Source organism: Rhinolophus sinicus, chromosome X (assembly GCF_036562045.2).
Source record: "Rhinolophus sinicus isolate RSC01 chromosome X, ASM3656204v1, whole genome shotgun sequence".
Classification (NCBI taxonomy): domain Eukaryota; kingdom Metazoa; phylum Chordata; class Mammalia; order Chiroptera; family Rhinolophidae; genus Rhinolophus; species Rhinolophus sinicus.
The window spans coordinates 38,113,180-38,185,268 of NC_133768.1; the positions used below are offsets into that span (position 1 = coordinate 38,113,180).

At 39.1% G+C, this 72,089-nt stretch overlaps 1 protein-coding gene across 6 annotated transcripts; it reads left to right on the forward strand.

Annotated features, from left to right (window-relative positions):
* The first annotated feature begins 28,605 nt into the window (after positions 1-28,605).
* On the forward strand, positions 28,606-57,822 carry ZNF674 (zinc finger protein 674). 6 transcript variants are annotated; one of them, XM_074324017.1, is made up of 8 exons: positions 28,606-28,730; positions 29,483-29,590; positions 32,043-32,087; positions 34,052-34,159; positions 35,997-36,123; positions 36,443-36,538; positions 48,723-48,743; positions 54,878-57,822. In XM_074324017.1, the coding sequence occupies exons 5-8, from the start codon at positions 36,090-36,092 to the stop codon at positions 56,368-56,370; spliced, it is 1,644 nt and encodes a 547-aa protein (XP_074180118.1). In that variant the 5' UTR covers positions 28,606-28,730; positions 29,483-29,590; positions 32,043-32,087; positions 34,052-34,159; positions 35,997-36,089; the 3' UTR covers positions 56,371-57,822. The 6 variants fall into 6 exon arrangements, with proteins under 6 accessions (XP_074180118.1, XP_074180117.1, XP_019572968.2 ...); XM_074324016.1 differs by lacking the exon at positions 34,052-34,159 and having other exon boundaries at positions 28,606-28,766; XM_019717409.2 differs by lacking the exon at positions 34,052-34,159.
* The last annotated feature ends 14,267 nt before the right edge of the window (positions 57,823-72,089 follow it).

Genomic DNA, 72,089 nt, shown 5'->3' on the forward strand with positions numbered 1-72,089 from the left:
CTTGGGCAAGTCAGTGAGCTCCATTTGATCTATACTATTTACAAAGTCAATTCCCGCTCTTGTGTTCTTTCTGTAGGAGGTAATGCATTTGGAATTAAATCAAGCAGGCATTACGGAAGCTTAAATGTTTTGAAATGCTTGTGCAGAAAATCATACACTTTCCCAAGGTAACCTGAGATTCAAGAGGAAGTTATTTTAATTGGTACAGATTCTGATTTTGACGTGCCTATGGCCTTACACCACGGGTCATTGTTTCCCTTTCTAAATTCTTCCCACAATGAACCATGGAATGTTACCATTAATCACTCATGTTTTAAAATAATCAATTCACAAACCAGGTAAGTCAGTTATGAATTTGAGACACCCTGTCAGATCCAAATAAATTAAATGATACCAGCTTACATTCAATGAAGTTCAAGTAAAATTATGAGCTTTCTATTTTTCTCCTCATCCCTTCTCATGTGACAGGAGAGGAAACCAAAAAAAAAAAAAAAAAGTGCTTCATCTTGTGCCCCTACAGATTCCTTCCTAACTGGTGTTGAATCATAGATGGGGGTATTATTCCAGTCCACACTTACTACTTCTCTTTCTGTCTGCTTAGAGGACAGCAACTGTAGCAGCCTGAAACCTGACCTCAGACACTGGTCTCTATGTGACCCCCTGAACCTTGCCTGGGACAATTTGGTTATACACATTCATGAATCATGTGGCTATCACTTTCCCCTGTCATAGCTGGTTAACCTCAGGGAATTGCCATGGGAATCCATCAAGCACTAACAAGATCAAATGTAGATACTGTGTACCTGCCCGAACTGTGTTCCTTGAGAAGTGCTTCTCTTTTCTCCCCCAGCATCTGTCTCAGTGAGAGGAGGACTTTATGTGGCCCCATATACCCCACAACTTGCACATCTGTAATGAATTCCAAATCCAGGAGACTTACTTCCTACCTTTCCCAATGCTTAGATTTGAACTGGGATCTTTGAAACCTAGAGGTTTCCTTGTTATTATATTAGCTTAGGAATTCCAAATATTTTAACCAAGCGGTATTGCAGGGGTAACTTCAACACAGAGAACATTACTTTCCTGGATGCCAGTGAACCCAAGGCCATGCCAGTGGCTTCAGTGCGCTGAGGACTCATTCTGGAAAATCTAGTGGTGCTTCTGGAGGACTGCTAGTGTGAGAGAAGGTCCTGAGTATCTACAGTTCATTGACAAATTGGCTGGGTCTGGAAGTATCCAGCAAACTTGCAGTCTTTTGTTGTTAGAGTTAAAAATATGCTTGGGAAAGTGCCTCATTCAATTCTCAGACAGAATGATGTCGGCTCTGAATAGCTCCCATGACAGTCTGTTCTCAGAAAAGAATGCATTTCACAGACATCTTCAGGGATTCCATTTTAAAGAGTTCTTGTAAGAGGGTAAGAACTGCACATATAAGATATTAGAAAGAAAAAAAGAAGCATGGGAAAAGCTTTTTTAAAAGGCACTCCTGAGAAACTCAATTTGAGGTTCATAAAAAAAATCACCACTATCACTGCAACCAGAGATTTTCTGGAGAAGAGCAGGTCAGGCTTAGGAGGAACTTGAATTTACTTCAGGAACACAACACAAACATCAATATCAGTAGCATGGGTATTTGCTTAAGCTCACTGGCATCAATTGGTATAACCGTTACTAAGAATTAAACGCCCACAACAAATACTCAGGGGCAATTTTCTCAGCAATTGAGACCAACTAAGATCCTCGAGACCCAGCTACCATTCTCACACTCAGGAGAACTCCAAAAGGCTCTGCCAGAGGGTCAGGCCATTGCTGAATTCATAGACTTTCACTGCTCCCTGGATCAACAAGGCTTTTTGGGAACCAGAAGAACAAAAGCCAAGTCAGAAGGAGAGTTCTTTGTCTACAGACAAGTATCCAACAACTGTAGGTCACCAGGGATGGCCGATGGTGAAGGACTGTGAACTTCTCTGTTCACAGAGAAGATAACAAACAAAACCATTTTTTGTCCCCCATGATACAGACTTTAAGAACAATAACTTGCCAATCATTCTTAAAATGCCAGGGAAGAAATAGTAACGGCAGTTCCTGGGTGGGGATGAAGTTTGAGCTAAGAAAGAGAAGATATGAGTACAGATAGCAGAATAAACAAAAAAGCATTACTTATTCCAGAAACTATTTTCACTTATGTCAAGTTTCTTAACTCTGAAGCTAGACATGTGAGAATTCATTTAAAAGTAGAAAACGACCTATTCCCCACCTGATCATAAATTCCAGGAAATGCCAGGCATTTTGATTATTATGGCCCATATGCCATGAATTCATTAAAACACAGACCTGTTTAAAGTTACAGGAAGCACCGCTTTGTGGAATGAGCACCAGAGTGTGTCCTGGCTTGACTGTTCTCTTTTAAGTGACGCTAGGCAATTTGCTTAGGTCTTTTTCTGTGTTCTAACTCTCCAACTGGAAAAAAGATAAAGGGAGGGGGCAGGGAGGGAGAAAGGGAGGGAAGGGAAAAAAAGAAATTCTCTGTTTCTCCTGCTTATCATTCAGAGATGCTGTGAGAATCTATAAGGATGCTGTGAGCATCCTTAGAACACAGAGGCTTCTGGAAGCCCAATGTGGGGTATCTCCCAGAACTGCATGCCTCGAGCTTGGCCTATATCCCCATGGGACTCCACAGTGCCTGGGATGTTGAGTGGTTCACACTACAAACTCCCTCCGTCAGCAAGTCCAACTTGCAATTTACAGTTCATTGTTATTCTCTGATGTTCTTTGTGTAGGAGGTAGGAGCTGAATGCTTATTTTTCAAAAATAATTTCCTAAGAAGGATTTTTTTTAAATATTCAAGCATTTTAATTGAGGAAAGGAATGGAAAGGAACCATCTCATTCAGTGATAAATGCATTTATTCATCTACTCGTTCCACAAACATCTATGAGCAGCTCCAGTGTGCCAGAAACTCGACTAGACTCTGGGAATGCAAAGCCAAACGAGGTCTCATAGGAGAGGAAGACAAATGAGCCTGTGGTCTCTGATTATGCTAAGGGGAATAGCGGGTGTTAGAAGAGTCCACTGCAGCCACATCTAAACTGCACGGGGGTTTTCAGAACAGGGTGTGCCTTGAGTTGGAATTAAAGACACATAGGAATTAGATAGAGGAGAAGGAAAGGATATTCCATGCAGAAGGAGCAGCACCTGCAAAAATAGGCATGAACCAGCTTTCCTACAATGCAGAGAAATATTAAATGAGATGTATGTGAGGAGCACCTAAGGAGAGTAGGCATTCAACAAATGGGATAGAGCCAGTGAAAGAGCTAAAGAGCTTATGGTGGTGCCAGCATAAATGCCTCATCTCATCCATGAGGCCCTGGAATTTATCGCTGGTAGAGGAACAGGCAGGATGGTCAGAGTGGTACACGTATGATCCCAACCTTGGCCCTACCGCCCTCACCTTCCACCCTCAGACCTCCAACTGTAGTTCTTGCCCTGGCACCTCCTAGGTAAAGAGAAAGTAACCGTGTCATATAGGATTTTCTCAGAATCATTGATTTTTATAAGGTGTCTTGAGAAGCAGGGGACTGAATCACGTTGAAGTAGGAATATTTTTCTGTGAGTCCCCAAATGATGTAGGGGACTTTGGAGTGAGTGACTGAGGGCTGGGATCATGTCTCGTGAGACTGAAGAATGGAAACACGGACCCAGGAGAGGCAAAGAGTTTTTAAAAAGAGGATAGTTTATTGAAAGCAAAGAGTCAGAGCTCCTGAGTGGGAGAGAGTCCCGAATAGGGGTGCCTGGTGACTGAGGCAAAAGCTCTTACTTTTATACCTTCCCTTGCCTGTTTGAGGAAGGGGAGCTGTTTGAAGAAGGAAACTTGTTTGAAGAAGGGAACTGGCGCCTTCTAATGAAATTCGTCTACCAGGTTTGTTCTGCTTGCCCATCCTAAAGGAATTAGCAAAGTAACCCACTCTTATCTATCAGATCGGCTCCTTTTGTCAGGACAAAAGGAATTTTATGATTAACCTCAAGGCGTTGTTACATTTTGTCCTGGAGCGAAGGAGTGATTTCAAAACCTGGAGTTTTAGGATATGGCTGTCTTTATTTATTCCACCAGGGACCTCCCTGTCTACCTAGCAACATACTAACCTATCTCAACGTCTAGATTCCTGACGGTAGAATGGTAGAAAATGTGCAGATCTTCTAGCCACTGTGAGCTCCCTTAGCTGAAGAGATGCAGCGCCCTCTGGATGCAGTGGTCTGACAGCTTAGAGATTATGCTTTAGTGAGTTAAAGCAGTTACCTTCTAAAAACACTAGGAACAACCAGCATTTACTGAGCTCTCACTAGATGCCAAGCAAAAAAAAAAAGAAAAAAGAAAAAGAAAAAAACAACAACAAGCTCTTGCCCAATCTCTACAACTTCTAATTAACACGTGACGTTTCTGTTGTTTGTATTTTAAGGATATTCATTTCTCTGAGTTTGGCAGTCTGGAAAAAACATTTGGATCAAAGAGACTCACATCTCCAATCTTTCCATTTATCGCAGTTCCAGGAGAAAAAGCTAGAAAAGCCAAGTGTCTGGTGCCCCCATGTGGTCATAGTTCATCCTTTGCTTGCAGCAATCTCATGAAAGTACATTTCATCCACCAATATTAGAAGAAGTATGAAATTAAGAATTTGGTAGAGTACGGCTACAGCTTAAGAGATCCCAGTAGTAAATTCTGCTTTATCTCTAAAAAATTTTTTTTAAATCAAAGTTTAGTTGCCATACAATAGTATATTAGTTTCAGATGTACAACATAGGTATTCAACATTTATATATCTTAACAATGTGATCACCACGATAAGTCTAGTAACCATCTGTCACCATACAAAATCGTTACGGTATTATTGACATTCCCTGTGCCATACACTATATCCCCACGGTTTCTTTATTTTATAACTGGAAGTTTGTACCTCTTCATCCCCTTCACCTTTTCACCAATCCTCCCACCCCTTCCCTTCTGGCAATCAGTTTGTTCTCTGTATCCAAGGTCTGTTCCTGTTTTGTTTTATTCATTTGTTTTTTTCCTTTATATTCCACATATAAGTGAAATCATATGGTATTTTTCTTTCTCTGTCTGACTTTTTTCATTTAGCATAATACCCTCTAGATCCATCCATGTTGTCGCAAATGGCAAGATTTCATTATTTTTCATTGTTGGGTAATATGCCATTATATATATGTACCACATCTTCTTTATCCACTCATTTGAATTGAAGGCCCTTATTCTGGCATTCTGAATTCTATATGTTTTTGCAATGTCCAAACTTGTAAAACAGTTCATGTCCAGGAATTCAGTAAACAAATTCTGGAAGCTATTTCAAATTGGTTATTTTCAGGTCTTCAACTAACCTCTCCATCCTGTACCTGCTCCTTAAAAATTTGTCATGGAATAAGTTTAGCCAAACAAATACATTTGTTCTTGTCCACACATAGGTCGACAACTATTGAATCAAATTCTTCTCCTATATTTGTTTCCCTTTTCTGAAACATTTACTTTATTCTTTTCACCACAGCAATTCTTTCCACTCTAGGAAATTTCTACCCATAAATTCAACTTTTCTGTGAAATGTTCCCAGACTTCACTAAGAAAACTTAGTCAAGCCAATAATTTCAGCATCTTCCACCTGGAGGATAAAACGGAGACAGAGACAGAAAGAGACAAAAAGAGGGAATGACTAGGAAATCTTCGCTACTTGTGTACTCACATAGAAACTACTCAAAAGCAAGTACTGCAGTCTTTCCATTTTGTCTTCTCCTACACTATGTAGGTAGGTAGATAGATAGATAGATAGATAGATAGATAGATAGATAGATAGATAGATAGGCAGACAGATAGGCTTAATAATGAGAAGAGAGTTCAGGATATTATTATTTAAACTCACTTTTTCTAATAAGAATTTTGTATTTTGAGATCAGATGTGAAACATAACAAGAAAGAAAACCATAGCACATTGAGTACACCTCTATAAATGAAATTAGCTCAAATTATTACATTTGCAGATTATGTATGCCTCCTCTGTTAAATGTCAAGCACCTTGCATCTTGTGAGGCAGAACCATGACTGCTTTGACTCTTTTTAAAACAGTTTTATTGATGAATAATTTATATGGCGCACAATTCTCCCATTCTGGAATGTATAATTCCACAGTTTTTTGGAAATGTATGTATTTGGGAAACCATCAACACAATTCAGTTTAAGAACATTTCCATCGCTCCAAAAAGATCCTGCATGATGTTTCCAATCCTACTCCCACCCCCAGCCTTAGGCAACCATTAAACTGCTTTCTATCATTATAGATTCGCCTTTTCTGGACATTTTATATAAATTGACTCATACAATATACAGTCTTTTGCTTCTGGCTACTTTCTCTTACATAACGTTTTTGAGATTCATCTATGTTATAGCATGTATCAGTACTTCATTCCTTTTTACTGTCCACTGAGTGGATCTAACACATTTTGTTATTCCATATATGAGTTGATGAACATTTGAATTCTTTCCAATTTTCAGCTATTATGAATACTGTTGCTATGAACATTGGCTTACAAGTCTTTGTGTGTTATATTTTCATTTCCCTTAAGTAATTACCTCAAGAATTGCTGGATTTTATGGTAACTTTGTTTATTTAAGAAATTGCCAATTTGCTTATGGGTACTAAGTGGTGTCCTATCGCGGTTTTTATTTCCATTTCCCTAAAGATGAATGATGTAGAGCATCTTTTCATGCACTTGTTGGTCATTTGTATATTTTCTATGGTAAAATGTGTACTCAAAATGTTTGCCCATTTTTTTTTTTTTTTTAAGATTTTACTGGGGAAGGGGAACAGGACTTTATTGGGGAACAGTGTGTACTTCCAGGACATTTTTCTAAGTCAATTTGTTGTCCTTTCAATGTTAGATGTGGAGGGTGCCGTTCAGCTTCAAGTTGTTGTCCTTTCAGTCTTAGTTGCAGGAGGCGCAGCCCACCACTCAGAGGAATTGAACCGGCAACCTTCCGGTTGAGAGGATGCACTCCAACCAACTGAACCATCCACGAGCTCTGTGGCAGCTCAGCTCAAGGTGCCCTGTTCAATCTTAGTTGCAGGGGGCGCTGCCCACCATCCCTTGCGGGACTCGAGCAATCGAACTGGCAACCTTGTGGTTGAGAGCCCACTGGCCCATGTGGGAATCGAACTGGCAGCCTTCGGAGTTAGGAGCATAGAGCTCTAACTGCCTGAGCCACCGGACCGGCACTTGCACATTTTTAAATTGAGTTCTTTATCTTGTTATTGGGTTGTAAGACTTCTTTGCACATTCTGGACACAAGACTTTTGCTAGAAACATGACTTGCAAATACACTTTTTTTTAAAAAAATTTATTTTATTAAATTTATTGGGGTGACAATTGTTAGTAAAATTACATAGATTTCAGGTGTATAATTCTGTATTACATCATCTATAAATGCCATTGTGTGTTCACCACCCAAAGTCAGTTCTCCTTCCATCACCATATATTTGATTCCCCTTACCCTCATCTCCCACCCTCACCCCCCTTACCCTCTGGTAACCACTAAACTATTATTGTCTGTGTCTATGAGTTTTTGTTTCTCATTTGTTTGTCTTGTTCTTTTGTTGTTTTTAGTTTATATACCACGTATCAGTGAAATCATATGGTTCTCTGATTTTTCTGTCTGACTTATTTCGCTTAGCATTATACTCTCAAGATGAATCCACGTTGTCACAAATGTTCCTATATCATCTTTTCTTACCGCTGAATAGTATTCCATTGGGTGTATATACCACAACTTCTTTATCCATTCATCTATCGAAGGGCATTTTGGTTGTTTCCATGTCTTGGTCACTGTAAATAAAGCTGCAATGAACATTGGAGCACATTTGTCTTTATGTATAAATGTTTTCAGATTTTTTGTGTAGATACCCAGGAGACGGATTGTTGGGTCATATGGTAATTCTATTCGTAATTTTTTGAGGAACCTCCACACTGCCTTCCATAACGGCTGCACCAGTCTGCATTCCCACCAACAGTGTATGAGGGTTCCTTTTTCTCAGCAGCCTCTCCAACACTTGTTACTATTGGTCTTGTTGATGATAGCCATTCTGACTGGGGTGAGGTGACATCTCATTGTGGTTTTTATTTGCATTTCTCTGATGATTAGTGATGTTGAGCATTTTTTCATATGTCTATTTGCCATTTGTATGTCATCTTTGGAGCAATGTCTCTTCAGGTTCTCTGCCCATTTCTCTTTCTTTTTTTTTTCACTTTTCAATTGGGTTGTTTGTTTTTTTGTTGTTGAGTTGCATGAGTTCCTTGTATATTCTGGATATTAGCCCCTTATCGGAGGCACTGTTTGCAAAAATCTTCTCCCATTCAGTTGGTTGGCTCTTTATTTTGTCGATGGTTTCTTTTGCTGTGCAGAAGCTTTTAAGTTTCTTATAGTCCCATTATTTTAGATTTTACTTCCCTTGCCTTTGGAATCAAATTCATAAAATGCTCTTTGAACCCAAGGTCCATAAGTTTAGTACCTATGTTTTCTTCTACACAGTTTATTGTGTCAGGTCTTATGCTTAAGTCTTTGATCCATTTTGAATTAATTTTGGTACATGGTGACAGATAGCAGTCCAGTTTCATTCTTTTGCACATGGCTATCCAATTATCCCAGCACCATTTATTGAAGAGGCTGTCTTTCCTCCATTGTATGTTTTAGCTTCTTTGTCAAAAATTATCTGTCCTTATTTATGTGGTTTTATTTCTGGGTTCTCAATTCTATTCCATTGGTCTATGTGTCTGTTTTTCTGCCAATACCATGCTGTTTTGATTATTGTAGCCCTGTAGTACAAGCTAAAGTCAGGACGTGTGATACCTCCAGCATTGTTCTTTTTTCTTAAGATTGCTTTGGCTATTCAGAGTCTTTTGTGGTTCCAAACAAATCTGATGATTTTTTGTTCTATTTCTTTAAAATATGCCATTGGCATTTTGATGGGTATTGCATTAAATCTGTATATTGCTTTGGGTAATATGGCCATTTTAACTATGTTGATTCTTCCAATCCATGAGCACAGAATGTCTTTCCATTTCTTTGTGTCTTCTTCAATTTCTTTAAAAAAATGTCTTAGAGTTTTCAGCATATGGGTCCTTCACATCCTTGGTTAAGTTTATTCCTAGGTATTTTATTCTTTTTGCTGCAATTGCAAAAGGAATTTTTTTATTTCGTTTCCTGAGATCTCACTGTTAGTATATAGGAATGCAATAGACTTTTCTACGTTGATTTTGTAGCCAGCAACATTACTGTAGTTGATGATTGTTTCCAATAGCTTTTTGGTGGAGTCTTTAGGGTTTTCTATATATAGCCTCATGTCATCTGCAAAGAGTGACAATTTAAATTCTTCATTGCCAATTTGGATGCCTTTTGTTTCTTTCTCTTGCCTGATTGCTCTGGCAAGGACTTCCAACACTATGTTGAAAAGCAGAGGTGATAGGGGACAGCTCTGTCGTGTTCCTGAACATAGAGCAAAGGGCTTCAGTTTTCACGATTAATTATGAGATTAGCTGAGGGCTTGTCATAGATGGCCTTTATTATGTTAAGGTATTTTGTTCTATACCTATTTTATTAAGTGTTTTAATCATAAATGGATGTTGTATCTTGTCAAATGCTTTTTCTGCATCAATTGATATAATCATATGATTTTTGTCCTTTATTTTGTTTATGTGATGTATCACATTGATGGATTCTTGGATGTTGAACCATCCTTGTGCCCGAGGATGAACCCCACTTGGTCGTGATGAATAATCTTTTTAATGCATTGTTGTATTTGATTTGCTAGAATGTTGTTTAGGATTTTTGCATCTGTATTCATCAGAGATATTGGTCTGCAGTTTTTTTTAGTGTGTGTTGTCCTCAGCAGGTTTTGGTATCAGGGTAATGTTGGCCTCATAAAATGAGTTAGGGAGTACTGTGTCTTCTTCAATTTTGTGGAAGAGTTTGAGCAGGATTGGTATCAGATCCTCTTTGAAGGTTTGGTAGAATTCACTAGTGAAGCCATCAGGTCCCAGACTTTTGCTTTTGGGAAGGTTTTGGATGACTGATTCAATTTAGTTACTGGTGATCGGTCTGTTTAGATTTTCCAGTTCTTCATGGTTCAGCCTTGGAAGGCTATATGTTTCTAAGAACTTGTCCATTTCTTCTAGGTTATTGAATTTGGTGGCATATAGTCCTTCATAGTATTCTTGGATGATCCTTTGTATTTCTGTGGTGTCCGTGATAACTTCCCCTTTTTCATTTCTGATTTTGTGAATTAGTGTCTTCTCTCTTTTTATCTTAGTGAGTCTAGCCAAGGGTTTGTCAATTTTGTTAATCTTTTCAAAGAACCAGCTCTTTGTCACATTAATTTTTTCTATTGTCTTTTTGTTCTCTATTTCATTTAGTTCTGCTCTGATTTTTGTTATTTCCTTTCGTCTGCTGACCTTGGGTTTCATTTTTTCTTCTTTTTCTAGTTCTTTAAGGTGTAACATGAGGATATTTATTTGGGATTTTTCTTGTTTCTTGAGATAGGCCTGTAATGATCTAAATTTCCTGCTTAAAACTGCCTTCTCTGCATCCCCAAAATTTTGGTAGGATGTGTTTTCATTGTCATTTGTTTCTATGTATCTTTTGATCTCTCCTCTAATTTCTTCTTTGTCCCAGTTGTTCTTTAAAAGTATGTTGTTTCTAGTGAGGTAAGCTGCCTGAAAAGACACTTGCCTTTCCTTAAGAGAGGGTAACCTTGCCTAAAATCATCCACTCTTGTAACTTCCTCATTCTACTCTCTTTCTGCCTGTCAGGGGACCTCTGGTCCCACTCCCCACATAAGAATGCAGGACATGGTGAGACCAAACAGAAACACCCACAGAGCCATAGGTAGGGGAGTCATACCACTATAGTCTTACTGGCAGCCGGGTTGGAGACACAGGAAGCAGGAGCCACATGAGCCGCAATCCACACTCTACCCTCCACCCTTGCTAGCCCCCATTTTCAGCTAGTGTAGCCACGGCAGTTATATTAGTGGCCAATGGCTCACTGGTTACAGCTGACGGCCAACTAGCCACAGCTGATGGCCATGCAATCACAGTTGATGGCCATTTACTACCTGAGCCAGCACCTTTCCACGTGAGGCCAAGAGCCTGGAAACTGCACTCCTGGCTCTGTCCCCACACTGCCTATAAAAGCTTTCCTCAGAGCTCCTTTCTATTTACTATGGGATGCAACCCAATTCATGATCTTTTAATTTAGATCTTTAAATTTACTAAGTTGAATTTTTGTACTTTAACAGTAACATCAAAATGGCAAAAACTGAATCCAAGAAAAATTGGTCTGTGTAAAGAATTCAACATATAATTAAACTGTTAACAACTAAAAAAAAAAAAAAAAAAGTATGTTGTTTAATTCCATGTATTTGTGTTTTTTCCTGCTTTCTTTTTGCAGTTGATATCCAATTTCAAAGCCTTGTGATCAGAGAATATGCTTGGTATGATTTCAGTCTTCTTAAATTTGCTGAGGCTGATTTTATGTCCCAATATATGGTCTATCCTTGAGAATGTTCCATGTACACTAGAAAAGAATGCATAGTCTGATGTTTTAGGATGAAGTGCTCTATATATGTCAATTATGTCCATTTCATCTAATGTGTCATTTAGGGCTGCTATTTCGTTATTTATTTTCTGTTTGGATGATCTATCCATAGCTGTCAATGATGTATTTAAGTCCCCTAGTATAATTGTGTTTTGGTCAATTTCTCCCTTTAGTTCTGTTAGTAGTTGCTTGGTATATTTCGGTGCTCCCTGATTGGGGGCATAAATATTGATGACTGTTATGTCTTCTTGTTGTATAGTCCCCTTTACCATTATGAAATGTCCATCTTTGTCTCTTGTTACCTTTTTCACCCTGAAGTCTGTTTCATCTGATATCAGTATGACTACACCTGATTTTCTCTGGATACCATTTGCTTGGAGTGTCAATTTCCACCCTTTCACTTTGAGTCTATGCTTGTCCTTGTAGCTGAGATGTGTCTCTTGGAGACAGCATATGGTTGGGTTTAGTTTTTTTATCCAATCTGCTACTCTGTGCCTTTTTATTGGTGAGTTCAGTCCATTTACATTTAGGGTGATTATTGATATGTGAGGATTTCCTGTCATTCTATCTTTAGTTTTCTGGTAAGGCTGTGTCTCCATTGTTTCTTTGCCTTTTTGTTGTTGTCTATTATTTCTGTGTGGTGGTATTCTATGATGTTTCCCTCTGTTTCTTCTTTTATTACAGTATATATTTCAGTTCTGGATTTTTTTGAGTGGTTACCCTTAAGTTTATGTAAAAGAAAGTTTGGTATTTAGAGTATTCATTTTCTTCAGCATGCTTACTTTCTCCATTCCCATATTCCGATTCAAACCTTTACTCTCCCTCCTTTTATGTTTTGGTTGCCACAAATTGTCCCTGTTGATGGTGGTCAAATAGCCTCCTTTAGTATTCCTTGTAGTGCAGCAGGTGTATTAGAAAATTCCCTCAGCTTCTGTATATCTGGAAAGGTCTTTATTCCTCCTTCATATCTAAAGGATATCTTTGCTGGATATATTATTCTTGGCTCATAATTTCTCTCTTTCAATAGTTTGAATATTTGGTTCCACTCCCTCCTGGCTTGTAGAGTTTCTGCTGAAAAATCTGATGATAATCTAATGGGCTTTCCTTTGTAGGTTACCGTCTTCTTTTCCCTGGCTGCCTTGAGGATTCTTTCTTTGTCGTTGATTTTAGACAGCTTCAATACAATGTGCCTTGGAGAAGGCCTGTTGGGATTGAGGTAATTAGGTGTTCTATTTGCTTCTTGGATTCGAGGATCCAGTTCTGTCCACAAGTTTGGGAAGTTCTCATCGACAATTTGTTTGAATATATTCTCTGTTCCTTCTCTCTTTCTTCTCCTTCTGGTATGCCCATTATTCTTATATTGCTCTTTCTGATGGAGTCAGAAAGTTCTTGTAAGTTCTTTCATTTCTTTTAAGTCTCAAGTCTCTTTCTTCTTCCATCTGTGTAATTTCCAGGTTTCTATCTTCGATGTCACTGATTCTTTCCTCCATCTGGTCAACTCTACTACCTAAGCTGGTTATTTCATTCTTAATTTCTTCTATTGAGTTCTTAATCTCCAGAAATTCTATTTGGTTCTTTTAAAAATTTAAATCTCTTTCGTTAAATGCTCATATTGTTCTTTGATTGTGTTTCTGAGTTCATTAAACTGCCTTTCTGTGTTTTCTTGTATCTCGTTGAGTTTTTCAGAACTGCAATCTTGAATTCTCTGTCATTTAAGTCACATATTTCCATATCTTTAAGTTGCTTTTCTGGAGACTTTTCACTTTCTTTCTGAGCTATTTTGTTGCCTTGGTTATTCATGGCAATTACTGATTTATTATTTCTCTTCCTAGACATCTGCAGGAGTGGCTTCTGCAATGGGTTGATAGGAAGAGATCTTTCTTTTGTTTTCCAGTACTTGTTGGTAGAATGTCTTATTTTCTCTCCTACTGCAGCCTTTTTTTCTCTCTCACACTGTAGTGCTATGTTTTCTCTGCACTACTCCAGCTTCTCACACAATGGGGGGATTCCCTGGGAAACGGGCTTCTCCTCTGTTAAGAGTTCACCTTGGTCACAGGGTGAAGTGTCCATATGGGTATCTGGAGAGCTTTTGAAGTTCCAAAGCTCTTCCTGCACCACATTCAGATCCCGTGTGTTTCAGCAGTTCTGTTTACTCCTGCAGGGATCCGCCCAGATAGGTGGGGCCAGGGGTGGGGTGAGTTGTGAGAGGTGGCCCAGAGCAATGGTGGTGACCACCACCACAACCGGTCCTGCTTCCACAGCTCCCTTCCCTTTGCCAGAACTAGTTGGGCTGCAAATCTGTGTCTGAGGACCACAGTTCTCAGAACAGCAATTATTCTGTTCTTTTGATCTGACACTGCTACTCTTCTGCTTCTAGCACCAGGAGGTGGGGGCGGGCCGAGCTCTGGGAGGGTTGGTAGGGGGCGGCTAGTCTCAGTGCCTAAGCCTTCCGTTCTCTGCTCAGCAGTGAGGGCTTAAACCACCATTTTCAGCCTTCTTCCCTCAGTCTTTTCTCCGAGGTCTCTGCCATGAGCGTTGGGTTCAGTCGTGTTATACATTGTCCCCTCAGTCCTGTGGGCCATAAACGGAGCCCTAGCAGTCCCAGTTCTTCCCTTTCCCGCAGCTGCGGTAGCTCCGGGATACAGCGAGCTCAGAGCACTGAGCTAGGTCTGCGTCCTGCGCCCGCGGCTCTGTCTCTGCACTTCTCCTTTCCCTCCTCCCCCGCTCGCGCGATTCACCCACCTTTAGGTGAATTTAGTAGTAGGTCTCTTCGTCTTGTCTGTCTGCTTTGCAGGGAGTCCTTTGTGGAGTTATAGTTGTTAGATTTGTTGTAAATTCCAGGGGAGATTTACAGAGGCTCACCTCACGCTGCCATTTTGATGACGTCTTCCACAAATATTTTTATGGTCTGTGGATTGTCTTTTCATTTTCTTAACGGTGTCTTTTGAACACAAAGTTTTTATAATTTTGATGAAGTCCGATTTATCAATTTTTCTTTCATGTATATTGTGTTTGGTGTTATATCTAAGAAAATTTTGCTCAACCCAACATCACCACTGTTTTTCCCCATTTTTTCCCTTAAAAGTTTTATAGTTTTAGAACTGACATTTAGTAAATGACCCTCTTTGAGTAAATTTTTGTCTATGTTGCAAGGTAAAGTTACAAATCTATCCTTTTGTGTGTGGATATCCAATTGTCCCAGCACCATCTATTAAAAAGATTTTCTTTTCTTCATTGAATTGTCTTGGTACCCTTGTCAAAAATCAATTGACCATAAATGCAAGGATTTATTTTTGGACTCTCAGTTCTGTACTATTGTTTATTCTCGTGAGAACAGCACTGCAGTTTTATAGTGTTTTTTAAATCAGGAAGTGAAAGTTCTTCAACTTTGTTCTTCTTTTTCAAAACTGCTCCATTTCTTCCTACCCTCTCTTTATGCTTTTATTATCATATATATTACACTTTTATGTGTTGTAAGTTCAATAACAGAGTTTTATAATTATCATTTTATGCAATCTTACATCTTTTACATCTGTTAAGAGAAAAAAATTTAAAAACATATTTGTATATATTTACCTACATATGTACCCTTTTCTGGAGTTTTTTATTTCTTTGGGTGAATTAGAGTTACAATCTAGTGTCATTTCCTGGCAGCCGGAAGGACTTCCTTTATTATTTCTAGAAAAACACACGTGTCTATGAAAAATAAGATTATTTTAGCTTTACAAAATACTAGGTAACCCAACCTAGAGGCAGATAAAATGGCAAGAGTACAAATATTTTATTTGTAGCCATTAATTCCTGGCACATTCATATTCTCACGTGGTATCTACACATATTCTGGAAAATTTTACAGTGAGGTGGCCAACAAGTTCTTAGATTATCAGCCCATCATCTTCCTCCAACCTCTGTGGAGTAGGTTGGAGCTTCCTTTTTCAAAATGTATTTTTTGAAAGGAAATCTTGCAGCAGAGAGCACTTTGCCTCTTTCTTGTGGACCTCACCCCCTTACGCTAAGACGGGAGCCCCAACATAACTCAGAATATGGTGGTTGCCTTTCAGATGGCGAGACTAACATATGTCTCTCCTCCAGCTGCTGAGCAGCATAAACTCACACACCCACCCAATCTGGTCATTGGGGTGCAGCTTGAGAGAGTCTTTGGTAAAGTTTGTCCTCAGGATTTGGGGATGTACGTGAGGATAGACTGATGATTGCTCCCACCTGGATGAACTTGTAGAGAGGAGACTGATGTAGCAGCCTGAAATGTCTGAGTGAGGAAAGAGAGCAGCAGTGTAGACAGTATGCACTTCCAGAGTTTGGTAGGATAAAGGTGTGTGGCTTTTCCCAGGGGCCAGATCAATGCTACAGAAGGTGGCCTGCTGGAAGAATCTTGAAGGGTCTCAACCCAAGTGGACAGTTGGTCAGGTGAGGAGACTGAGGCTAGGGGTAACACCTGTAGTAGAAACTGAGGCAGTAAGTAACTGAGTTGAGAAGTGTTTGCCAATTCAGTGTTCTTGGACTCATAAGACTATCAGAAAGCCTCTATATTCCCTCCACCACTCTTCTGTATCACTGTCAAATGCGTGCAAGATTTGCAAAGTCTTACTGTTGTCAATGGTTTGGATTCATTCATTTGATTTCGGGGGTTCGCGGGGGTGCTTGTCACCATGTTTTGTTCAAAATGTAGTCTGCAATTTTTTTTTCTTTCTCTATCATAACAGTTCTGTTTTCAAGATACTATTTAAGGAAATAAAAAATACTACAGTCATTTTCACCTTGCCCTGACCTGTTAGTCCAATACTGACTTTTAGAAAAAAACAGGCCAGTTTGCTTGTAGAATGTCCCACATTCTGTATCATGATTGTTTCCTCATGATATCATCTAAATTTTCCTTTATCTCCTGTAGTTTCTATGGACTTGAAGTTAGTTCTAGAGGCTTGATCAGTTTTAGGTTAAACATTTTAAACAAGAATACTTAATAATTGCCAAGAATACTTCATAGGTGCTACTGTGCAACCCACTATTAATGATGCTAAGTTTTCTATGCAATTATCAAATGCTTTTAACATCTGCTATGGACTGAATGTTTGTGCCCCACCCCTCAAAATGCATATGTTGAAACCTAACCCCCAATGTGATGGTATTAGGAGGTGGGGAAATTAGGTCATGAGGAGCTTTCGTGAGTGGGATTAGTGCCCTTATAAGGAGAGAGTCAAAAGCTAGTCTCCCCTTTTTCACCATGCGAGGCTACAACAGGAATACAACTGTCTACAACCCGGAAGGTGGCCCTCACCAAGAACCCAAACATACTGTCACAATGATCTTGGATTTCCAGCCTCCAAAACTATGAAAAATAAGTTTCTATTGTTGATAAGCCACCCAGTTTATGGTATTTTGTTATAGCAGCTCTAGATGACTAAGGCAACATCTTTTGAGCTTTCTTGCCTGAATCAATTATTACATGGAGGCTTGCAAAATAGTGATTTAGTAATTAAGTGAGTCTTTCTTTATTTATTAGGTGCCATTCTTTTATGAATAATTGTAGTGAATGCTGTGGTGCTCTGCTCAGATCTCCTCTTCACAGCCAATACACTAGCCCCCAGCTTCTGGGAAAGCCAGCTACTGACCTCACAGCTATGTCTCTCATTGGGAACTGCCCTGAGCTACAGGGAACTGCTTAACTCAAAGTTCCACTTTCACCTCTCACCAACGCTCAGGGAGCAGTCAATGAGTGTCTGACAAAGAGATACAAAGGGATACAAATGTCCAGCCCACTCTCCTCAATTTGGCACAATTCTGAAGGGCTGTCCCAGCTCCAGAGTTCCCAGTAGCATTGTCTGAGGCCTCAGCTGTAACCTCATTGCAGGTAAATTCTCCCTCTGTCCAATTCTATCCTCCTCAACCTCTTGCAGATGTTTTTCCCCAATAAATCTCTGTATACAATTCTCCATCTCTGTTAACCGGAAACTCATTCTAATACAATAAGACAAAGAGCTTTTTCCTTTTATATTTTTGTTCATTTTTAGAGTATCACTATGAACTCATGGATTTTTATTTATTTAATATATTACAATAAATTGCACACATTATTCTTTTTGGTGTTCAAATGATCTCAAATGTAGCTAGTGAAGGCCCTTCATGATGCCTCCTATATCCTTTAGACATGTCCCATTAATCTTTAAGTGTGCCCTTACTTTCTAGCACAATAAGATAACCCTCTCTCATCATGTATTCTTCCAGACCCAGACCCAGAATCACACATTTCTCTAAAAATCTCTGGCTCCTTTTCAGTGGGAATGGTGGTAAGAGATCAAGATCTGGGCACTAGAGGTACACTGTTTTTCTCTTAATATCATTTTCTAAATGTCTTTTTGCTGGTATACAGAAATACAATTTATTTTTGTACAGATATTTCACTGTGGTCACATTAGGATTACAATCAAGATCTCCTGAATCTCAGTCTATATCAGTTAGAAATATTTTCAGCTGCAAATAACAAAAAGTTGGCCCACAACTGCCTAGGAAAACAAGATGTTTAATTAGATCATCTAATAAGGAGTCTGGTGATAGCCAGTCTGTGACTGATGCAATGGCTGAATGATCCTGTCAGGAACCCAGATTGTTACTATTTAACCACTACTTAGTTTTTCCTCATGCTTTTTGCCTCTTCTTACAAGATGACTGGCCTATTCCTAGATATGATCTACATTCCAAGCAAGAATAAGGGAGAATAAAGAGGTTAATGGTTCAGAAAGAAAAATAGAAAAAAGAAAAAACACACAAAAAAACAACTCCTTTCCAGGCTTTGCTTTTTTCATTTGAGAAAGATGCCATCTCCATGTAATTCCACTTACTCATTATTGGGCAGAACTGTCACAAGTCCAATTCTTGATATAAGGTAGGTTAGAAAATTGAGGAAATTTTTTTTAACTTCCAATAACTGTCAAAAGGAAAGAAAGAAGGAGTCATGAATAGATGTTGAAATTACACTCTTGTGGTATCTGTACTAAAGCCAACATTGCCCCACTAGAAAATTCTGTTAGGTAAAGCTTTGAGAAAGTGTGACAAAGATTGATCCATGTAAGGATGGATCCCTTTGAGTAAAAAGACCTGTCGGTGCTTATATTTAGTATTTATATCTAACGACTGAAGATATGCTCTAAAATGTGATCCTTGTTCACTGGAGAATTTTTACTTAGTTGTCTCAATGTAATTAATTGAGATGTAATGTTAACTTCATACAAGAAAAAATTCTAGCAAAAGATGAATAATTTGTTTTGGATCAATCTCCCATGGAAAACAACTAGAAAAGCTGGGGAACATACAAAAACATCTGTATGAAGACATTACAGAACCATTAAGGCATTAAGAATTTGTAGAGCTAAGATCCAGAAGTAGAGGGAAACCAGAAAAAGCTGTCCTTCCTCTCAAAGTGATCACCATTCTGCACATTCGACAAGAGAGAGCTGTGGCTTAGAAATTTCAGCAGTCTTATGTGGTCATAGAAAGTTCAGGGAATGCCAATGCAGACAGGCCTTTATAAATACCGCGAGATTTTAATTGGAGTAAGTGTGACCTAAAATAGAGCATTCCCAGGAATGAAACTCAGATTTAAATTAGCTCAACACCTGATTGGATTAAGGTGAGAAGTCACAAATAAATTATTATCAGGAATGAAAAAGGGAATATCACCACTGACCTCAGAGACACTAACAGGTCATTAGAAAAGATTATGAAAAACTTTTACTAAAAATATGAAACTGAGATGCATCGAACTAAATTCTAAGGGAAAAAAAATGGTAATAAACTGACCCATACTTGTCCTGTATCTATTATAAACATGTAATCCATAATTTTAAATTTTTCCACAAAGACAACTCAAGGTGCACTTGGCTTGCTTGATGAATTTTAACAGGTAGCTGAGGAAGAACTAGCACCAATATTACACAAACTCTTCCAAAGAAAAGAAAATAAGGGAATCTTTTACATCTTCTTGTTTTATGAGGTCAGCATTACTTTGCTCCAAAACCTGACAAAAACATTACAAGAAAGGAAAATTCAGTTCAATCTTTTTCATGATATTCTAAATGAAACATTAGTACATTGAATCCATAAACATATGAAAAGATAATAGGTCATTACTAAATTGGGTTTATACTGGGAATGCAATATTTGTAAATCCTCGTATATGAATACAATATGTTACGTTTATAAAATAAAAGAATATTCACATCTCAGTAGATACAGGAAAGGTACTTAACAAATGCAACATCCATTCATATTAAAGAACCAGGGATAGAAGCAAACTTTCTTCAACTGAGATCTATAGAAATTCTATAATAAGGACTTCTTCTTCTAAATATGACAGGTTATCTTCTCTCATACCAATTCTTTGGCTGATAAAAACTAGACAAAATGCCAAAAGAGCACAGCTATTTATTTGTTTGTTTATTTATTTATTTATTTATTTATTTATTTATTATTTTTAGCACAGCTTTTTAAAGGCATCAAAGATAAACCAAGGAAACCAGCATTAGGGAAGTCTAGGTGATTAAGTGATGAGAAACACTGAGGTGAGCTTCTTCTTTTTCCCTTTGGCATTTGTCAATTTCTAAGCTGTGTGGAGCCAAGGTGAAGAGTAGAAAATGGTGATTCAGAGCTTTGAGAAGTCTCACAAAGTGGGGCACAAAAATTGGACTTAATCCTTGCTACTAAGGCAGCCAGGACTTGAAGGTCAAGATCCAACAAAAAAGGAACCATAGAAAATTGAGCTCCAAATTGTGGGAATAGTTCAATTTGTAAACTACACAAAATAAGATGTCATACAGAAAGTAGCAATTAAGAGGCTAAAAACTTAAACAGAGCTTTTAGAGGTCTCATAGTGATAAAGAGACAAAAATTTGAGATCAGGGTCTGTCAGGCTTTCAGGTAAAAATCCTGAATGGCTTTGTCCTAGGAGAGGCCAGTCATCTTCTAGATGAAATAGAGCCTCAAGTCATCTTAATCCTTGATGGGATCAAGGTTATCTGCTTCTACAACATCTGGTTGCCAGAATAAAACTGAATTATTTCTGGAGGATGATAACATCATCCAGAGAAAAATTTTAAACTTTTCATATACAGTTTCTGGCATTCAAAAAAATATTGGGTTACTGTGAGTCAGATGAAGGAAACCAAGTTAAAACAGATGATACAAATAAACCCAACAGTGATCCAAATATTTGAGTTATCAGACACAAACTTTAAAAATAACTATGATCAGGGGCCAGCCCAGTGGCTCAGGTGGTTGGAGCTCCGTGCTCCTAACACCGAAGGCTGCCAGTTCGATTCCCACATGGGCCAGTGGGCTCTCAACCACAAGGTTGCTGGTTCGACTCCTCAACTCCCACAAGGGATGGTGGGCTCTGACCCCTGCAACTAAGACTGAACACGGCACCTTGAGCTGAGCTGCCTCCCGGATGGCTCAGTTGGTTGGAGCGCATCCTCTCAACCACAAGGTTGCCAGTTCAATTCCTCGACTCCTGCAAGGGATGATGGGCTGCACCCCCTGCAACTAACAACGGCAACAGGAGTTGAGCTTTGCCCTCCACAACTAAGATTGAAAGGACAACAACTTGACTTGGAAAAAGTCCTGGAAGTACACACTGTTCCCCAATAAAGTCCTGTTCCCCTTCCCCAATAAAAATCTTTAAAAAAAAAACCTATGATTACTATGTTCAAGAAATTAGGTGACACATTTTCCCCTAGACAATGGTGCCCAGCAGGGATGAAGTGGAAGAGGAAACTGAGAGTAATACTGGACATGTCACAAATTGGCAGTTACAAAATAGTCATGGGGATGTAAAGTATAGCATATGGAATACAGTCAATAATATTGTAATAACTATGTAAGTTGCCAGGTGGGTAGTAGACTTATCAGGGGGATCACGTCATAAGCTATATAAATGTCTAACCACTAAGCTATACACCAGAAACTAATATAATATTGAATGCCAATTGTAATTGAAAAAACTTTTAATTAAAAAAATAAAAAGAAATTAAAAAAAAGAAATTAGGTGACAAAATGATTGATATCTATTAGAAAAAAAATCAAATGGAAATTCCACAATTGAAAAAAACAGCTTAAATTAAGCACTAAATAGATGTCAGACATAACGTAATAGAAGCTTAGTGAACTGGAAGAGAGTTAGTAGAGAATGTCCAGGCTGAAGAATTGAAAAAAAAAAAAAAAGGATTGAAAAGAATGTAAGGGACATGAAACATGGTGGAAAGGTCCAATTATGTTTAATTGGAAAGGATATCTATTTGAAGTGATATCAAAATTGACAAAAGATATTAGCCATTGATTCAAAAAGATCTCAAGCAGAATGAATACAAAGAAAATAATAAGTAGGCACATCATAGTCAAACTGCTGAAAACAAAAGAGAAAAAGAATTTAATTGCAGCCAGAAAAAAAAGACACACTACCTTCATAGGGGAAACAATAAGAATGGCAGTTGACTTTTCAACAAATACATAAAAATCAAAATGCAATGAAATGATATATTTAAAGTGCTGAAATAGAATCTCTGATAACCTAGAATTTTACTCCCAGGGAAAACATCCTTTTAAATGAAGGTGAAATAAAGTTGGTTTCAGAAAAATCAAAATTGATAAAATTAACTCCATCACAGTATCCTTATGAGAATGAAAAGTAACCACTGAATAAAAAATACCTGATATAATTAATTGCCAGCCAGCCTACACTAAAATAAACACCAAAGAGTTTTATTTTGCTAGTTCAAAGTTATGTATTCATCAAGCATTGTTTGTGATAGGAAAGCATGTGTAACCATAGATCCAGCTCAAAATGGTCCTATCCTGTTTAACAAGATACTGAGTTGCTCTTCAGAGACAACAGACCAAAATTGCAAGTCATGTAGCCGTAGCAAAATTGCAAGTCATGTAGCCGTAGCACGCACAGAGGAGAGAACTTTGATTTGCACCTGGAAACCAAAGTTTCGCCCCCTCCCAACCACAGAACCAAAGGATGGAGGACATAACTATAATTTGAACACCAGAACGCTTTCATAAGCAAAAGGAGGCTTCTTAAAATTAGGAAATAATGATCTTAGAAATGAAAGTGCAAAAGGAATGAACAGTACTAGAAAAGGTGAATATGTGGGAAAATCTATATGAACACTGACTGTATTAAACAATTATAATAATGCACTGAAGAGGCTTAAAATATATGTAGAATTAAAATTTATATCAATAATGGTACAAAAGGTAAGAGGGGATTGAGCTAAAATATTTTACATCATTGAATTGTGGAAGAAGCAGTAAAAGTACTAATCTATATTAAACTAATAAATCAAGGGTGTATGTCATAATCTCTTGGGTAACTACTAAAAGAATAATTAAAGACTACTATATTAACAAGGTGATGGAAGAGAAATGTAATAATAATAAAAGAAGGCAGGAGACAAAATAGTGGGAGACAAAATAGATAACAAATAGTAAGGAAGTATATTGAAACATAAATATATCAGTAATTACATTAAATTCAAATGGTCAGACAGGATTTTAGAAAGCAGCTTAACTATATGTGGTTTACAAGAAACATATCATTAATATAAGGACATGGGTGTAAAGGAAAATGATGGAATATGATATACAATGCGATACTAATCAAAAGAAAGTTGGTGCAGCTATATTAATGTAGTGGGTGGACCTGTGGTCCCCAAAAAGATATGTTTATATCCTAATCCCCAGAACCTGTGAATGTGACCTTATTTGGAAAGGGAGGGGGGTCTTAGCAGATGTAATTAAATTAAGGATGTTGAGATGAGATTATCCTGGATAGGGAGTTAGACACCATTATTTTCCTGTAGCAGGGAGAATGGGCAAGTATTCTTCAACAAATGTTGAGTTTTTGCAGCACCTACTATGCTACTCTCTATGCTAATCACCCAACTGCCCTGGGGCTATGGTATACCCAAGCTGTCAACAATGGTTTTCTGACCTCTGAGTGGCAGAAAAAAACGTCCTGACTTTCTGTATACTATGGTGATCCTGAAAGCCAATGGTGGCTCCTGACCTGTGCTCCTCCATTCTCTTTCTCGCTTCCAGGAATGATGATGACCAGAGTGCCTTGGAAGCCATGTTGAAGAAGGAAGAGATGCCAACGGCCTGGGTCTATATGAAGGAATGCCACCTATCAATATGGAGTAGTCATGGTTGATTCTTATGTGAGCAAGAAAGCAATTGCGTCTGAGCCATTATATTTTGGATCTAATTATTCCAGTAGTTTGGCTTACCCAGATGAATACAAGAGTTACAGCACGTATCTAGTTACTAGTAGTCCTTGGAGTCTGTGGACAGGCAACTGGGCTTATAAATAGTGCCTGAGGATCTGAGAGGCTCCAGTGGCTCCGTTTTCCCCAAGATGGTGCATGTATGGGCATGCAGACCTAATGAAGGGAGCTGTTTTGACCTTTCTCCTGGGCTCAGTACATAGGGGTCCTCCTGGGCAGTTGAGTCCTGCATTCAGTACAGCAAGGGTGCAAGAAGGTCCAGAGTGGAGAGCACCCTGGTTTCCCCTGTAAAGTCTTAAATAATCTGACATCAAACAATACACATTCCTTTACCGTCATCCTTCCCCAGAGCCCCTATACAAGAGAGGGAGAGATGTGGGACAGAACATTGGCTGAGAAGTCAAGTGGAATGGATCTTAGTTCCAGCCTGCTAATAACCCCTGAAGCATCTTTTCCCTCCATGGGCCTCAGAGTCTTCAACCCCACGAGGGAGTTGTTGAGCGGTCTCAGTACTGAGATTAAGAAAGCACCCCAATCCTAATCCTCATGCCTTACGCACCATGTGTCTCCATGTGTGTGTTTAAGGAACTTCTGCTTGGAAGTTACAGCTGCTAAAACCAGAAGGTCCCTAGAACCTTGTTTTGACTCAAAGTGTGGTACGAGGACCAACGTAGTTGCACTACCTACTAATTAGGGAGCTTGGTAGGAATGCAGAATCTCAGGCCCACCACAGACCTACTGAATCAGAATCTGCAATTTAATAAGATCCCCAGGGGAGCACTATGCACATTCAAGTCTGGAATGTACTGCTCCAGAGGACAGGGAAAAGACAAATGTCAGCCTGAAAAAAGAATGAGATTTGGAGTAAGGAGACCTAGGTTCTAGTTTGAGCTCTGCTGCTTACTAGCTGTACCAAATTGACCAAATCATGTAACCACTGGATTCCTTTCCTTAAGTGAGGGTGCTGTAATAACTGCAGAATGGTGAAGAGGTCAGTGGTATGTGTTTTGGAGCCAAACTGCCTAATCCTCAATCTTGACTTTATTTACTAGTTATGAAGCTCTGGGTGAGTTACTTGACATCTGTGTGCTTCAGTCTCCTTATCTGGAAGATACAATATTTAAAAAAAATGAAAGATTCCTTTTTTTTTTTTTTTTATTAAATTTATTGGGGTGACAATTGTTAGTAAAATTACATAGATTTCAGGTGTACAATTCTGTATTACATCATCTATAAATCCCATTGTGTGTTCATCACCCAGAGTCAGTTCTCCTTCTAGTAATAGTTTTACATTAGTAATGAATGTAAATAACATAGCACAGTATGTGGCATAGTCTAAGTTTACAGTACATGTTATTACACACTGGCTTTATATGGCATCTTTCAAGAACAGAAAGAAACTTCAAAAGTAGATTCAGCTTCAGGCTAGCTGAAGTCTTCCTCCTTTGGTGTTTACCATGGTGTACACACTTATCACAGTCACCCCAAGACTGGAACTCTAACCTCTGAGCCACCAAACAGCCTTGAGATTGGCTTCATACTATCATATTGGAGCAGTCAATCAGTTCCCTGAGGTGGAGATGCATGTTGTCTATTCCAGGTCCACTCACTTTGGATACTCTCTTTCCTGTGGAAATCTGCAGGGGCAACTGCAGAGAGAGCAATGCAGTCCAGCCAGGAGAATGCTTGCAACTGGCCTTCCCTTCCCTACAGGAACTCACGCAGTTCAAAGAACAGAACTGTATCAAGGCATTGGTTGATGGGCCTATCACCACAGTCATTGCAGGGAAGGCTTCCAGGAAGAGGCAGGTACCCAGGACCCTCAGCAAACACTATACCACAGCAAGAAAGCAAACTCGCTCGTCTCCTGCCTACTGCAAGCATTCAGGACCTCTGTTCCTCGGAGGTGGAAAAGTACAGCGGTGCCCTCCGGGTTCTGCGGCTCAGTCTGCAACCACCTGACAAACACCAAGCAAGTATACTGCTAAAGGCAGAGCCAAACTCGGTTCAGAGGGCCCATCCACTGGGATGGTTGAAGCAAACTGGAGATGGTATAACAATCTAAGAATCTGTAGCCACAGTGTGTTGGAGGTCCCCAAGACCACCCTCAGGTTTAATGATTCCCTAGGATTCAGGACTCAGAAAAGCTGTTAGACTCTTCAGAGTCCTGTGAGTCCTTCTGAGATATTATATACGTGGCTATGACTTATTACACTGAAAGTATATAGAGTAAAATCAACAAATACAAAGGGTGCATGGGTGAAATCCAATGGAAACCAGTTGTGAGACACCAGTGGTCCTATCCCAAAGGAGTCACACAGACAATGCTTAATTCTCCCAGAAACAAAATGTGACAACATGAAGAAAGTGTTGCCAGCTAGGGAAACTCCCCCAATCCTTGGGGTCCAGGGTTTTTACTGGAGGTGAGTCAGGCAGGCATGCAATGTCCAAGTGACTGACTTTAGCTACTCAGTCTATAGCCCCCAGATGACAAATTAACATAGCATGGCCCAGGGCCTCAGGCATAGCATACAAAAATGGATATTCACCACAAGTCACGCTGTTAGCATAAACCAGCTGGTCCGATGGAACACCAATGCCTGGACACAAAAACACTCCATTAGGCACACTATTCCACAGGCTTAGTGGTGGTCTCCCAGGAGCTGGAAGAGGACCAGCCCTCCCGAGGCAGGCCTTTCTTTGGAATGTCCAGGGCTTGAGCAACTCAGACCAGCTGGGTTTACCGTTTATAAGGAATTTGAATGGAATTAGAATCCTAACTGCTGTTTTAAAAAATGTTTTCGGTTGGGTATGAGTGGTAACCCTAGACAAGGTTGGTAGCAGGCACAGGCACAATTGTGCAAGGTAGTGAAGGGGAAGCCAGTACGGGAAAGAACAGCAATGGCACCATTTTGTTCCTAGTCTGTGGGAAAGGACAATGGAAACTGCTACCAGGTACCAGGTGACTACTGAGGGCCTCGTCCTGGGCTTAGGACTCGAGAGACAGTCATGAGAGCTATGACATAAGAGAGGAAACTGAGACCCAAGGGGCCAGTAAGTGGTAGAGCAGAGCCCTCTCCTCTATGGATTGGTAGATTCCCAAAGCCTAGGCAGAGTATGGGCTGGAAGAATACTCGGCATGGTTCTCGGTTCCCGGATGTCACAGTCACACTAGGAAATGCTGGCATTGAATGAGCAACATCCGTGTGCCCTTCAACAGGCCCCATATGAACAATCAGCCCCTTCTCTTTCTGTGCAAGCACTTATTCCTGTGGAATCGGGATATGGGGAGAGTCTGACCAGAGCCAAAGACCAGGTCTTTCTGCAGCCGAGATTTCTCTACTGTCCTCAGGACACTGTTATACTATTAACCTTTTTATGCTTTGTGATTGTGATGACAGAAAAGGTTACCAGGTCACCTCTCCTCTAGAAATAGATTAGTATCTCTGAACATGGCCACATTTACAAATGCACAAGATTTTCACAGTAGGTGGGGCAATTTCCCACTCACATGCCTGACAGAGAATTGACTCTTCTCCTGGGCCTTCTATATAAGGCTTGGACAGTTACTTCCCAGGATAACTCTGGGTTGCCGATTTGGGCTATGAGTCATCCAAACCACCTGGGGAATGTTAGTTAACTCATAAAGGGGAAAGGGAAACAGAGGGATAAACCAGTATGTTCAGATGGAAGATTAAATAAACGTGTGATGGATTCCATGATTGGCTTTGTCACATGCTTATCTCAAAAGTGCCTGGCAAGCGCTGACTCTAGCACAAGGAGGAATTGGGCTGTATCTGAGCTGAGACCCTGCAGTGCCCTGCCCAAGGAGTTCTGCTTGGTGAACAGGCAGGTACAATAAGCACACAGCACACACTTGGCCTCTTTCCCCTGGACCCTGACAAGAAACAGAAAACTTTCCTTAAGGGCACGACAGGCCTTTTTAGAAAACCGTGGTGCCACAGGCAGGCATTCTAAGAAATAACAGCGCTCTGCTAGGTTAATGGTGAGTTTTCAAAAGAGCAAAAGCCAGATTCTCCCAGGACACCCAGGGTGCCAGAAATTGGAGCTCCTCGATTTCAGGAAATCAGGCATCAGAGTTTCTCCCTCATTTGTGCGCATTGCTGGCCCCACAGCCCAGCTCCCAGCCTCTCTTCCAGGACATTTCCTCTACTGACCCTGACCCCTGCCTTCCGATCCCTGCGCCTGAGAGAAGAGCCGAGCTCGGAGGGACCGGCCCCGCCCCCACGTGCGGCTGTGGCCCACAGCAGGCACCACTATTCTTCTGATTCCGAGTAGCTGAAAGCGGAAAGCGTGGCTTTGGGAAAGATGGAGGGACGCGAAACCCCCTGAGGCGGGGGGTGGGGTGGGGTGGAGCGGCGACAAGGATGGCTGGCCGCGCAGGAGAATGAATGGGGAGAAGGGGCCTGGCATGGACCTCGGAGGCGGCGGGACCTGAGCCGCTGGATTAGCCCGCTCGCCTCTCGCCGCCCGGAGATGCCTCCCTGGCCTTTCGTGCGACTCGTCGCGAAAAATGGTCGCATGCACTTGTCGTTCCATCCCGCTTCCTAGGGAACCACATCAGACTCATTGTCCCCTAAGAGCGCCATGTTGGCAATTGGTGGCGGGGGTGGGGGGCGGGCAACGCTCCTGCGCGTGCGCGCCGCTCTGAACTCCGGCTCCGGGGTGACAGAGTGACGGAGCGGAAGTGCTCTCTTGACCCCGAGGGTGGTGGGAGTCCCGATGTCTGATGTTCTCCGCCCTGCGTTGTCGATTCCTGGGAGCAAAGTAAGGGGAGGCGGAGTTGGGGATGCGCTTGATGCGGTGGGTCCGAGGGACTTTGTGCTGATGTTTGCGCCCCAGGGGGTTGAGTGACAGGGTCGTGGGGGTGTGTATTGGGGGGCGGACTGTGGGGGGTCAGCTAGTGATTGAGTGATTCATCCATTTTCTGAGTTCCTAGTGAATACGAGGCACCGTTGAATTTCACATTAATCTTCACAATAGCCCTGTTGAGTAGGTACTATGATTATCTTCATCTTATGTAGAGAAAGGAAGAACAGAAAGGCTCAGAAACCTGTCCATAGTCACACAGCTAGTAAACCGGGGGAGACTTTTTTTTTTTTGGTCATTTAGCACTTATGCCTTTCAAATGTACCCTAAACTTATTTATCAAGTTTGTTGCTTACTATCTACCCTGCTAGACAACAGCTCCACAAGATTGGGGAACTCTGATATTTTGTTCACTGATGCATCTCCAACACAAGGAAGTAGAACAGGTACATAGTAGGCACTCACCTTTTTTACTGAATAAATAAAAGCGGCAGAGCAAGCAGTCAGCTTGCTTGGAGCCTGGACTCTTCTGAAATAAAGCAATGCTTAGCTCTTCGTCCGGTGAAAATTAAGCTCTTGCTAAATGTTACCTCTTAAAACTAGAATGAGGCACTGTGCCTCCTGGTGTCAAGTAAAACATTTGGGCTTTCCTCAACTTCACTCCATAGAGGTTGCTCATTGCATCTCCTGTGTGGTCATTGTCTTTCCAGAGTCAGGATGCATAACTGAGACCACTGCTCACCATTGTTCAGACTCCAGTTTATCTGCCCTGGGCTTCCTTGGTCTGCAGAAGACCCAGTCTGAAGCCTCAGAAGAAGGTGAGTTCCTGGGGTCAGAGACGGTGACCAGGTGCTGAAGTGATGGTCCCAGTTGAGATGCATTTATCTTTGAACCCTTTGGTCCTGCCTTCTCAGGAACCAGCGAGCTGTGAGGGGAATTGGAGTAGAAGCCTCAGCCCAGAGCCCAGACCCAGATGCTCAGGGCAAAATGAGGAGGCTCACAGGACAGGGGGTCCTAGAACAGCTGGACCCACAGTGGCCTCTGTCCCTCCCTCTGTCCCAGCTGAGAGAGAGCAAAGCTGGCATGCTGCCTCATCTTCTAGCCATCATGAAGGACTGGGTAACAATGAGCAGTTGGACCCTATTGGAGGAGAGAAGTGGAAGTTAACAGACCATTGGAGGGGCACTGCCTGCAAGGGCAGGATCAGGCTGGGAAGGATCACTACCAGCCTCATGGGGTTTTCTCCTCTCCTAACACACTTGTGCACACAGCATTATGTTTCCTTCTTTTGCCATTGAATATTGCTGGATTTGAGTCAGTCCTGTGGTAGGAAAGTCCCACCTGCCTCTAAGAGGTGTTGAATCTTCTCTACCCTGCCTACAGTGAAGAATAGGTTTTCTTGTTTGTTTTTAGGTTCGTTTGTTTTTTAATTTGTGAGATTTCAGAGTCCTCTCTAGGTATGCTATCATCTAGTTCTGCCTCCTTTTGATACTCCTGTAATGGAGAACATGACTTCCTAAGCTACAGGTGCTGAACCCTGTTGTCGCAGTATTGCCACAGGGATTGCTACGGTAATGATTGCTCTGCACAAAAGCTCTTTGCCGAACCTTTCTTTTCAAAACTGCCCAACAAGGAAGAGCATGGCCACCAGATGGAGCTCATGGGAGAGGGGAAAGGGATGGGGCAGGAACAGGGTGGTGGTGGGACAGTGAAGGGTGCAGGGTGCAGGGGGCAATGTCAGCTCCATTGGAACTGACCAGTGCTGTGCCCCTCACCTCCCTCTCAGGCCTGGTTTGTCTCCTCCCTCCAAACCACAGTAAGACATCCCTGTCCTTCAGACTTTGCTCGGGGTCTGTCACCTGTAAGGCTCAGTGTGATAATCAGTGATTTGTAATAATTTTAAATTTATATTTGACTAGTAATTAATACTCACTGCCAAAAATGAGAAAATGCAAGTAAACAAAAAAGGAAAGGTGAAATCACCACTCAAAGGTAACTGTCAACATTTTAATAAATGATCTTCTAGACTGCTCTTCCTTCATGCATACATACTGCCTCACAAATGGGATCACTCTGCAGTTGCTTTTTTGTAACCTGCTTTTAAACATGTTAAGAAATAAAAACAAGATTTCGTAGCATTTTTAAAGCCCACATGGTATTCCCATTTTGTGTTTCTTATTTTTTAGTGGAGTCCCATTTGCTGGAGGTTTAGTTGCTTCCAGATTTTTGAATGGTGGCAACAACTACAGTTAACATCCTTGCAGATTTGTGCTCATTTATAATTGCTTTTTAATGATAAATTTCCAGGAATAGAATTATTGAGAGAAAGGAGATGTTATTAATAGCTTCTGAGAAGATGGGGGTTTTTTTCTGTTTTTTTTTTTTTTTTTTTTTTTTTTTTTTTTTTTTTTTTAAGATTTTATTGGGGAAGGGGAACAGGACTTTACTGGGGAACAGTGTGTACTTCCAGGCCTTTTTTTTTTTTTTCCAAGTCAAGTTGTTGTCCTTTCAATCTTAGTTGTGAAGGGTGCCGTTCAACTTCAAGTTGTTCTTTCAGTCTTAGTTGTGGAGGGCACAGCTCAGCTCCAGGTCCAGTTGCCTTTGCAAGTTGCAGGAGGCGCAGCCCACCATCCCTTGCGGGAGTCCAACTGGCAACCTTGCGGTTGAGAGGACGCATTCCAACCAACTGAGCCATCCGGGAGCTCAGCTGCAGTTCAGCTCAAGGTGCTATGTTCAATTTTAGTTGCAGGGGGCGCTGCCCACCATCCCTTGCGGGAGTCGAGGAATCAAACTGGCAACCTTGTGGTTGAGAGGATGCGCTCCAACCAACTGAGCCATCCAGGAGCTCAGCGGCAGCTCAGCTCAAGGTGCCGTGTTCAATCTTAGTTGCAGGGGGTGGAGCCCACCATCCCTTGCAGGACTCGAGGGATTGAACTGGCAACCTTGTGGTTGAGAGCCCACTGGCCCATGTGGGAATGGAACCGGCAGCCTTCGGAGTTAGGAGCATGGAGCTCTAACCGCCTGAGCCACCGGGCCAGCCCTGAGAAGATGTTTTTAAACACAAGTTATACATCTGTCCCGGAAGTGAAAAAAATTCTGCATGCAAAACCCACATGTGCTTAGCAGCATCTCAAGGGAACAGGCTGGCGCTACCAGACCATGTTTCCAGATTATTCTACCCAGGGTGCAAAGGTGATTATTGTTAGGCTGGTGATGATGGTCTTATGTCTGTATGTAGTGATCTTAACCCTTCTAATTCTGCCTTTGTAGATCTGCATCCTTTGTCCAGGGCAGAACAGGATGGCCATGTCCCAGGTGAGTTCCTCATTTACTTTGTTCCTCCTACTTTGTTTCAGGTGAGCTTGAGGCAGCTTTTGGGAATCTATATTGTAACCTTGAAAAATCTGTTAATCCCCTCTGCTCTGGCTGTTTTCTGTTCAACCTGTAATCCACCTTTGGTTACTCCGTTCTTTACCCTCCCCACAAAAAAAGAATATGAAAAGATAGAAAGACAAAGACTTTTCTCATCTACTTCTTCCTCTGGGAAATGCACCTCATCTTTTTTCTTTTCCTTTCCAGAGAAGATGTTTAAATACATAGATTCACCTTGCTTCTTCCATTTCTTCACTTCCAGTTCACTTTTTGTTTTTACATTATGTTTAAAATAATGAAAGTAAATCCATGCTTAATAGATATAAAAAATAGTAGCCAAAACATCCCTATTTCTCACCACCATCCCATACCACGTTCTTCCTCAGAGATGCCCACTATTAACAGTTTGGTGATAATATGGTACGGATGTATTGACGTAAGTTTAATTAACTAAAAATAGATACATGCATAATGTTGTGTGTGTTTTTGCACCAATGATATCCTACTCCCATACCCATCTTGCTTTTCCCACCTGATTATATTCTGGGTAGTGTTACTCATCAATACATAAAGATTATTTCAGTTCCTATTTCATGGCACGGATATACCATTTAACCTTTTCTCTACTCATGGATACTTAGGTTTTCAATTTTCTTTTTCTGTTATAAACTGTGCCTCTTGAACAACCTTTTATGTGTCTATTTGTCCAATAGTACAGGTATTTATGGAGAATACACCTGGAAGTTAGAATTTTAAGTAAAAGGTATTCACACTTCAAATTTGCCCTCTCAAATCCGAGGCTAATTACTACTTTCACAACATTGTAAAGACCACATCATTTCTATGTTTAATTTTTCCCAGCTGTTAAATCATGCAAAGGAATCCAGTTCATTTTATGAAGCCACTTAACCTTAAATTTGAAGAAGATACTACAAAAATGTAAACTATAGACCATTTTCATTTAAGAATACACATGCCAAAATTCTAGAAACATATTCTGAATAGAGCATTAATAAATTGAATTGAGCATTTAAAAAAGTAATTTGTACACATTGTAAAAAAATTCAAACAAAATCTTTGTTCAACAAAAGGTGAAAAATAATTCTCCCTCTCATCCTGTCCCTGTCTCCTTCATTTTTTATGAATTCATCCAGAGATGATGTATGCATATCTATGCATCTCGATATAAGAATCCTTTTTTCTTTTTATTTCTTTTTCACACATTACAGCACATTTTTGTCCTTTTCATGATCATCCTATTTCACTATGTATTTGATCACCCCAGGTTTTCTCACATCAGCACTCTTGACATTTTAGGCTGGATAATGCTATGTTGTTGTAGAGCGCTTTTGTGTGCATTGGATGATATTTAACAACATCGCTGACCTCTACCCTCTTGATGTCAGCACCCCCTTGTCATGAAAATGAAAAATTTCTACGGACATTGCCAAATGTTCCCTGGAGGACAAAATCACCCAAGGTTATAGCCCACTTAGGAAAATGGCTGCTTGATATTCCATTGGCTGGAAATACCATTATATATTTACCTTTCTGCCAGGGATGTATATTTAGAATATTTCTAGCCTTTTGATGCCATAGACAGCATAGTGATACATATTGATGTACATTTCAGTTTGTATCCGTGTAAGTATGTCTGATCTGGAAGATAACTTTCTAGAGGTCAGAATTCTAAGTCAAAGGCTATGTGCATATTGAATTTTGACAGCTTAGGGCTTCTAAGCCAGGTGGCCCCCTGTGCTCACCAGTGTGGTCATGGTCACTAGCACCTGAGCTTTCATTTGGGAGGGGTGAGAGGAGGGAGTGGGCTGCTCTGAGAACTCCTGCAGATGACATATGCGTGTAACTGCCCTTCTGCACACTGTTTCCTGTCTCATATCCTTCTGCAGAGCTGAGTAAAACTGGTGCCTGTTGGGGCCTTGTGAGTGCAAAATGTCTTCTTGAATTTAAGACCACCAAGTATGGGTGTGACAGGATGGAATCCAGAGTGTAAATAGGTGGGTTATTGGAATTCGTACACTTAGAAAAGTGAGTTCTTGTTTGGTGGTGACAAGCCAAACATAGACTTTCCTTTTATTACTTCAATCTGCTGATGAGGCCAGATACAGACCCTCTGGCTTCCTGTTGTTTGTCTCACAATTGATTAGCTAAGATTAGAACTGTTGGTCGTTGTAAAGGAAAACCCCAGTTCAGTCTCCTTCTGTATAGGAGAAAAACCCAGTTCTTTCCTATTGTGTCTTTCTTGTGTTTCTCCTTTACTACTCATACAGAACACTTCACTTCTGATGCATCTAGACCACAAATACATGGAGGTTTTTTCTCTCAACAAGCAATTTTCTGTGACCAGGTATCCTATAATTTAACTCAGTTTTAACATTAGCTACCACCTGGAGATAGCATCACATCCCGCAGGTTAAGGGCTCAGTCCCACAAGACTGCCTCCACCCCGCTTCTGATGTGAGTCACAAGCCCAGTTTATAACCCGTGCTTCTGATCAACTAGCTGTAGGTCAGAGGTTCCAGTGATCCCTCATCATGGCTAATTTGCTAGAGCAGCTCGCAGAATTTAGGGAAACACATAAAGGATATGATGAAGGATACAGATGAACAGCCAGATGAAGAGATACACAGGGTGAGGTCTGGGGCGGTTCTGAGTACAGGAGCTTCTGTCCCTGTGGAGCTGGGGTGTGTCACTCTCCCAAGATGTAGATGTGTTCACCCACCTGTAAGCTCCCTGAATCCCCCACTGTAGGGATTTCATGGAGGTTTCCTCACGTAGGCGTGATCAATTATTAACTCCATTTCCAGCCCTGCACCCCTCTCTACAGGATGGTGGTTGGGGCTGAAAATGCCAAGCTCCTAAACATGGTTTGGTCTTTCTGGGGACCAGCCCCCATCCAGGAGCCCACCCAGAGTCACCTCATTAGAATGAAAGATGCTTCTAGTGCTCTTATCACTTAGGAACTTACAAGGGTTTCAGGAGTCCTGTGTCAGGGATGGTTCAAGACACATATTAGAACAAAAGATGTTCCTGATATTCTTATCACTTAAGAAATTACAAGGGTTTTAGGAGCTCTGTGCCAGCAACCGGGGACAGAGACTAATATATATCTTTTCTATGATCTCACAGGCATGACTGTGTATCTGTGTTTAAAACTGTTCTAGTGCTATATCCTCTGTGAAGCCTTCGGTGTCAACCCCAAAGAGAATTGACTTCGTCTTCCCCTCTGTTCCTAGTCCTACCTCTGTTACTGCCCTCAGTGGGCAGCCCTCCCTCTTTTTCTCCCTCCCTCTCATATATGAATGTGTAAGTGTTGTTGTTTTTCCTCTATTAGACCAAAGCTCCTTCAGTTCAGGAGGTGTTACTTTTTATTAATCTTTACATCCTCAGAACTTATCAGCTTGGCCACTATTCAATAAATATGTGTTGAAAGAATGAAATTCCAGGGTAAGATATTTCTAACACTTCATCTGTTTCTTCATAAAGCTTAAAATAATTTTGTTACATAAACACTGTATATCCTATATGGTGTCAAATTGTAGACAGTGAACAGCATAAAACAATTATATAGAGAAAGGCAATGCAGTGTCATGTTTACAAATGTGAGTGTGGAAACCAGACTACATGGATTTTTAATCCCTAATTCCTAGCTGTGTGACTTGGGTGAGTAACTTTACACTCTGTGTGCCTTTGTGTCCTCATCTGTCAGGGTTCTGAGTGGGGGCAAAGATCGAGATCCTTAGGACAGACACAGATTAGGCATTCTGTATACATTGCATATGTCCACTTCCCCGAGCCCAACAATCTGGGCTAAACAGTAATGTACTGTTGCAGGAATTGTTGACCTTCAGGGACGTGTTTGTGGACTTCACCTTGGAGGAGTGGCAGCAACTGGACTCCACTCAGAAGAACCTCTACAGGGATGTCATGCTGGAGAACTACAGCCACCTGGTCTCTGTGGGTGAGGGACCACTCCACAGTGTGACTAGAATGCCCCCACTCGTGTCTCCCTCTCTCGTTTGCTGCACGCTCAGGGACATCTGAAGCCCTGAATGAATTCAGGCCTAAGGCTCACTGTCAAGAATTCATAATCCCATTTGCACCCTGTACAGGATGTTTGTGCTCTCGTCTTCTCTGTGAATGTTCTGCATGAGGGGCAAATAGCTGTGCTCATGGGACAGTCACCAAGGCCAGACCATCCTCAGCCTGCAAGGATGAGCCTCAGTTTTGGAATGCTTCCAGCATTAATAACAAAGTCCTGTGTCATTTCCCCACCACAGGATACCTGGTGGCCAAACCAGATGTAATCTTCAGGTTGGGACACGGAGAAGAGGCCGGGAGGGCAGATGGAGAACCCACAATGCAGAACTGTCCAGGTGAGCACGCACCAGCCAGTCAGGACAGGGGAGGGGAACCTAGCAGGGCAGTGAGAGCTTAGCCTTGCAGGCATGCCCAGGAGCTCTTAGAACCCTCAGCCTTGGGGACACAACTCAGGTCTGATGAAGTGAGTTGTTGTGATATTCACAGGGTGCCCCCACCTAATGCCCTTCTACAAGCCCCTTGTTCTTTCTGGGGTTGAGACAGGGTGCCGCCACTGCTGTTCCTTAGATCCCATCTTTACCTTCCTGCATCCTGGTTGGCTAATGAGAAGTGCCAAGCCTTTTCTCCTGCCTTCTCCCCTCCTTTCTGGAAGTTTTTAGACTTTCTCCCTCTCTTGGGCATTTGCATTTTCATCAAAAGAGAAGTAGATGCAGGTGTGATATTTCCTCTTTATTTGGCATACTGTGGGTCCTTTAAGTCTGAGACTCGCAGTCTTGTCTTCAACCTCAGAGAAATTATCCTACCTGGTTTATTGGAGTTGGTGTGGACAAAAAAATCTTTGCTAGTGAACTTTAACTCTACCAGGCCAGGTACCCACATGTCTTTGTCTGCCCTCACGATGAGAATGAACAGTGTCAACCTTCACATAGTTCTCTGTTTTCTTATTTCCTCTCAGCTTCTCCCAAAGCTGACTTGATGATACCTGTTTTCAGATTCCTCCTTTTATCAGTACTTCTCTCCCACTCACCTCTTTTGTCTTTTGTATTATCTATTTATTCAAAAAAATACTAAACTGGAGAGGACATTACTCCACGGTGGCGGGCTTCAGTGAGCAGTATCTCAGTCCTGGGCACAGCTGCTTTTTTCCATGTCTGTTTGTTTTCCTGTTTTTTGCTCTGGGCCCCTCCTGGGGATTCAGAAACTCTTCAGATATTAGTCTTTGTCTTGTCTCTCCCACTCACAGTGGCAACTCAGTGGGCCCATCCCAAAGAAGTCTGTCTAGAGCGCTGCTACTGTTCCATGTGGTGCATAGACCAGCAGCCTGGGCGTGTTGGGCTCTAGGTAGAAATGTAGACGTTTGGGGCCACCTCAGACTGACTGAATCTGAATCTGCTTTTCAACAGCTGTTAGAGATTAGTGTCACAGCTCCATCTGTAGTCAGACTCGCCCAGCTGACCCCAGGTGACTCCCGGGTGGCTTCCCCACAGCCCATGCCTCCCAGGGCAGTGGCACCCTCTCTCTCAGAGCCTCCCTGTTCGGACGCGCACCCACCTCCCGGTAGCTTCTCCCAGGGACATTTTGAGGTACAATTTCCTCTTTATTGCTCAGTAATTCCCATATTTGCTGCACTGTAGAGATTCGTCAGGATTTCTGGTCTGCTGATGGCATGCTTTTTCCCATTTCGAGTATTTCCAGGGATTGTAATGACTGTGAGTCTCATTCATTTCAGTGGTATCCTGGAAGGAGGAAAAGCAAGCTAGAGGTACAATCCAGCCTTGGAATCCCAATTCCTTTATATAAAAACTGCACAATATTAAAAGTAATGAAGACTCATGTTAGTGTAGGAGTGCAGAACATGTGGGTTATAGAGTAATCCTAATGCATTTCCAGTCACACCTCAAAGGACAGCCTCTTCTCACAGTCTCTGGTTTTAATTCTGATGAGCACCTCCCTGGATTCAGGGAATACCCCACACCTGCATTTCTGGAGTTTTCAGTTTTAGCTCCCTTCTAAGAAAGATACAGCTGTAGCTGAATTACACATTGGCCTTCTGCTCCCCAGCTCTTCCACAATTTTTGTTCAATTTTTATTTTTAGTTTCTTTATTTTGTTGGTTCTTTGTTACATTGAATAATTTTGGAATCTATCCTAAATACTGGTGATTGTTTTGTTGTTTTAAATCTTTATTTATCATGTAGTAAACCTGGTTACATTCAGACCATGAGTTTTGTGTCACCTTCTCTGGGTGTTACTTGCGATCAGTTCAGTTTTCAAAGGCTTTGCTGTGTTCCTTAGGGTCTGTGCTGCGTATGCACCATGCAGGTGTTAGCTTGAGACCTGAGTGGTAGTTTAAGTCTTTGTGCAGTTTCAAAGGCTTTGCTGTCCTGCTTCAGGTCTCTCAAGCATGTGTCACTCAGGTGTTCCTCTCAGACTTGAGCTATGGTTTAAATCTTAGTTTAGTTCAGTTCTTAGGGCTTTGGTATGAGGCTTTGCTTTTCTTTGCATGCACAGCCCTTGGATGAACTCATGGCTTGTGGGGGTTCATATGCCATTGGGATAAAGTCTTGTAAAAAACAGAGTGGGCACAAAAAAGGAACCAATATATGGGCTGCTTTTCCACTTTTTGACTTACCTTCAGAGTATGCCTGCTTTTGATTACTTGTCAGAATCCCCAAGTACTTGCTTTACATATGTTGTTCAGGGTTTTTAGTTGCAATAATCAGTAGAAGAGAGAGGCTATAGAGGACATACTCCATTGTGGCCAGAAATGGAAACCTCAATTTCATTCGTTCTTACTTGTATCTTTATTATTTCTGTCCTTCTGCTAGTTTGAATTTAATTTTCTCTTTTCCTAGTTTCATAAAGTGGAAGCTTAGAGCATTAATTTGATAGCTTCCTTTTCTAATATTGTGAATGCTATGACTGTCTCTAAGTACTGATTTAGCTGTCTTAACACCTTTACTGTGGTATAATTGACATACAAGAAATTGCACATATTTAAAGTGCACAATTTGATAAGTTTTGACATATACACACCCATGAATCCATCACTACAACCAAGATAATGAAGCCATAGAACGAGTTGGGAAGTATTCCCTCCCCTCTTCTGTTCTTTGGAAGAATTTGTGTAGAATTGGAATGTCTTCCTTAAATGTTTGATAGACTTCCCCAGTGAAGTCATCTAGGACTGGAGTTTTCTTTGTGGGAAGGCATTAAACTACAGTTTCCATTTCTTTATTAGATATTGGGTAATTCAGATTATTTCTTGAATGAACATTGGTAATTTGTGTCTTTCAAGGTGTTGGTTCATTTCACCTTAATTGTCACATTTACTGGCATAAAGTTGTTCATAATATTCCCTTATTATCCTTTTTATTTTGAGAGTCAGTGGTAGTCTCATTTTACTTTTAAAAAAGTCTGATTGCGTGTAGTAGTGAAAACAGGCAACTTCATTTAAAGGAAGATCTGTCCCCCAGTTAATGCCTGCTTCAGTGCTTCAGGCTGGAAGTTTTGAGTGGTAGAGGAAACACACTCAGCTTTTTCTTTCTTTACTCTCTTAGCCAGCTCTTCTCCCTCCACCTCACCTTCAACAACTAGGCCATCTCTGTCTCTTTGGGTGAAGCAAGTAAGGAAGGAAGGAGATACAAAGGACAGAAATACTTTGACCTAACTAATAAAGATGCAATCTGATATTGGTGCCCTCCACATGTGGCAGATTCCAAAGACCAGTTCTTCCTGTCCTTGGTACTTTTTTGGTTTCCTTGCTGATTCCCCAGCTAGGTCCCCTGACTACAGTTTCCTCTTAGCACAGCAGTGTCTCTTTTCCAACAAGTTGTTTAACATTATCTCTTTCTCACCCCCAGTCTCCAGTCCCATAGTACACCTCCAATCTTTTTGCTGAGGTTACCTTGATGCTAGCAGAAAGCCCTCTTTCCAAAGTAACTCAGCCCTCCTCATTTCCAGAGGGTCCATATCTGGCTCATGGAGAGAGAGAGAGAGAGAGAAAGAGAGAGAGAGAGAGAGAGAGAGAGAGAGAGTGTGTGTGTGTGTGTGTGTGTGTGTGTGTGGTGGGACCTTGATCTCTTTACCCCCTGTGCAACCCCTGCCACATTCAGCCTCAGCCTGCCTGTCACCGGTAAAGTTTTTCTAGATGCAAATCAGGTGCCAAGTCCTCTGTGTCTCCCAAACTCTATTGGACATATATCAAGCAAGTTGTCTTCTTCAAGTCCTTACTAGATTGGGGGTGAGGCAAACATACTCCTCCCTCTTCTATTGTTGGAGAGAGAAAATGTCGCAGCTTTCCACCAGCTCTCTCCAAAGAAATTTTCTTCCTCAGCTTCTTCAACCTTAAAACTCTTCTACTTTTACGGTGTATGTTACTGCTAAGGGACGTTAAGTGACTTTGACCTACTCCCTTTAAGCCCTGCAAAGGTCTCTGAACTGGGGAAGCACTTGGTAGTATTTTATTACCAGCCTTTGCAACAAAAAGAATGGTATTTTTTACACTTACATTTTTTGTGTGATGCTGTACATGGATTCTAATAGCATGTTAAACTAATTCCCTGAGAACATGGATTGCAATTGGCTGGGAAGATACAGCTTCCTGAAATAGCTAAAACTTCAGCTTTTGAACAGGAAGCATCGATGTTAAAATGCGGAGTTCTGTAACCTTATGCAGCCAAACCAATGGTACAAACAGTGCATGATTTAGACCAGTGCTACCCAATAGAACTTTCTGCAATATGGCAATATTCTTCCTATATATAGAATTGTAGAATGGGCACACTGTTTACACTTTGGTAATCTGGGAATTGTGAATTGGTATCTTATAATTTTCATTTCCTTGATTACTAGTAAAGGTTATTTAACATTTTATATGGTATTGACTAGGATTTTCTCTTCTGTAGCTTGCCTGTTCATATCCTTTATTCTTGTTTTTGTTCAGGTGTTTATCTTTTTATTGATTTATATGGATTTTTTATATAGTGTAGATTTCAATTTGGTGTGTAGTCAATATCTTTTCTTAGTCTTGGTTATTGATGGTATATTTTTAATTTTATTTTTTTATTAGTTTCAGGTATACAAAACAATGTAATAGTTAGACATTTATCATTTATATCCCTCACAAAGTGATAATCCCCCTCCCCCCATCCACTAACCCTCTGACATGGCACAGAGCCATTACATTTCCACTGTCTCTATTCCTAATGCTGTACTTCACTTCTTGTGACTATATTGTATATATAAAATTATAGTTGAGATTCATTATTATTCAGCTTCAGCTCCAGGTGTACAGTGCAGTGATCAGGCATCTACATCATCCCTGAGGTGGTCTCCCTAATAAGACAAGTGTCCATTGCATACCCTACAAAATCTTTACAACATTATTGATTATATTCCCCAAGCTGACTTTTGTATCCCCATGGCCATCTTGTGGTTACTGATTGTGCTTTCTAATCCCCTCACCTTCCCCTTATTCTCATCCCCCCTCTCATCTAGCAACCCAAAGTTTTTCCTCTATATCTCTGAGGCTGTTTCTGATTAGTTCGTTCATTTATTCTTTTATTAGATTCTACATATAAGTGAGATCATATGGTATTTGTCTTTCTCTGTCTGACTTATTTCACTTAACATAATGTTCTCTAGGTCCATCCATGTTGTTGCAAATGGTAAGATGCCATTCTTCTTTATGGCTGCGTAATACTCCATTGTATAAAAGTATCAGAGTTTCTTAATCCAGTCATCTACCAATGGGCCTTTTGGTTGTTTCCATGGCTTGGATATTGTGTATAGTGCTGCAATAAACATAGGGGTGCATAAATTTTTTCAAATTAGAGTTTTGGATTTCTCTGGATAGATACCTAGGAGTGGAATTGCTGGGTCATAAGGTAGTTCCATTTTCAGTTTTTTGACATACCGCCATACTGATTTCCATAGTGGCTGCACCAATCTGCAATCCCAACAACAGTGCACGAGGGTTCCCTTTTCTCCACATCCTCGCCAACACTTGTTTGTTGATATATAGATGATAGCCATTTTGACTGGGGTGCGGTGGTATCTCATTGTGGTTTTTATTTGCATTTCTCTGATGATTAGTGAGGTTGAGCATTCCTTCATATGTCTGTTTGCCATATGTATGTCCTCTTTAGAAAAATGTCTCTTCATGTCTTCTGCTCATTTTTTAATTGGATTGTTTGTTTTTTTGGAGTTGAGTTGAGTGAGTTTTTTATAAATTTGGGATATTAACCCCTTATCGGATATATCATTGGCAAATATCTTCTCCCCTTCAGTAGGATCCCTTTTTGTTTTATTGAAGGTTTCCTTTGCTGTGAAAAACTTTTTAGTTTGACGTAATCCCACATGTTTATTTTTTCTCTTACTTCCCTTGCTTGAGTGGATATATCAGTAAAAATATTACTCCAGGTAATATCTGTAAACTTTCTTCCTATATTTTCTTCTAGGAGTTTTATGGTTTCAGGTCTTACATTTAAGTCTTTACTCCATTTTTAATTTATTCTTGTATATGGTATAAAGAGGTAATCCAGCTTCCTTTTTTTGAATGTGTCTGTCTAGGTTTCCCAGCACCATTTATTGAATAGATTGTCTTTACCCCACCGTAAATTCTTGCTTCCATTGTCGTAGATTAAATGACCATAAGGCATGGATTTATTTCTGGGCTCTCTATTATGTTCCATTGATCTATGTGTGTCTGTGTGTTTTATGCCAGTACCATGCTGTTTTGATTATTGTAGCCTTGTAGTATAATTTGATGTCAGGTATTGTGATACCTCCTACTTTGTTCTTATTTCTCAAGATTGCCGAAGCTGTCTGGGGTCTTTTATGGTTCCATATAAATTTTAGGATTGTATGTTCTATTTCTATGAAAAATGTCCTTGGTAGTTTGATAGAAATTGCATTGAATCTGTATATTGCCTTAGGCAGTATGGACATTTTTTTAAAATTAAATTTATTGGGGTGACAATTGTTAGTAAAATTACATAGATTTCAGGTGTACAATTCTGTATTACATCATCTATAAACCCCATTGTGTGTTCATCACCCAGAGTCAGTTCTCCTTCCATCACCATATATTTGATCCCCCTTACCCTCATCTCCCACCCCCCACCCCCCTTACCCTCTGGTAACCACTAAACTATTGTCTGTGAGTATGGACATTTTAACGATATTAATTCTTCCTATCTATGAGCACGGTATGTGTTTCCATCTATTTGTATCTTCTTTAATTTCTCTTTTCAGTGTCTTATAATTTTCTGAGTACAGATCTTTTACTTCTTCAGTTAAATTTATTCCCAGGTATTATATAGTCTTTGAAGCAATTGGAAATGGGATTGTTTTCTTAATTTCTCCTTCTGATATTTTATTATTGGTATATACAAATGCAACTGATTTCTGAATATTAATTTTGTATCCTGCTACTTTACTAAATTCATTTATCAGTTCTAATATTTTTTTGGTGAAGTCTTTAGGGTTCTCTCTATATAGTATCATGTAATCTGCATATAATGACAATTTTACTTCCTCCTGACCAATTTGGATGCCTTTTATTTATTTTTCTTGTCTGATTGCTGTGGCTAGAACTTCCAGCACTATGTTAAATAGTAGTGGAGAAAGTGGGAAAACTAGCCTTTTTCCTGATTTTAAGGGGAATGGTTTTAGCTTTTCTTTTGTTTCTTTTTTTTTTTTTTTTTTTTAGGGGAACAGGACTTTTTATTGGGGAACAGTGTGTACTTCCAGGAGTTTTTTTTCCAAGTCAAGTTGTTGTCCTTTCAGTCTTAGTTGTGGAGGGCGCAGCTCAGCTCCAGTCGCCGTTGTTAGTTGCAGGGGGCACAGCCCAACATCCCTTGCGGGAGTTGAAACCGGCAACCTTGTGGTTGACAGGACGCTCTCCAACCAACTGAGCCATCCGGGAGCTCAACGGCAGCTCAGCTCAAGGTGCCATGTTCAATTTTAGTTGCAGGGGGCGCTGCCCACCATCCCTTGCGGGAGTTGAGAAGTCGAACCGGCAACCTTGTGGTTGAGAGCCCACTGGCCCATGTGGGAATCGAACTGGCAGCCTTTGGCGTTAGGAGAATGGAGCTCCAACCGCCTGAGCCACCAGGACGGCCCTATATAAATGTTTTTAATTCTTGTATTTATGCTTATGAGTTAAAAATACAATGATAAATAAATAAATGCTAAAATTCCTTTATAATAGAAAAAACAAGTACCTAAATATCAACAAATAAAAATTTGAATTAAAAAATTAAAATGAATGATTTTTTTCCCCTGAAAGTTTGGGTCAAAAATATTGGTGTGGGGATGGCTGGATGGCTCAGTTGGTTAGAGCGCTAGCTCTGAACAACAAGGTTGCCTGTTCAATTCCCACATGGGATGGTGGGTTGCACCCCCTGCAACTAAAGACCGAAGACGGCGACTGGACTTAGAGCTGAGCTGCGCCCTCCACCACTAGATTGAAGGACACTACTTGGAGCTGATTGGCCCTGGAGAAACACACTGTTCCCCAATATTCCCCAATAAAAAAAATTAAAACAAAACGAAAAGGTGGGTGTGCGTTATACATGGGAGTGCATTATATGTAGCAAAATATGGTATTAGTCCATTTTTTCCCCCAATGTGGACATCCACTTGTACCATGCCATGTATTGAACCCTTTCCACAGTGGTGTGTGATGCCATTTCTGCCAGAGATCAAGTTCCATATACATGTGGGTCTGTTCCTAGGTTCTCTATTTTGTGCCATTGATCTCTTTGTCCCTTTGCCATTATCATGCTTTATTCTAATGAGTTAAAATATGTAAAGCAATTAAAACAGTGCCTGACATTTAGTCATGCTGTATAAAGGTAACTCTTACGCCAATCTTATTGTTACTGATGTTGTTGATGGCTGGTAGAATGAATCCAATCCCCCTTATCTCTTTTGACTCTGATCTTCTATATAGGAATTTTAGGATTAGTTTGTCAATTTCTGTAGAATTGTAGTTTGGGATTCTGATCGCAATTTCACTGTGTTTGAGAAGAGTTGAGAGTAGGTTGGGGATTGGCATCGGTTCACTGTTGAATTTTCCTATCAGTGAATTCTTATTTAGCTTTTCTCTTCTACCGTTCAGTAATGTTTTGTACTGGTCTTTGGGAAGTGCTTGCACATCTTTTGTTAAATTTATTCCTAGATAGCTGTTAGTTATTATTTGAAATTGTGATTGTGATCTTTTTTCCTATTGCATTTTCTAACTAATTAATTCTAGTGTATGAGAATTCTAGTGATTTTATATATTCAACATGTGCAGAAACCTTTCTGAATGCTTTTATTCATACTAACAGCTTTTACATTTTCTTGGGTCTTCTATGTTAACAGTTGTCTTCATAAAAACAATTTTGTCTTTTTTCCAATTGTATACTTTATTTCTTTTTCTCCTCTCATTCTATTAGTCAGTGATAGTGAGTTTTTTGTTTCTTTCTGGTTTTAATGGAAATAATGATGAGGACAATAATAGTAATGTAGTGATAGATGATATGTGAGTGCTTGCTGTGTGCTACAAATGCGCTGTTCTGTATGCTTTGTAAATATTACAGAGTTTAAACCCCCAAATGACCCTGTAGAGTAGGTTGTTATCTTCACTTTATAGATGAGATAACTGAGGAATAGAGGGGTTATGTAACTTCTTAAACTTTCACCATTAAGTGTATGTACTGTTGTATTTTGAAAGATACCTTTTATCAAAAGATCCTTCTATATTCCTAGTTTGCTAAGACTTTAAAAAAAATTATGAATGAGTGTTGTTTTTCTTGAATGCTTATTTTCTGCATCTATTGAGATGATAATTTTTCCTTTAATCTATTAATATGGTGGATTATATTAATGATTTTCTGATATTTAAGTGTTCTTGAATTCCTACACTAAACTCTACTTAGTTGTGAAGAAATTTTTAAATTAATTGAATTCAATTTATTCATATTTAATTTGAGAATTTTGCATTAATGTTCAGAAGTGAGATAGAGCTTAGATTTTCTTTCCTTTTACTGTCCTGTCATTTTGGTACCCAAGGTTATACTAGCTGTATGAAATAGAGTGGGTACTTTTCCTTCTTTTTTCTAGTTTCTGAAACTGTACTGACTGAAGTTTACCTGTTTTTGAGAGTTTGATCGCAATCATCTACAAAAACATCTGGGTAGGATGGCTTTGTTTAAGGCAAGACTTTTGATTACAGAGTGAATTTTATCATTTTAAAAATAATTACTGATTTATTCAAATTTTTCTGTATCTTCTGTCAATTCTGGTCATTTTTCCAGACAATTGTTTCATCTGAGATTTCAAATTTACTGACCTAAGGCAGTATTCTCTTTTGATTAAAAAAATAGATTTCATTTTTATCATGTCTGAGTTTTAAAGAGTAAAAACAAATGTGGTAAAACTATAAAGAAAGTCACAGGCACGATAAACATAAAATTCAGGATCGTGATTACCTGAGAAGAAAGAGAATGAAATGGGCACATGAAGAACTTCAAAGGTAATGAGAATTTGTTTTTTAATGAGTGGTGGATATGCATGTATTTTTATATCACTATTCTTTATAATTTACCTATATCTTACAAAAGTTATTTAGAATTTCCTGCTATGTAAGATTAAGACTTAGCTCACTTCATTGCTCCTTCCACTCACACACGTACACACACAAAGATTTCTTGTTCCCCCACGTTCCCAATATGATTATACCATAACTGTGGTTTCCATTAGTACCATTGTTTACAACATTGTGACGACATAAACACTATACACAGCTGAGCCATGTAGTAATCTATGATTAATTTACCTTTACTACATAACTGTTTGTTTCCTTTGGTTAATAATTGTCTTATTTCTTTCATTTGCTTCTTTTTCTATATACTTGCCACCAGTTCAACTTAAATAATCCATGAGCAGTTGCCTAGACTGACTCTGAATGCTTCCAGAGTTATAAAGTGTTCCATCAATGTCATACCCCCGAGTTTATCTGGAGCTGTCTGACTGCTCCCTTCTGAGTGGATTCTCCTCATTCCTGGGTGTACAACCGCCATCCCGATGTCTCTCTTCACCATCATTCTGGGGATTCCCTCCACTTTCTCATTGTTGGACTCCCCATTTGCTTTATGCCATGCCTTCTTCCACATTTCATTGGAGCACATTCTTCCAGTACTTTCCTTAGAAAGAATGTAGGTCCATGGGAAGTAAGTTTTTTGAGATTTTTGAATATCTAAAAGTGTTTGTTATATCTTCATCCTCAATGGAGAATTGAGCATGAGGTAGAGCTCTAGGATGGACATGTCTTTTCCTTAGACTTTTGAAGGCATTACTCCATTGTCTTCTGATTTTAATGTTCCTTTTGAGAACTTTGAAGCTATTCTGATTATTGATACTTTCAATTTTTTTTCTATCTGTAAGCTTGTAAGACTTTGCTCCTTTATCTCATGCCCTGTGCTATTTCTCCATGTGCCTTGATGTGGGATTATTTCACCAGTATGGCTGGGCACTTGGTAGGAGATAATCTCTACAGGGATGGATGCTCCTTTCTCATGCAAAGCCAAGATGCTGCAGGGCTAGATAGCCAAGTGCATGTGGCAAGTCCAAGACAAGTGCAAAACAAGTCCAAGTGGCAAGCAAAGCTTTTAAAAAATCCCTTTTTACCTTGTCTGTGGGAGATTCCAAATTGACCCACTAAAAATAGGCACCTCATGCCAGAAAATCATCAGCCTCTAATGGTCAGGCATCTAGACTCCCAGAGGACAGGTGTTTAGCAGATCAAGCAGGCAAAATAGTGTATCCACATAGGGAACCTTCCAAAAGCTGAGTTCTCAGACTTCAGCCAGCTGTGTTAACTCCTCCCTCCACATTACCTTGATCGGTGGTTTTTACTGCTTCATGTGGATTTGAGTTACCATATGGTGTCCTTTCTTTTTGGGAGCTGAGCTCCAAGTTAGGCCAAATAGTGACAACAATCTGGGGATGGAGCTTTTGGTGGAGCTCCAAAACAGGTCAGCCACTCAGGTTGCTGTGAGGCTGCCAGTTTTCACCCCTCATGGACCATGGAGTTGGGGAACCAGCTGTTTGAGGTTGGGGTGGTGGTGCGGTGGGTAGCACCAAGTGAAACACCACAGACTTAGTGGTTCTTATTGAGGTTCACTGGTTCTTCTTCAGTAACTTCTTACTAATTTGTTGTGTGCCTTTGGTTAATTTCCAAAGTCCTGAAATGATGGATTTTGATATTTTTTCCAGTATTTTCATTGCTTTCATGGGGGAGAGGATTTACTGAGGTCATCACCCCACTGTTTCAGAAGTCTTGCCTTAGGCATTTCTCTTAAAACTACAGAAAAGTACAGAAAATCATAATCATAACAAATAGCCTTGTACTTACCCCCCACAGTTAGCAAATGTTAACATTTTGATATTTGATGTTTGTTTATTTTTAAAATAAAAGTGAAGTTCTGTTTTCCCCTCTTGAGTCCTGCTCCCCTCATTCTCTCCCTAGGCAAACAATATCAAGAATTTGGTGAGTATCCTTCTAATCCATGTTTTCATACTTTTACTACATTTATTTGTATTTATAATCAATGTCACATTCTTTTTGTAAATTTACCAGATAAGTGTTCTCAAACGATAGGGGTCTTTCTCCAACTTTCTTTCTGTATTCAGTATTGCCCTTTGAACTTTACCTAGGCTGATAGTTACATTTAGTTCATTCATTTTAATTCCTGTAAAGCATTCCAGTATCTGAGTATCACAGTTCATTAATACATACCTCTATTGTTTGTTTCTAATGCTTTGTTGCTGTTCTTGTATATGTATCCTGCTTCACATTTGCAGAATTTCACTATGGTATAACTACAAATGGAATACATAATAGAGTATGTATGTTTTCAACATTACTAGATGTGTTACCTTTTTACTCTCATAGGATCGATTTGCCTCGTATATTTAAGAGGTTTGCATCTATGTAAGTGAAATTGCTTTATAATGTTCTCATAATCTGTCCCTTTTTGCTTTTGTCATCAAGATCATTCAGTTTTGTATAACATTAAGCATTGTTTTACCAATTTTCTTTCTGTTGTTAAGTGTCAGATATGTATCTTTCCATAATTTTATTTTCAATATTTCCCTCTCACTTTACTCTAATTGCCTTTTGAAAACAAAGAGGTGATTTTTAGAAATGCAACTTATTCTGGTTGACTGTTAATTAATATTTATTTATTGTGCTGTTACTATATGGATATTTCTTCTTTTATTGTATTTTCTATATATCCTGCTTTTCTTTACCTCTTTTTTCCTGTCTTTGCTGGATTTTCTGTACCTCCCAGCTTTTCCCCACTTTGGTCATTTTCCTCCTGAATAATTCAAGTACTAGGCATTATTCTTAGCCAGACTTTGTGTGTAGCAAATTCTCTCTCTTTTCTTGTCAAGAAATGTCTTTATTTTGTTATCTTTCTTTGTGACAATTTATCTAGGGATAGAGTTTTAAGACAACAGCTTCTTTCAAGACTTTGAAAATATTCTTTAATCTTTTGCCTTTTTTTTTTTTTTTGCTGATAAACTCTGATGTTGATCTAATTGTTTCTTTATAAGTGACTTAAAAAAGTTCTCCATAGTAGCTTTCAACACTTATTTTCTGACTTTAAAGTCTTGTGGTTGCAGTGAACTGTGTCTAAGTGCAGATTTGCTTTTATTCATTTTTTATTAAATATATTTTCCTTTAAACAAAAATAGATCTATTGCTCATAACAGCTTCATTTTTTGTTTTTTCAGTTTGTTGAAATTCTATTTATTCTTTTAAAAATGTTTTTATTAAAAATATAGCTAGCATACAATATTATATTAGTTTTACGAGTATACCATAGTTATTCAACATTTATATACCTAAAGAAGTAATTGCCATAAATCCAGCAACCACCTGACACCGTACCACACTATAACAATATTATTGACTATATTCCTTATGCTGTGCATTACATCCCCATTACTTATTTGTTTTATACCTGGAAATTTGACCCTGTTATATCCCTTCACCTTTTTCTCCCCTTTTTAAATTTTTCAATTACAGTTGACATTCAATATTGCCTTATATTAATTTCAGGTGTACAGCATAGCGGTTAGACATTTATATAATTTGAGAAGTGATTCCCCTGACTATTCTAGTACCCACCTGCCACTATATATAGCTATTACCATATTATTAACGATATTCCCTATGCTTTACTTTACATCCCAATGACAGTTTTGTAACTACCAATTTGTACTTCTTAATTCCTTCACCTTTTTCACCCTACCCACCAGCCCCCCCATCTATCACCCCAATATACCAGTGTACATCTGATACCATACATAGTTATTACAATAAATTATTGACTATATTCCTTATGCTATATCCTACATACCCATGACTACTATGTCACAGCCATGTTTTCTGTATCTATGAGTTTGTTTCTGTTTTATTTATTTTGTTCTTTGGTTTCCACATATAAGCGAAATCACATTGTGTCTGTCTTTGTCTGACATACTGTCCTCAGCACAATACCCTCCAGGTCCATCCATGTTGCCGCAGATGTCAAGAATCCATTCCCTTCCCTGGTCAAGCAATATTTCATTGTATATATGTACCACCTCCTCTTTATCCATTCATCTACTGATGGACACCAAGGCTACCTCCACATCTTGGTCATCGTAAACAATTCTGTAATGAACATGTGGATGGAAACATCCCCTCAAAGTAGCATTTTAGGTTTCTTCAGATAAATACCCAGAAGTAGGATTACTGGGTCCTTCTTTGTCTCTTGTTATGGCCTTTGTTTTAAAGTCTATTTTGTCTGACATAAGTATTGCTATCCAAAATTTTTTGTTTGTTTCCATTTTTATGAAATATCTTTTTCCATCTCTTTACTTTCAGTCTGTATCTTTCAATCTGAACTGAGTCTCTTGTAGGCAGCATATGTAAGGGTTTTGTCTTTATGTTCATTCAGCCCCTTTATGTCTTTTGATTGGAGCATTTAATCCATTTACATTGAAAGTCATTGTTGATAGATATGTAGTTACTACCATTATTTATATTTTCTTTGTTATTTTTTAATTTTTTGTTTCTAAGAAGTCCCTCTAACATTTCTTATAATACTGGTTTAAAGGTGGTGATAAACTCCTTTAGCATTTATTTTGTCTGGGAGGCTCTTTAAATGATAGATAACCTAGCTGGATGGAGTAGTCTTGGTTGTAGGCCCTTACTTTTCATCACTTTGAATATTTTGTCCCAGTCTCTTCTGGCCTGCAGAATTTCTGTTGAAAAATCAGCTGACAGTCTTATGGGAGCTCCCTTATAAGTAATTAGTTGCCCTTTTCTGCTGTTTTTAGGATTCTCTCTTTGTCATGAACTTTTGCCATTTTAATTATAATGTGTCTTGGTGAGGGCCTCTTTGGGTTCATCATGTTTGGGACTCTCTGCGCTTCCTGGGCTTGTATGTCTATTTCCTTTGCCAGGTTAGAAAAGTTTTCAGTCATTAATTATTCAAATAGGTTCTCAATCCCTTGCTTTCTCTCTTCTTCTGGTACCTCTATGATGTGAATGTTGTCATGCTTGATGTTATCCCTGAGGTCTCTTAAATTCTCATGTTTTTTAATTCTTTTTTCTTTTTGTTGTTCTGATTGGGTGTTTTCTGCTACCTTATCTTCCAAATCACTGATTTGATCTTCTGCTTTGACTAGTCTGCACTGATTTGACTAGTCTGCTAGTGATTCCTTCTAATGCATTCTTCAATTCAGGCATTGTATTCTTCACTTCTGATTGGTTATTTTTATTATTTCTATGTCCTTTTTTATGCTTGCTATCTCTTTGTTGAAGTTCCTTGAGCATCCTTATAACCATTTTTTTGAACTCTTTATCTGGTACATTGCCTGCCTCCATTTTATTTAGGTCTTTTTCTGGATTTCTCTCCTGTTTTTTTATTTCTTTGTTTCCTCATTTTGGCTGGCTCTGTTTCTTTCTGTGTATTATGTAGATCTGCTACATCTCCGAGTCTTGGCCAGGTGGCCTTATGTAGCAGGTGCCCTGTGGGGCCCAGTGGCACAGTCTCCCTGGTCACCTGCTCCAGATGCTCCAGGAGTGTCCCTTGTGTGGGTTGTGTGTGCCCTCCTGTCATATTTGAGCCTTGATTGCTAGTGGCATGTCGTTGGGTGGTACTGACCCTCAGGCTGTCTGGCTCTGGTGTTTGGCCACATCCACAGCTTACGGGCTGTGTGGGATTTGCCCCAGCATGGTCTCATGCCTGCTGAGACCACCTTTTGGGTGAGCCACTTGGGCTAATTGGGTGGTGCTCTGCTGTGGTCTGAAGCCACCCTCCAAGTATGTTGGTTCTGGGGCCTCTTGAGAGGGGCCCTGGTGCATGCCCAGGTCACCCACTGCCTGTGACCAGCAGGGGACTACCTGGTAGGAGTTACAAAGTGATCCATGGTTGGTCACTGCCTGTGCTTAACCTGGAGATATGTGCGAGAGGCCACACTGTGACCCAAGGATGCCTGCCACCAGTACCAGGCCTGGGGTAGCTCTGGCAAAAGCCAGGACACCCTGAGACCTGCTGCCACTTGCCAGCTCCTGTAGATTCAGCCACTGATAAAGCCTCTGTGATACATGAATCTGGTGAGGTGGGGGTCTCAGGGAGCCACCAAGAGTGGGAAAGGTTGTGTTCACTAGGTTACTGTAGATTCTGGTTTGGTGCCAATGTTCAGCCTGGAGCTACTCAGCAGAAGTTTCAGAGCACACCGAGGCTAGTTGCTACCCTCCTGGGACCTGCAGACCCTGATAGTTATCTGATTTGCTTTTATTTACTATATTAAGGACTCTGAGCATTCAGGGATAGGATTCATACCTTTCTTCCATTCTAGAAAACTATCAGTCATTGTCTCTTTAAATTTTGCTTAGATCAGAAATCCTCAAGACCACTATCACATTCAGAGATTCTTGAGAAGGTCTCATGGGAATTGGCATACAGTTGTATTTACATCTAAGATTTATTACAGCAGTGTATTGAGAATATACAGCTAGATCGTAAGAGAAAAAAAACACACTAGTAGAGTCTGGAGGAATCCATGTGTAGGAATCCTTATACTCCCTCCCATGAAGAGTCACAGGGCACACTTCTCCCAGCAGTGGAAATTCAGCAATATGTGTGATGTTTATCCCCAGGGAAGCTGTGTTTATCCCCCGGGAAACCGTAGTTTTTATTGGAGCTGGTCAGATACGCAAACTCTGCCTAGCACACAACAAAATGCCAGACTCCCAGAAGAAAAGGTAAAGTTCAGCATAAATTATATTGTTTGTACAAGTAGCCTTATCAGCTAGAAAATGGTGGAGACATTCCTGAAATCCACCAGATGTCAGCCAACAGCCAACCTTGCAAGCAGGACTTTCTAAGTTGAGCAGTCTCAGGACTTCTCTGTTAACCTGTTGCTTGGCATATTGCCCCTCTCCCTTTATTCTTCCAGTTGGATTTTGTGTTAAACCTATGTTGAAACTTATTTCTCTTACTATATTTCCATTTTGTTAGCTCTTTATGCTCCATTTTGGGTGATTTCCAAAGATCTGTCATCTAAATTTGTCTTTACCTGCAATTAGTTCAACCTCTGTCTACTGTCCAACCACCCTAGTTTTTTTAAATTTTATAACACCTATATATACTGTTTTATATTTATGTTTCTTTTCCCCAAATTTTTTGTTTTTAACCCATAGTCCAGTTCTTACCTGATGTCTTTGAATACTTGAAATGTTTTTATTTGAAAGTCCATGTAGTTCTACTACATACACATCTAGGAATGTGGGAGTGTTTTTAAATGTATCTTCTGGTTCTCTCTCATGATGTTTCATTTCCTTGTGAGGTTTTAAATTGCTTACTGTGAACTCTTCCATGATAATTGGTTTTCCATAGACATTCTGTGAGCCCTGAGCTATAAAAACATAAGACTATATTAGGTTGGTGCAAAAGTAATTGCACTTTTTGCAATTATTTTTAACATTTTAAACCACAATTACTTTTGCATCAACCTAATACCTTTTGGAAAGTTTGCCACTGCTAGGAATCTACTATTAAAAGGAGCAATTTTTAGGTTAATTTTTCAGCTTGTTGTCTCTGTACTACACTGATAATCATTTGGATTGGGTTACAAAACTAGGTTTCTGAATTTTCATATATAATATCCTTCTTTCCAATTTCCTTGACCAGTGGGGAGTTTTTCTAGTTCCTGTTAAACAAGCATGGAAGCCCCTTGTGATTCCATCTTTTAGCACACATTACATTCCTGAACATTTATGCCCTGTGGTCTGGATTCCCCTGCAAATCCCCAAGCTTCAGTTTCTATGCACCCCATCACTTTAAATTCCCACTTCACTTTTGATACATTTCTTTTCTTGATATTGAGCTTGACTGTGTATTAAATTATTTTTGTTAAATATGGGCCAACATTTCTTTGTGTTTCCAGTTAGGGAAGGTGGTGGTGGTGGTGGTGGTGGTGGAGCATAGGGAGGGTCCATCCATATGAGCTCAAGTTCATTAGTAGGAGTTCACAGCAGGACATTTATGAATTAATTTTGTCCTAGAACATTATAGTGGAAAACATTTACAAATTTAATGATTCACTGCATTTTCCCCCTAGAATTCTGGAAAGTTGGTAACCAGATAGATAACCACAAGGAAAGCCAAGATAAACCTCTGTGGCAAGCTGCATTTACAGACAAGGAAACACTGAAAGATGAAAGTGGCCAAGAATTCAAAACATGCAGAAAAATTATTTATCTCAGCACAGACTTTGTTTCTATAAGACAAAGATTCCCTAAATATTATTCATGGGAAAGGTGTTCAAAAGATAATTTAAACTTTCTTAGTCAAAATAGAAGCTATGTAAGAAAGAAAGATGATAAATGTCAGACATATTGGAAATTATGCTTCCATTCTAATATTGACAAAACTCAACCAGCAGAGAAATTCTTTGAACCTAATCAGCATGTAAAAACCTTCCACCCTAAGCAAGCCCTTAATAAAAGTCAGAGAATTCAAACTGGGGAGAAACTCTATGAATGTTCTGACTGTGGAAAAGTTTTTATCCAGAAAGCAAACCTTGTTGTACATCAGAGAACTCACACTGGAGAGAAACCGTATGAATGTTGTGAATGTGCAAAAGCTTTCAGCCAGAAGTCAACCCTCATTGCACACCAGAGAACTCATACAGGGGAGAAGCCCTATGAATGCAGTGAATGCAGGAAAACTTTTATCCAGAAGTCAACTCTGATTAAACATCAGCGAACTCATACAGGAGAGAAACCATTTGTATGTGGTGAATGTGCAAAAGCTTTTAAGAGTTCATATCATCTTATTAGACATGAAAAAACACACATTAGACAAGCATTTTATGAAGGTATCAAATGTGGAAAGTCCAGCCTGGTGCATCAATTGACTCATATGGGTGAGAAACCTGAGTGCATTAAACATGGGAAACCCTTTGATGAGAAGCCCACCCCCGTTAAACATCAGAGCATGCATAGAAAAGACAAATCCTATGAGTGCAGTGAATGTGGAAAAAGCTTCAAGGGAAAATCACACCTCTCTGTTCATCAGAGAATTCACACAGGAGAGAAACCCTATGAATGTAGCACATGTGGGAAGACTTTCAGTGGAAAATCACACCTCTCTGTCCATCATAGAACTCATACAGGAGAGAAACCCTATGAATGTAGACGATGTGGGAAAGCCTTTGGTGAGAAGTCAACCCTTATTGTACATCAGAGAACTCATACAGGAGAAAAACCCTATAAATGTGGTGAATGTGGGAAAGCCTTCAGTGAGAAGTCACCACTTATTAAACATCAAAGAATTCATACAGGAGAGAGACCCTACGAATGCAGTGACTGTAGGAAAGCGTTCAGTAGGAAGTCAACGCTCATTAAACATCAGAGAATTCACACAGGAGAAAAACCCTATGAATGTAGTGAATGTGGGAAAGCCTTCAGTGTGAAATCAACTCTCATTGTACATCATAGAACTCATACAGGAGAGAAGCCCTATGAATGCGGAGAATGTGGCAAAGCCTTCAGTGGGAAGTCAACTCTCATTAAACATCAGAGAAGTCATTCAGCAGATAAAACCTCTTAATCCACTTGAGAGTGGGATAATTTTCCTAATAGTTTTACCTCATTATGTCAATTAATCCTGGGAAGTAACCTTATAAATGTCAAAAATGTCATAAACTCTTCACATATTATTTAGTGTTTATTTAACTTAATAAAATGGCACAAAAGTATAATTGAAGAAGCATATAACAGATGTGATCACTTCTTCACCCAGAATTCTTACCCATGAGTGGCAAATTGTATATCAAAGAATTCAAAAGTTGCAAAACTGTGAGTGTGTTGTTGTGGGAAAGCCTTCAGAGAGAATTTAAATGTCATTCCCAATCAGTATTTATGCTGAGGAAAAACTAAGAATTTAATGAATTTAGAAAACCGTGTTAGAAATTATGAGAGAAATGCGTTCCATATTCTATACCAAACATTTTGTGGAAAAGGTGCAGAGGTGGCAAATAAGCACTCAGTTATAATATTAAGATATGTTCATTGTGGAGTAGAGTATATTTTTGAAAGAACAGTATAATAAAAGAACAGTATAATAAAACATAAAATATTAATCCTAGCTAGGGCAAACTCCCAGTTTATTTCTTAAGCAAATAGGAAAATTGCTTCCTTAAATAGAGTGAGAGACTATGAGTTAGCATGATCCCTGAAAGGAGCTCAAACAGGAGATCTTACACATATTTATCAGCGTCTTCAGTGCAGAAATGCAGACCCCTTACAGGAAAGGCATATAGTAAGCTTTGACACACCTCACTTAGGAGCAGTGTTTACAACTTAATATTTTTTCTTTTGAGAAAGAATAATCATTTCATGGTTACATTTTATGCCTCATTTTACGAGGCAATAAAAGATTTTTAATTTTCAGTGTATCTCCCATCAAAGCAATATTATTTAAAGTAGAAAAAATAGAAGAAAATTGAATATCCAATAAGCAATTGATTTAAAATGATATATCAAAAAAGTGGAATGATATGCATCAATTAAGAATTATCCTTTACTATGTTTGAGGATTTAGGGAAATGTTCATTGTAATCTGTTAAGTGAAAAAAACAACAACAAATTATATAATAAAACAATGTACTACATGATTTACATTGGGAAAAAATACACAGAGGATGGATATTCACCATTTATATCAGAGCTGGGTGGTAGAAATATAGCAGTTTTATGATGAGCAAAATTATATGCACAATTATACATAAACATATATTTGTATTATATTTATGTTTTTTTAGGCCTCTGTGTGTGTGTGTGTGTGTGTGTGTGTGTGTGTGTGTGTGTGTAGGTAGGTAGGTAGGTAGACACGGAGAACAAAAAGTTAAGAAGGAAATACACCAAATTATTAAGCAAATTATCATTTGGTGAAGGAATTACACTAAATTATTAAGAAAATTATCATTTGGGTGTTGAGATTGTTGATGATTTTTAAATTTAGTCTCCAGAAAATACCAATAAAATAAATTGTTTAAAGTAATGTTGTATATACTCGATTGTTTTCCTGTCCATTTTCCCATTCAGCTTTGTCTTCAATATATGACATAATTCTCTTCTAAAAATGACCTCAATTTCATGTATGTGTACACATTGCCTATTCATTTCCCATGTGGTTGTCTGAGTCTATGGTTTTGAGTATATATTTTGCATCTTGAGAATAGGTTTCCTGTGATTTTAATGTATGTGGGGGGTCTTTTTTTGATAAAAATAAAAGCATTTCCGTAGTTCTTTACTCTGTAACCACCAACTCCTGTGACAAATCCTGCTAACACATTTTGCAAGTGAGGAGAGATGTAGTGAATGGTCAAAATTACCACAAGTAATGAGACAAAACTGACTCCTGACACCAAATAGAAAGCTCTTTTGACTATGATATTTGTGAATGCTCATATTCCCCTCTTCTCCTTGTCCTATTGTCAGCAGTTGTATTAGGCACACCCTAGGTGACCCCAGTGGATTATGACTTATATAATCCTTTCCCCTTAAGTGTGAGCAGAACTGAGACTTTCATCTAGTCAATAGATTATGGCAAAGGTCGATGGGATGTCACTCTCATGACTATGTTATGTTCTATGACTCCATCTTAACAGACTAGAGAGAAATTTTCCTTGCTAGCCTGATGCAAAGCAGCCATGTTGAGGAAGCCCACGTGACAAGGAAATGGAACTGCAGCTGGCTTCAAGGACCCAAGGGAACCCTGACCTAAGACAGTGAGACTTGAATGGCAAGATTGTGGAGACGAGAAGAAAATAAGCCTGATAGATTGAGCTACTTTTTCCCACAAGGAGCTCACTGATTTGTAAATGACCTGGCACAGATTGAGATGCATAGCAGCCAAGTGCCTGAAGTACTAAGCAGAGCTTTCAGCAGAATCATGTGCCAAAGAGGTCAAATTTGGGGTTCAGATCCCACCAGTGATGATGGACCCTGGTAAATACCACAGACATTCCGTTGGTATCTCTGAAGGATTTTACCTAGGAATTAGGGGAAAGTAAATCTTTAAAAGATTGCTATCCCACCTTGAATTAGTTCACTAACTGAATTAAGGTAATTTGCCACCACTATAATTGCCTATCAGAAACTAAAGATCATCTACAGCTCTAAAATTTCTCATGCACAGTGATATTTAATTAAAACTTTCCAGGCACACCCAGAGTCAAAACTAAGGAAAAAGTGGACTGTGTAGAAGTAAACCCACAGCTAATACAGACATAGAAGTTAAAAGTCATAGTCTTTAACAATAATATAAACAAGAAATTTGTAAAAAAGGAAATTCATAAGAATTCAAATTATTTTCAATAATTATTTTTTTTGCTTAGGTTTTTATTTTCCTAGAGTTTGTAATTGCCCCCTTTTTTTCTTGTTTATCTTTCCAGGGCCACAAACATACCATCTAATTCTCCTCGCTTGTATTAGAATTCAGGATAGTTATTAACTTTGAAGTGGAGGATGCCCAATTAGGGTCAATAGCAAGCTACAGACTTTCTTCAAAGAATAGTGTTCTGCAGATGTATTGCTATGCTCCAAAATCCTCATGAATGTACTGTGACTCACACACAGGAACCTTCCCAAGGCTCCATACGTCATTGCTGTCTGCCACAGACACTTCAAGCACCATATGACATGCTAGGTCATATGGCCCAAGGGACAGTATGCATGGTAGACATGACCTGTTTCAAAGTGTCTTTCTCTGGGCCACACTGAAAATTGGCAGTTTTGTGGGTTATTCAGTAAAGGAACTGAAACAGCATGTCAAAATGAGTTTTAGGGTGCCTAACAGAGTCCCGTAACTAACCAGGAATGGTTTTCCAAAAGTAATATAATTCTATTTCAGATTCCATAGCCTGATTCCCAAATCCCAGGGACCTGATCCTCATACTGCATCTTTTCCCGCCACTGACGCCTTGGATACCAGAGGTCAGCCAGATCATATGGTCCAAGCAACAACGCTGCTCACACTATAGCTTGGGCTTGCTGCAGAGACTTTCCTGCTCTAGGCCCCATTCAAAGGGAAGCCTTCTGTGTCACCCGGTATACGGGCCAGAGAAGTATTTCTAGGTGTGGAATATGTTACCTACAGATTCCAAAGAGGCCCACGAGGTGCTGTGTTTCTCTTATGTGAAGTGAAACTGTGTGTGGTTGAGGTTGGGGTAATTTAAATTCATTGTCCAGGACACAGCTGGTTCTGCAGTGTCTGGAGTGATGAACTAAACAGAAGTATGATAAGGACCACCACGCCTTAACCTCTGTATTCTTTAAGTCTTTAATGGTAGTACTAACTCCATCATCCCCCTAGGGTGCAATATTGTTTTCAATGTAACATCTTGGTTGGTGAGGGAGGGAGGAGGCGGAGGTTTCCATTTTGTTTTCCCCACTATGAAAGCTCCAACCACAGAAGCCAAGGACCCAAAGTGGACATTAGTCCAAGTGCTAAGTATATGAACTTTAATTATATACTTGGATACTGGGGAAATGGCCACTGGGTAGGTCTGCAGATGCAATGGTCCACTGTGAGTAAGATTTAAGCCAGGACTCCTTTTATTACCTGGACCAAGTAAGTACCCTCCTCCCCCATCCCAACAAAATGGCCATGATGAAGCTTTGAGTGTCTGGGGATTAATGTCAATTCAGAAATCTTTGTCCATACCCTAAAAATATCTGGGTATTCCCCTATCTCCAGTGTATAGTCACCGAAATAAATGCCCTTAGGTTACTTTGCAGAGGGACTAAGGTAAGCATTATGATATGTGTTTGCTACCATGTTATAGGGAGGGTCCTTCCTCTGAGGGACATGGGCACCTCTCCAGACAATTGGTTCCAGAGCTGAAATTTGAGCAAGGGACACTCTCCTTTTAGTGAAGCAATTGCCCTCAGACTCCTACTCTTTGAATCTTGCTTTTTTTATTGTAATATTGAACAGTAGCTCTATTGGGTGCCCATCAACCTTACTCCTCGTGATGCCAGGCTCATCAGCAGACTCGATTCAGCCAAGGAAAGAATTGACGAGCTTGAGGAAAAGTGTTTAGGTTTTACCCGTTAAATATGATATTGGCTGTGGCCTTTTGTAGATGCCCTTTAACAGACTAAGGAAGTTCCTTTCTGTTTTTAGTTTACTGAGAGGTTTTTCTTTTTATCATGATTGTATATTCATTTTGTCATATTATTTTCCCGTAACCATTGAGATGATCATATTTTTCCTTTATTCTGTTAATATATTTAGTTCAATTGAATTCTGAATGGTAACCTCACATTTATTTTCATATATTACTGGATTCCATTTGCTAACATTTTGTTAACCATTTTTACATCAATATTCATGAAGTTATTAGTCTATGCTTTTCTTTCCCTGTAATTTCTTGGTCTAATGTCAAAGATAATGCTGGTCTGAAAAGTTCATTGGAAATTATTTCCTCCTTATTTTCTTAAAGAGCTTGTATAGGATTTATATTATGTCATTATAAAGTTGGAGGACAATCTCCATGAGACCACCCTCACTTCTGACACCAATTGTTCTGGGGTCCCCAAGGTCATTGAACACAAAGGTTCAATAATTAGAAGGCCTCACATAACCCATTGAAAGTAATTATTCTCGTGATTATGGTTTATTGTAGCTAACGGATACAGATTAAAGTCAGCCAAGGGAAGAGATATGTAGGACAGGGTCCAGGGAAATACCCAGCATGCAGCTTCCAGTTGTTCTCTCCCTGTGGAGCATTACTTTCCCGGCATCAATTTGTAGCAGTATTCACAGAGTATTGCCAGCCAAGGAAACTCACCTGAGTGTTGGTGACCAGAGTGTTATTGGGGTTCCCTGATGTAAGCATGGTTGACTTCCCACATGACAATCACAGTCTCCAGGCCCTCAGGAATTCAAGCTGATACTGCATGACTCAAAGTCACCACAACTATCAGGCATGGCATTCCAAAGGCCTAGAGATTACCTCCCAGAAACCAAGGGCAAAGGCCAGACCTCTCTCTGGGCAAGATTCAGTTCTTTACTATCATCGTTAAATGTTAGCTAAGACTAGCCAGAGAAGCCATCCAGCCCCTGGAGTTTTCTTAGTGAGAAGATTTAAAATTATAGATCCAATTTCTTTAACAAGTAGAGAGCTATTCAGATTCTCTGCTTCTTTTTGAGACAAATTTGATAATTTGTGTCTTCCAAATAATTTGTTCACTTCTTATAAATTGCCTAATTTATTGACATAATTGTTCATAGTATTTTATATCATTTCATATATACATATGATGTACCTTCTTTCATTCATGATATTGATCATTTGTATCTTTGCTCTTTTTTGTCAGCAATCTAGCTGGAGGTTTGTCAAGTTTATTGCATCATTTCTGACATGAAGTTATCTTTTATTCCTTACCTCATCATGCTCAATACCAGTAATCATTAGGTAAATACAGATCAAAACCACAATGAGATACCACTTCACACCCATTAGGATGGCTATTATCCAAAAAATAGAAAATAGCAAGTGTTGGGCAATGTTGCGGAGAAATCAGAACCATTGTGCATTGCTGGTGGGAATGTAAAATGATGCAGCTGCTTTGGAAAACAGTATGGCAATTTCTCAGAAAAATTAAACATAGAACTACCATATGACCCAACAATACCATTTCTGGGTAGTATATACAAAAAAAGAATTGAAAACAGGTACTCAAACAGATATTTGTACACCATGGTTCATAACAGCATTATTCAAAATAACCAAAAGGTGGAAACAGCCCAAATGTCCATCAACAGATGAATGGATAAACAAAATGTGGTGTATCCATACAATGGAATATTATTCAGCCTTTCTTAAAAAGCAAGGAAATTCTGACATATGCTACAACATGAATAAACCTTGAGGACATTGTAAGTGGAATAAGTCAGATACAAAAGGATAAATATTGTATGATTCCACTTATATGAGGTACCTAGAATAGTCAAATTCGTAGAAACAGAAAGTAGAAAGGTGGTTTCTTGGGGCTGGGGGGAGGGGGAAATGAGACGTTATTGTTTAAAGGGTACAGAGTTTCAGTTTGGGAAGATAAAACAGTTCTGGAGATGGGTGGTGGTGAGCGCATTACAATGTGAATGTAGTTAATGCCACTGAATATTGGTCTATAGATTTCTCTTCTTGTGATGCCTTTATCTGTTTTTTTTTATATCAGGGTAGGGTAATACTAGCCCCATAAAATAAGTTGGGAATTATAGCCTACTCTTTTATTTTTTGGAAGAGTTTGTGAGGTGTTAATTCTGTAAATGTTTGGTAGAATTCACCAGAGAAGCCATCTGGGCTTTTCTCTATGAGAAGTTTTTATTATTATTATTATTATTATTATTATTATTATTATTATTATATTACTATTACTACTACTACTACTACTACTAATTCAATCTCCTTACTTTTTTAAAAAAAATTTATTTATTTGTGTTTTTCCAGGACCCATCAGCTCCAAGTCAAGTAGTTGTCCCAATCTAGTTGTGGAGGGCGCAGCTCACAGTGGCCCATGTGGGGATCGAACCAGCAACCTTGTTGTAAGAGCACCACGCTCTAACCAACTGAGCTAACCAGCCTCCCCTCTCCGTACTTTTTATAAGTCCATTAACATCTTCTATTTCTTCTTGAGAAACTTTCAAATGTTTGTGTCTTTCTAAGAATTTCTTTATTTTGTATCAGTTATCTAATATGTTGGCATACAATTGTTCATATTATCCCTTTATAACCCTCTTTATTTCTGTAAGGTCAGTGGTAAAGTCCCCTCTTTCATTCCTGATTCAATGATCTGAGTTTTCTCTTTTTTCTACCTAAAGGTTTGTCAATTTGTTGATATTTTCAACGAATCAATTTTAGTTTATTGGTTTTCTTTATTGATTTTTTCTCTATTTTACTTATCTCTGCTCTAATCTTTATTATTCCCTTCCTTCTACTAGTTTTGGGTTCAGCTTGCTTATTTTTCTAGTTTCTGAAGGTGTGAAGTTAGAGTATTCATTTGAGATTTTTCTTTTTTAATGTAGTCATTTACAGGTGATTTCCTTCTGAGCACTGCTTTTGCCACATCCCATAAGGTTTTGATATACTGTGTTTTTATTTTCATTCATTTAAAGTATTTTCTAATTTCCCTTATTTTTCCTTTCACATATTGTCTAATTTCCACATATTTGTGAATTTTTCAGTTTTCCTTCTGTTCTTAATTTATAGTTTAATTCTATTGTGGTTGAAAAAGGTACTTCATGTAATATTTTCTCTCTTTTTTTAAATTTATTGGGGTGACAATTGTTAGTAAAATTACATAGATTTCAGGTGTACAATTCTGTATTACATCATCTATAAATCCCATTGTGTGTTCACCACCCAGAATCAGTTCTCCTTCCATCGCCATATATTTGTTCCCCCTTACCCTCATCTCCCACCTCCCACCCCCCTTACCCTCTGGTAACCACTAAACTATTGTCTGTGTCTATGTCTCATTTGTTTGTCTTGTTCTTTTGTTGTTTTTGGTTTATATACAACATATCAGTGAAATCATATGGTTCTCTGCTTTTTCTGTCTGACTTATTTCGCTTAGCATTATACTCTCAAGATCCATCCATGTTGTCACAAGTGTTCCTATATCATCATTTCTTACCGCCGAATGGTATTCCATTGTGAATTTTCTCTTTTTTATTAGTTTCAGGTGTACAAAACAACATAGTGATTAGACATTTGTATACCTCACAAAGTGATAACCCCAATAAGTCTATTACTCATCTGCTACTGTACAGTTATTAGAATATTATTGACTATATTACTTATGCTGTACTATATATCCCTGTGACTATTTTTTAAAATTATAGTTAACAATTAGTATTATTTTATATTAGTTTCAGGTGTATAGCATAGTGGTTAGACATTAACATAATTTATGAAGTGAGCCCCCTAATAAGTCTAGTACCCATCTGACACTAAATAAAGTTTTTACAATATTATTGTCTATATTCCCCCATACTATGCTTTACATCCCCATGACTATTTTGTAACTACCAATTTGTACTTCTTAATCCCTTTACTTCATATAAAATTAATCTTTCTAAATTTATTTAGACTTGTTTTGTGGCTTAGCATGCATTCTATCCTGGAATAATATTCCATTGTATGTGTATGAAAGATTTTGTTTATCCATTCATCAGTTAATGGATATTTGGGTCATTTCTACTTTGGGCTATTATGAATAATGCTGCTAATGATATTAACATACCAGTTTTTGTGTGTATGTATCTCTTTATTTTTCTTGGGTATATACTTAAAAGTGGAATTGCTGAGTCAAATGTTAACTCTATATTTAACTTTTTGAGGAATTACCAGAATATTTACCAAAGTGGCTGCACCATTTTACATCCTACCAGCAGTTTATATAGCTTCTGATTTCTCCGTATCCTTGTCAACATTTGTTACTATCTGACTTTGATAATAGCCATCCTAGTGGGGTGTGAAGTGCTATCTCATTGTGATTTTTTACTTCCCTGAGGGATAATGATGTTGAACATCTTTTCATGTGCTTATTGGATATTTCTATATCTTCTTTGGAGAAATGTCTATTCACATCCTTTACCCATTGCCTTTATTTTTGAAAGATAGCTTTGCTAAATGTAGAAATGTTTTTGACATGTTCTGTTCTTCTGGCACTTTGAATATATCATGCCACTGCCTTCTGGCCTGCATTGTTGCTGATGAGAAGTCATTGTAATTCACTTGAATGTAATGTGGGTCCCTTGTACCTGATGAGTCATTTTTCTCTAGTGGCTTTCAGGATTTTCTCTTTGACTTTCAACAGTTTGAATATGATGTGTTTAGGTAGAGATCTTTGTGTGTATCCTACAGGGAATTCATTGAACTTATTATATGTGTACATTAATGTTTTCATCAAATTTGGGATTGTTTTAATCATTATTTCCAAAATGTTTTTTTCTGCCCCTTTCTCTCTTTCCTCTCTTTCTGGTAAATTTCTAGAGTCCTGAAGTGATTGTGTTTTGCAATTTTGTCAGTTTTATTATTGCTTTTTAAGGAAGGGATTAGTTGAGCTTCTCACTTAAGCCATTTTGGAAGTCCCGCCTGTATAGTAGCTGATTTTAATACCTAATACTTCCATATCAAGTGCTAACTGCAAACAGCTGAGAATAGGGGGCAAGTGATTCTGAGAAATAGCTGACTGTTAAACCATTTTAAAGAATACTTTATCTGAATTGCCCATTGAAGAAAGCATATCCTCAAACAAAGCAGAGTGGTGAATAATATTTGCCAATGTGACCCGGTAATTATTCACTGGCTGAACTAGTATAATTATCTTGCTAAAAGAAAAGTTCTGTAGTTCTAAGTAGTTAATCATGTTGACTAGAAAAAATAACACTTCACATAACAAAGTTGAATTGTACATATTTTCTTCCTCCAGCAGATGGTGACATTTTATAGAATATGGATAAATTGTCTGGATGGACCAGTGAGCTAAGTGACTATAATAGGATTGTGTTTATCTCATTTTTTCTTTATCTACATCTTGAATTCATTTACAAAAAGGCATTCATCAAGAAGTTACATCTATAAAAGACTAAGAATAATAAAAAATCATGACTACTATAGACAGTAAAAGTTTTCAACTTCTTTAATGCCTAGTTGCATAGTGTTTTTTTTTTGGTTGTTGTTTGTTTGGTTGGTTGGTTGGTTTTTGTTTTTTTACCAGATATTGTCTCATTTGACATCAGGTCACATCAACCTGCCTATATATAAAAATATAATAGCAAGGACAAAATGCTAAAGTGGGCACATTTGTCTTTAAATAATATCCACCTCTGATTTCTCTTCATTTTTGTCTTCTTCCATGCAGGCCACTCATTCCTCTCTGTTTCCCAAATTAGTTCTTTTGAGTTACTTCTCCCTTTCTTTAAGCTCAACATATTAATGTTTGCTTCCCTGGTTTCTAACCTAGAGAACAACGTCTAATTAAAATTCATTCTTAGGTGTGTCTAATCAGTAGTCTTAGCTTAATGTGCTAACTATACCAGGGGTATTAAATTCACTAGTTCAAACCAAACATTAATTAAACATCTATATTTCAAGTTTTCTTGTAGAGCTCAGAGTCCATCTGCTAAGGGAAACAAACTCAAACAGTATGTAAGAGGTATTTTCATGCAGCTGTGCACAAGATTTCATGGGAACCCAGAAACTGAATTATTAATTCTGTTGAAGGAACTTTATATGTGAGCTTCAAATCCAAATTGGGTATCATAGACTAAGATGTGGCCAAAGGGCATTTCAGGCAGAGAGAACTTGAGTTCAGATTTAGAAGCTGCAGAGTTTGACGAAGAAGCACTCTTAGGATCAACACCTGTGGAAGTAAAGGGATGGGAAGGAAACAGGATTGGGCCAAGAGACAGGTGGAGCTATGATGCAGTCTCAGTGGTGTCCCAGTTGTTCCTACAGGGAGCTCCGAAGATGGCATGACCATTTAGAGCCATTTGAAGTTGAGGTGAGAAGGCTTCGGTCTTATAATCTTGCATTAATCAATCATGGATGTGGAATACCCCATCAGAGTCATGGCTTTAGGCAAGGCAGGTCTCTTCAGTTTAGGCAATCCCAAAGGGTGCTGGTAGCTAAGGGCTATTTGCCAAAGTCACTCCTAGCAGCTTAAGTACAAAGTGGCCTGAAGGGGATCTGAGTGGTTCCTTATTATATCCACCACTCTTCAAAAAGTGAGTAGCCATAGCAATTTCCTTTATAAAGCGAAAATTGCAGGAGATGCAAGGAGAAATTGAGATAAACTCACTAATGATAGGAACTTGTTAACATAGCACTTTCAATACAAGACAGAGCAAATGAACAGAAAATAAATAAGAATATAGAAAACATAAATGACAAATTAATAAGGTATATAATTATGGACATATCAAGCTTTATGCTATGATAATTGAGAATACACCTTTTCTCAAGTGCACATGATACAATCATAGACACTGCTCATATATTAAGTCACAAAGGCAGTATCAGTAAGTTCCATAAAACAGAACTATTATGAACCAGAAATGCTACCTGGAAAATTTTAAAAATCTTCTACTAAATAATTCTTGGGATGAAGGAAAATAAAAAATCAAATTATGGAATTTTAAAAAGTAATGCTAATGAAAACCCTACATGTCAGAAATTATTGGACATAACTAAAGAAGTAATCATAGGAAACTCTATACCCTTAAACAATATCAGTAAATATCAACAAATGAATAATATCAATAATAATGAAAAAATAAAAAAATGTATGAATTAAATTCCTAACTCAAAACACTATAAAAAGAACAAAGTAAACAAAATAAAAGCACAGGTAGAAAGAATAAAGGTAAAATCAGAACTTAATGAGATAAAAATAGAAAAACAGTACATTTTTACATCTAATTAGTAAGTCAAAATCCTATTTTCTTGAAAAAAATTAATAAAACAGACAAAGCACTATTGTGTTGACTAATATCTCCATTTTAATGTTAAACAGTTGTGGAGATAATGGCTATCCTTACCTTGTTTCTGATCTTAGTAGAAATTCCTCTACTGTTTCAAGAAAAAAATGGTGGCAGACATATACAAAATTATAACCATTCAGTAACCATTGAAACAGAAGAAATTTTTTCACATCATGAGATCTTTTGTAGATCTCTATGCAAATAAATTTCAATACATAGATGTAATGGATAATTTCCTAGGAAAATACATTTGCTAAACTTGAACCCATTAGAGAGACAAAGCTTAAACAAATCAATTTCTTTAAAGTTATAAAAGAACTATCCCACAAAAAAAGCAGCTGGCCCAAATGGTTTCACAGGAAAGTTTTGCAAAACATTCTCAGACAGGATTTTCTAAATACTACATATGTTATTCCATAGCATGGAAAATGAAGGAAAACCCTTACTTTCTTTTATGAGGCAAGTCTAATCTTGATACCTAAACCTTATAAAGAGAGCATAAAAAAAGAAAATTACAAATTAAATCATTTGTAAATATTGGTATAAAAATACTAAATAAAAAAATAAGCAAACAGTATCCAACATGGCATTAAGTAAGTAATATTCCATGTCTAATTGGGATTTACCCTGAAATGGAAGGATTGGGTCAATATTATGAAATTCACTAATACAATATACCATATTAATACATCTGAGAAAAATCATATGATTATCACAATTTATGCTAAAAAAAATTTGACAAAATTTAATTTCCTTTCCTAATTGTAAAAACACTCAAGAATATAAAAATTGATGGGTACTTGCTTTACATAATGTATGCATGTGTATGTATGTGAGTGTGTACACCTTAATTCTAAACCCAGCATCTTACTTAATGGGGAATACTGGAGGAATTTCTGCTAAGATAAAGAACAAGGTAAATATATTCATTATCTCCATGACAATTTAACATTAAACTGAAGTTTGTAGCCAATAGAATTAGACAAGAGACATTAACTAGAGGCAGATGAGTAAGAGTTTGAAAAATAGAAGTAAAACGATTTCTCTTTGCAGATGACATGATAGTAAACTTGGAGACCCCTACAAAGTCAATAATAAAAACTAAAGTTATCAAAGAATTCAGTAAGTTAGCAAGATATAAAATTAACACATAGGAATCAACTGCTTTATGTACACAATAGCCAATTAGCAGATGTAATCTTAGAGAAAAATCAATTTACAATAGCAACAAAGAGAATAAAATACTTAAGAATAAATTGAACGAGAAATATGTTTGTGGTAAGTAATCTATACAATGAAAATTTTAAAACACTCCAGAAAGACACAAAATTAGTCTTGGACAAAAGGAAAGACATTCCTTTATCTTGGTTAGGACAAGTAAATATCATAAAGAAAATTCTCCTCCCTAGGTTATTTTAAAAATGTACTACACTCGCAATAAAAATACCAATAAGCTTTTATTCTGTACCTAGATAAATTGATACTAAAGTTTATATGTAAAAATAAATTTGCAAGAAAAGCTGAATAGCTTCTCTAAGATTCTTGAACTGGCTATGTTCTCTTCTGCTACTTCATTCCCACCTCATTTAATTGGGTCCTACTCCACCTTCAGATCTCAGCTTGAGTGTCCCTTCTGAGAAGCCTTTACCCCCCGCCCCCACACACACACCCTAAGGCAGACCTTTTTGTTATATACTCTCATGGAACTGTGGTCCTCTCCTTCCCAGCACTTGGCTGTTATTCACACAATGGGGGGGGGTGTTATTTGGTTAATGCTGGTCTCCTCTCTTAGGCTGGAAAGCTCATCAGAGCAGAGACAGGGACTCTTTTTCTCACCATGTATCTCCTCAGACTAGTACAAACCCAGGCACATGATTTCAATTAATAAATATTTTTGATAGAAAATGTGATGCTGGTCAAGATGGTGCAGTAGGTAAATGCTATGCTTATCTCCTCTCATGACCACACCAAAATTATAAACTACAGAACAACCACCATTGAGAATCGCCTGAAGTCTAACTGAACCAAAGTCCTACAACCAAGAACATACAAAAGAAGCCACCTCGAGACTGGTAGGAGGTGCAGAGACGCAGAATGGGCTGGTCCCACACCTGCATTTAACCATTAAAATTTGGGAGGGATACCCTGGCTGTGGAGGTCCCCACCTGAGGAGTAAGGGGTCCCAGCCCCACACCAGGATCCCCACCTAGCCCAGGGTTCCAGTTCTGAGCAGAAAAGTCTCCATAACTTCTGGCTGTGCAAACCAGCAAAGATTGTGGCTGAGTGAAGCAGTGGGTGGCTAGAGTCCCAGGCATTCCTCTTAAAGGGCTTGCATTTGGACTTACTTGTTGATGGACTCACTCACTCTGAGTTCCAGCACTGGAGGAGCAGCTCAAAATGCACCGGACAGATACAGAGAAAAACTAAGTTGACTGTCCTCAGGGTGAGGGCTGGAGAGACAGCTTTCTACTGGACAGAAGTGTTGGCAGAATCCATTGTTTCCTTGTTGAGGCCTCCCCACACCTGGCATGCAGACTCATGTGGACGCCATATCTGAACCTCCATCAACCTAGCTAACACTGTTCATCCACCCTGCCCTGGTGATTCCCTAAGATACTGCCCCACCCAACTTTGGGGCACATTCAAGTCGTTCCCAGAGGCTTTTCCATACAGATGGTCAGCCTTCACTCATGCTGCACAGAATTTCCTAAAATCTCTCAAAAGTTCACAAAACCCAAACAAGCAGCATCTGGCCTCAGCATGTCGCATATCTCTTGCTAAACAGCCCCAAGCCTGGACTAGCAGCAGCTGGCATCGATTTGTGAGTTGGCTTCTTGAGGAACCTCCAAGCTCAGCATGGGTGGCAGCCATCTGTGGATTGCTTTGTGGCTCTTGCCAGGTGGGCCCAGGCAGGAAATAGTCTGTGGCTGAACTTGGCCTGCAGGAGGGCCCTCCTAGGAGGTTCCAGGACTGGCATGCCCACTGACCAGATTCAGACCAAGCTGGAGCATCACCCGGCCACTTCCAAGGACAACACACCCAAAGAGAAGACAGAGCAGGCACCAGAGCCCTTCTAAAGTGAATCCTGCTCCATAGGGTCACCCCATGTACCACTATTCCTCCACTGTAGTCATGGTCAGTCCTTGCAACCAATGAGCCCAAGGGTTAATCCCTCCTATTGATGTGCAAACAGCACCCAAGGCTCAACTACAACAGAAGGGCACACACAACCAACACAAGAAGCACATGTGGAGCACCTGGCATCAGTGACCAGAGAGACTGCACCACTGGGCCTCACAGGACACTTACTAAATAAAGCCACTCTACTAAGACCGGGAGACATAGCAGCCCTACCTAATACAGTGAAACAGACACAGGGAGGTAGCCAAAATGAGGAGACAAAGAAACATAACCCAAATGAAAGCACAGAACAAAACTCCAGAAAAAAGAACTAAACAAAATGGAGACAAGCAATCTACCAGATACAGAGTTCAAAACACTGCTCAATTATCTCAGGGAGAACTTCAACAAAGAGATAGGAAACATAAAAATGGAGATAGAAAACAAAAACGAAACAGTCTGAAATAAAGAATACAAAAACCGCAATGAAGAATGTTAGAGGGAATCAACAGTAAGTTAGATGAAGCTGAGGATTGAATCAGCAATTTAGAAGATAAGGTAGCAAGCAGAAAATACCCAATCAGAACAGCAAAAAGAAAAAGAGTACAGAAATATATATGAGGAGGCCGGCCTGGTGGCTCAGGCGGTTA

Excerpts from the sequence above, each read along its gene's own strand:
- ZNF674 (XM_074324016.1), top strand. Across the intron at positions 36,124-36,442 it reads CAGCCACCTGGTCTCTGTGG|GATACCTGGTGGCCAAACCA; the intron begins GTGAGGGACCAC and ends TCCCCACCACAG. Across the intron at positions 48,744-54,877 it reads CAAACAATATCAAGAATTTG|AATTCTGGAAAGTTGGTAAC; the intron begins GTGAGTATCCTT and ends TTTTCCCCCTAG.